Source organism: Pinus tabuliformis, chromosome 1_1 (assembly GCF_031772625.1).
Source record: "Pinus tabuliformis cultivar Carrire ecotype Pingquan chromosome 1_1, CPIR1, whole genome shotgun sequence".
In the NCBI taxonomy this organism is placed as follows: Eukaryota; Viridiplantae; Streptophyta; class Pinopsida; order Pinales; family Pinaceae; genus Pinus; species Pinus tabuliformis.
The window spans coordinates 957,629,582-957,701,670 of NC_142297.1; the positions used below are offsets into that span (position 1 = coordinate 957,629,582).

The window sequence follows — 72,089 nt, forward strand, 5'->3', positions numbered from 1 at the left end:
TCCTAGTATTTATCTTATCTATCTTATATAATTATGGTAACTCATGTTAAATTGCAATCATATGGAGAAGTTGATAGGTAATTACTATTTCAAGTCAAATTCACTTATTTGTATGTATTTTCCAAGGTATTATGATCATAACAAGTCATTAACCCAAGTTTATGCAGTGCTTGCACCAAGATCGAGAAATGCGCTCTTTGGAGTTCTTGCACTCGAGTCAAAGACTAAATAGACCACTTCAATAAAAGATTGCCATGAAAGCCAGTGGTCGTTGGCAGTACGAGCATTAGTTGAGACTACCTTTAATTGATCACGGTCAAGGCATGTTGCTCTCCTTTATTGTTAGTAACAACCCGAGAAAGGAGGGAGTATTTGTCAAGACACAGACTCCATCGCAAGGTCTGATCTTTTTGTTATCAAGTTCCTATTGATGGAAAGCAGTTGTGATCTACTTGTTAATCTGCCTGTAATAGTTCAGCGCATTAAAATCTATTTTATTTATTGTAACATTTATATAAGTTAAGTCCTGGTTTCAAATCAGGTTAACGTACCTTTGATAAGTAGATGTTTCTAGTATGAAGGTGTCGCTCCTCAACTAAATTTGGTTTTACCCCTTGATCTAAACAAGTTGTTCAAACTTAATACAAGGCTTTCTAATGTCAGGTTCTTACTCATATTTCTTGTGTATTTAATGGTTATTTCGGCTCTATAAATTTAATCTTTAAACAAGGGTGTGAGATGGATTGGTAAGGCCCACCAAACTAACTTGTCATCCCTTCGATGGTGTAGTTTAAGTATGGTGCAAATCTGCCTTTTTTGGGTGTGTTAAATCATAGTATTGTGTGATAATAAAATATTCTTTTGATGAAACAGTAAATGCTTCTTTTGAATGTTGTTTTCCTTATGAAGATTTGGTTCTTTTTATGTGTGGTTGGGAGTGTTTAGATCTATGAAGTTTTAAGATCAAAGGCATGATTCTCTTTTGAACGTTGTATTTGTTTTGATGATATGATCAAAGAGTTGTTTGGATGTAGCAATATTTTGTTTGAATGCAAACGAGAATTATTGCTTTGATAATAACAGGTCGCTTTGTCATATTGCAAAGAATATCTGAGTTATTTTCTTGAGTAATTCGAGACTTAGGCTTTTAGTTGACTTTAGTTATGTGTTTATTTATTGTTTCATGAGCATTTTATTCGGAAACCCTCAATCTTTGTTGCCAAGGAATAGCTTATGATTTTAATAAGATTTAACAAGCCCCTACAAATTCTTTAATCAATTGGTACCTCTAGTATGTGTGAATAACGTTGGCACCTTATCTATAATTGCCTGAGCGTTGTGGATAGTGATAAAAACCCTAGCTACTCCAAAACTTGCAGAAGACTAAGATTGTTGTGTTAATTGGGGTAACTTGCCTGGTCTATGAGGGATGAGTATTGAACAAGCATACAGACTTGACTTCTCATGTTTAATAAATTCAAAGATAAATCTGTAGTTATTCCAGGATACTAGGGTGAAAGGTATAATTTCTCCTTCGTTCCTTGAAAAAGTGTTTCAGTTCGTTAGCCAGAGGTATTTTGTCACTAAAACAGGGTTGGGGTTTATAAGATATGAGAACACAACACCAGAGTGTTGGAGTTGATCAGTGAACTTGATTTGAACATGAAGAAAAATGATCTTTCTCCAGATCCAAGGTTTGTAATAAGTACTATTGACCCTAGTCATCTAAAGTTGAGTGAGACAAGGCTTTCACTCAAAGAATAGGAATATTACTTGGTTTATGATGAACTGATATAGTACACGATGTGCATGTTTTGATCATTTAAATTTGTATCTCTTACCTTCGGTCCTTGTGAATGATTTATGCATACGAATATTGATACAGTGGACTCTCTTGAGATCATGCACTCATAGTGCAAAAATAAGTATCGAACAAATAAGCTCAACCATTGTAATTTCATACAATTTTTTAGAAGTTCATTGTTTAAGTTTTATGCATAAATTAGGTTGTTATTTTCGAAGAGTGGTTTGAAAAGAGTGTCATTGCAGTGTGACTTCCGGTATAGGTAAACAACATTTTGAATGAAGTTGATTTGGTCAGTGCATCTATTACTTGTTTAATTGATGAATTTGATTTGCACACAACTGTGATTTTCTAATTGATATAATTCTTGATCCAAAGGCAAATTTGAGTGATACTCTTTTATATTCAGAGTGAGGTAATTTGGATGGTTTGCACAAAAATTGAAGTACAAAAACCTTGATAAAAGTTTGGTTTGAAATTGAAAATCGTGTTTGAAGATTGCAAGCATTTGATTTGTTTTGATCATTTAAATCTTTAAATTTTTACCTTCGGTCCTTGTGAATGATTTATGCATACGAATATTGATAAAGTGGACTCTTGAGATCCTGCACTCACAGTGCAAAAATAAGTATTGAACAAATAAGCTCAACAATTGTAATTTCATACAATTTGTTAGATGTTCATTGTTTATGTTTTATGCATAAATTAGGTTGTTATTTTCAAAGAGTGGTTTGAAGAGAGTGGCATTGCAGTGTGACTTCCAATATAGGTAAACAACATTTTGAATGAAGTTGATTTGGTTAGTGCATCTATTACTTGTTTAATTGATGAATTTGATTTGCACACAACAGTGATTTTCTGATTGATATAATTCTTGATCCAAAGTCATATTTGAGTGATAATCTTTTATATTCAGAGTGAGGTAATTTGGATGGTTTCCACAAAAATTGAAGTACAATATCCTTGATAAAAGTTTGGCTTGAAATTGAAAATCTTGTTTGATGATTGCAAGCCTTTGATTTGTTTGATTCTTAATTCAAAAAACCATATTCTCAGGAGTTATTTGCCAATTTGAAGGTCGATTGGTAGTTTAGGTTTTTATTAATAAACTACCATACATTGTGAGGGTTTTCAATGAGTATTAAATTCAGTGCAAAAATTTATTTGGGGAACTCATGCATTGATTTTTGAAGCATAGATTAGAATGAAGAGTGATTTTATAGGGTTTCTAGTGTCTTTTGGCATTACTTGTGATGCGCCTCGAAGCTTACAAGCTTCGGATTGACAAATAAATGTTGAGTCATCTGAAGTCAATATTTAAAGCCCAACAGCTTTTATCCCTCAAGAACCCATTCCACATGCGACAATGGCTTCAATTATTGAACCAGCCCCTCTTAGGAGATCTACTAGAGAGCACAGTTCGATTTTCCTTATGATTATGAAGTATTTTTTCAGTAGGGTGAGATTTAAGGTCTTGACATAGATAATCCCTCTAGTTTTAGGGATGACATGGAGAGCAGTGAGGCTCAATACTAGTTGGGGGCCATGAGAGAGGAATTGCAATCTATGGAGAAGAACCATGTTTGGGATATTGTGACTCTTCTAGAAAATCGAAAGAAGATTGAAAATGGGTTTTCAAGACAAAGGGGGATTCTGAAGGCAAAATTAAAAGGTTTAAGGCTAGATTAGTTGCTAGGGGTTTCAAGCAAAATTTGAGAGTTGACTCTCTGAGATATTTTCACCAATATCTTCAAAGGATTCTCTTAGAATCATTTTGGCCATTGTAGCACATTATGACTTGGAGTTGCATCAAATGGATGTAAAGATGGCTTTTCTAAATGGTTATCTTGAGGAGGAAATTTATATGGCTCAACCCGAGGGTTTCGTGATCCAAGGGAAAGAGAGTTTAGTCTGCAAGTTGAAGAAGTCTATATATAGTTTGAAACAAGCATCGAGACAATGGTATTTGAAATTTGACCAAGTTGTGATCGGATACAGTTTCAAAGGAAACATTGTATATAAATGCATATATCTCAAGGTGAGTGGGAGCCACTTTGTTATTATTATACTCTATGTTCATGATATTTTGCTTGCAAGCAACAACATTCACCCACTGCATAACACAAAACATGTTTTGTCAAAGAATTTTGATAAGAAAGACATGGAAAATGCGGAGTATGTTCTGAGGATTAAGCTTCAAAGGAATCGGTAAGTCAGCTTGTTGGGATATCACGGAAAGCAAACATTGATAAAGTACTCAAAAGGTTTGATATGTAAAATTGTGCACCTAGCAAGGGCCCCAATAGTCAAGGGAGATATTTTTAGCCAAAAACAGTGTCCCATAAATCAGATTGAGAAAAGTCATGTAGATGTGAAAGAGTATGCCTTTGCAGTTGGTAGCCTTATGTATGCAATGATTTGCATTCGACTAGATATTAGTTATGTTGTGGGTATGCTTGGTAGACACTAGAACCCTGGAGTTGCTCATTAGAAGGTTGTAAATAAGGTACTACGATACTTACAGAGAACAAAGGATTTCATGTTGATCTACAGGAAATTGAGTGAGCTTGAGGTGGTCGGTTATTTCAATTCTTACTTTGCTAGTTGCCATGATATTTTGAAGTCTGCTTCTGAATATATTTTCTTGCTTGATCATGGAGCAGTGTCATGGAGAAGCTTTAAGCAATCCATTACAATCGACCAACTATATTTGCTTAGTACATTAGTTTTTACGAGGCAACTCGTCGAGTGATGTGGTTGAAGAACTTCATCGGTGAGCTTGAGGCTGTTGATTCCATTCACAAACCTATGGTTATCTATTGTGACTATGAAGTTTTTACCAAGTATGTAAAGAATTAACAGGTGACCAAAAGCGACAAACGCATGGAGATCACTTATCATCTAGTGCGTGAAAAGGTTCTTGAAGGGATGATTGGAATTCTTTACACAGATACGAGTAGTATGATAGCAAACCCTCTCACCAAAGGTATTCCGCAAAAACATTTTAAGGAGCATGTGACCTACATGGGAGTGATAAAGTTTTTAGACTATGTTATTTGAGTGGGAGTTACCCCATGATGTTTTGTTCATTACAATATTCTTGTTATTTATATTTTACTTATAATGAAGTTCACGATGCATCTCTCTTTATACATGTATATTGTTGTGCATATGCAATGAGGTTGTGTAAAATTTACCTGAGAATATGTGTACTCATTAAAGTTTGCTGGGGATAGATGTGATTTGGCACCACATTAATAAACCTTCATCCTGATAGGCTGGTAATGGTTTTCACATGGCAATTTGTTGTAAGATATTAGGATGACATACCATTTGTATGAAGCATGACATACCTGGGAATGCATATGTTAGACTGCATAAGGGATGTGCATTGCCCTTACACCACCCGAATAAAGAATTACCTAAAGTTAAACTCTCAAGTTCATTGGTGGTGCTAGCTTTGTAACCATGCAATTGTCTTAATATCAAATAGGAATACTATGAACATCCATGATCCCTTATTAGTGGTATCCATGAATTTGGATGAAAGTTCAAGTATTACCTGTACTATTTTACGCAATGTTATTTTTATAAAAAATAAAGAGTGGCCACTTGATCTCTAAAGATTCTAACCCAAAATTAATCTTGATATATATGAGGACCAAGTGGGAGATTGATAAAACAATTTCACTAAGGTTAAAATTGTAAAATGGTCCCCATATATATCAAGATTTATAGGTAGCACAACAACATGTATATTGTTGTGCATACGCGATGAGGTTATGTCTAAAATTTACCTGAGAATATGTGTACTCATTAAAGTTTTCTTGGGATAGATGTGATTTGGCACCACATTAATAAACCTTTATCCTGATAGGTTGGTAATGGTTTTCACATGGCAATTTGTTGTAATATATTAGGATGACATACCATTTGTATAAAGCAGGACATACCTGGGAATGCATATGTTAGACTACATAAGGGATGTGCATTGCCCTTACACCACCCGAATAAAGAATTGCCTAAAGTTAAACTCTCAAGTTCATTGGTGGTGCTAGCTTTGTAACCATGTAATTGTCTTAATATCAAATAGGAATACTATGAACATCCATGATCCTATATCAGTGGTATCCATGAATTTGGATGAAAGTTCAAGCATTACCTTATTATTTTACGCAATGTTAATTTTATAAAAAATAAAGAGTGGCCACTTGATCTCTAAAGACTAACCCAAAATTAATCTTGATATATACTAGTACCAAGTGGGAGATTGATAAAACAATTTCACTAAGGTTAAAATTGTAAATTGGTCCCCATATATATCAAGATTTATAGGTAGCACAACAACATGTATATTGTTGTGCATACACAATGAGGTTATGTCTAAAATTTACCTGAGAATATGTGTACTCATTAAAGTTTGCTTGGGATAGATGTGATTTAGCACCACATCAGTAAACCTTTATCCTGATAGGTTGGTAATGGTTTTCACATGGCAGTTTGTTGTAAGATATTAGTATGACATACCATTTGTATGAAGCAGGATATACCTCGGAATGCACATTTTAGACTGCATAAGGGATGTGCATTGCCCTTACACCACCCGAATAAAGAATTACCGAAAGTTAAACTCTCAAGTTCATTGGTGATGCTAGTTTTGTAACCATGTAATTGTCTTAATATCAAATAGGAATACTATGAACATCCATGATCCTATATTAGTGGTATCCAAGAATTTGGACGAAAGTTCAAGTATTACCTGTAATATTTTAGTCAATGTTATCTTTATAAAAAATAAAGAGTGGCCACTTGATCTCTAAAGACTCTAACCCAAAATTAATCTTGATATATATGAGGACCAAGTGGGAGATTGATATAACAATTTCACCAAAGTTAAAATTGTAAAACGGTCCCTATATATCAAGATTTATAGGTAGTAGTTGCCTAAAATAATTAAATGTACGAGTGAGAAATCATTATTCTCTACATCTCCCTTGGTGCAATATTTATAGGTAGTAGTTGCCTATAATAATTAGATGTATGAGTGAGAAATCATTATTCTCTACATCTCCCTTGATGGAAAGGAAATACTGAGATTTGTTGATAAAACAAGCTAGTTGTCCCCTCTCCCTCACGCTTATGAGATCCCATGTACAACGCAGAGGAGGTGTTAGAGCTATTAAACTACTGCAGCAAACAGATACCAAACTACTTCAGTGAAATGAAAGATGGCAGAAAAATTGATAAGCTGCTAGAAAGATAAATAGTTGGAAAGAAAATAAGGTATGGATTTAATTAGATGAATCTAATTTTACTTTGTCAAATTTGATTGTGAACAAGCCCTTTCCACCAAAATGAATATGCATGGTCCCTAATGGCAATAGTAGTAAGATCCCTCTACTAATTTGGCACATGCATAGTGAAAATATAATGGCCTGTTGTGTCTTGGCTAGAAGAGTAGGCGACCCCAGAGTGGACGTCTCGGCTCTTGTTGAGGCATAAGTTAATTGCTATTGTGTGCAGCTTGCAGGCTGTTGCACCTAGCCTAGGTTTATAGTGGCAGCCAGTTGGATTTGATCCTGGGCCTGTTCAGGATAACTCTCACCAATTACCGATTATTCTAGATTTAAAAAAAAAAAATATATAAAATAATGACAATGGAACCACATATATTGGGGGCACCTTTCTTTTTTTAGTAGCTCCATGCTCAAATAAGCAATGTAGAAGATAGTTTTCATGTTTCTAAAATTATATATTTGCCAAAGTAACTAATATGTAAAGAGTTATCACAATATATTCTCATGGTTGAAACAAGACATTGCAAAAAAAACAATTCCAATCCGTAACAAACATAAAGCTTTTAAAATTAAGTTTTACATCAAATTCAGCAAATTTTCACACGCAACTTTCAATTAAAAAAAAACATGAAATACCAAATTGAATGCACCCTTTCATTAAAAACCACGTATATGCAACATTCATTTTTAAATAAACATGAAATACCAACTTGAATGCACTCCTTCATTAAGAACAAAGTATATGAAACATTACTTTTTTTTAAACATAAAATAACAAGTTGAATGCACCCTTTCATAAATAACCAACTTCAGGGCAACTGTTGCAAAGCATGATGGACAACTCGAGGTCAAATAGCACAAAATCTATCCAAGGCATGTTTGAGGTGACTCATCCTTCTAAATTTGAATGGATGGCCACACTAATCAAGCCTCATCTTGCAAGATTAAAACCTTCCCTAGAGAGGCAAGGAAAAGAAAGGATACAAATTATGTTGTCGTTATCACGGATGCCCAGGCAACTTTTTCTATCTTTTATAGATGAAATTCGAACTTCTTCAACTTATCATCGCTTTAACATTTTAAATTAAATTAATTAATTAAAACCAAAGAAATTGCTATTTATTTTAACTTTATCCAATTATGCAAAACATGAAGAAATGGGTCCCCATGTAATGTTTTTATCCAGTTATGCAAAACAATAAGAAATGAAGTCCCCTGGTGAATGATACAGGTTACACAGTAAGAACCACTTTAGATTTATTTATTAAATTTTTATAATTTAAAATTTTCTTTAACAAAACACATAAGGCAGTTTAATTAGTGATTGATGTGTTATAAAGTAGTATGTGAAATTCTATAGAACAAAGTGATCGTATACATACAGCATCGCAGGTTTGTGTCACGTGTCACGCTGTTTTTCCAATATTTCAAAATCTTTTTAAAAAATGGAATAACTTGCTGCAATATTTCTGTAACATGTAATCTCACCGTAACATCTTCTTTTTAAAGATGCACAGGATTTACAGACAAACAATATTCAGTGAAAATAGATCATGTTAGTTGTAGTTTTTTGATCCTCTCAGATATATTGCAACATGTATTGTACTATACAGATTATCAGATTATCTTATTTCCAGTATAGAGCTGAAAAAATAGAGTTAATGTACTTTTTTTATTCACTTGAATAGAAAAAAAGTGAACTTTACTGTGGAAAAAAAAGTAATATGTAAACATAAAATTTAAAGTTCAAATCTCTGTAGATCAAACAAAAAAAAACCTCTTCAACAAATTTTAAGATAACTAAATAAGTATCATTGGCCCACCCTAATGCAACGAAGCATATTCTCCCTCTGAAAGTAAATATTGTTAGCGTTTGAAAGTTGTTTTCACAAGTTCCTCATTCAATCACTTCCTCAAATAAACAACCCCATCAAAAAGCACAGATTAGGTTCATTTTGTTGTTAATGCTAGCTAGGTTTCTTCAAATAACATAAACCTTGTTATTAGAAGCATCTCATCTAAAAAAATCGGTTCATTTTGCTGTTTAGGGTGCCCTAAACCACCCAATCAGAAAACATAAATTTAGTTCCATTTTGTTGTTTATCGTGATGAGTGTTCCTCAAATAACATAACCCTAAATTACTCCACCAGAAAACATAAATTTACGCTCTTTTTTTGTCTCATTTTCACCGTAAATTAACCAGGACATGAACAGCACCAGGATAGGACACTTGCATGCATACGAGGAAAGAACTCTGTCGACGCTGAAACTTGACACTATGAACTGCGACTACTTAATTCATATGTAAACTTGGCTGACCCATCCTGCTGTGGAAATCACATCCACAATATGAAAGGAGGGGGGATGGGGATGGGATGGCGATGGGGATGGTGAAGGGGAAGACATCTCCTGCATTTAGAATCCACTCCATCTGGTCTTCACCAAAGGAAGAATGAATGCCCACCAGCAGGATGACCATGACAGCAACCCTCTGCATGCACAGAAACAAAAGAAAGGCACACTCCCTACGCAGGCATTATCCTGCTCAGGTTCAAAGGGACTTTCTCAGCCTGCTCCTGTCAATAACCCCAGCTTCACTAGAGGTGGAAACAGGCAAGCACCCCTGGTGCCGCACTAATTAGTGAGTGTATATCTAGCACTGTAATGAAAAAGTGGAGAATTTAAAACAGGTTTTGCTTTATATTAAAAGAAATGTAATACTCACACCAGTCTACATCGGTATTGGCCTTGTGATTAAATATGTTACTCACCTAATAGTAGCATGACAAGATAATAAAGAAAGAGCATACTAAACAATTGATAATGTAAATTAACTACATCTGATTTATTCCAGCAACCACAACTGAATGTCTCCAGTGACCTGCGACCTGCAAATAGATTACCACATAGTTAAAAGCTAAGAATATGATCAATCATAAGTCTAATATACTCTGATGCAAAAGAGATTTCTAGTTACCTCTATCTTTACAGGCCAAGTCCATCAGATATCGAGTGTACTCTTCCTTTCAGCTACATGGTGCTGAGGTATGTATATCTCTCCTCCAGTTTCTCCCCACTGCTCCCCACTAACAGTTTTGTTTACAGCAAGAAACTCGGCACTCATTGCATTCATACCATGCTTTATAGCTTCTTCTGCATCTCCATATCCATGCTCTTCAGCATACTTTCTAACATCCTCAGTAATTTTCATAGAACAAAACTTGGGTCCACACATGGAACAAAAGTGGGCTACCTTAGCACCCTCTGCTGGAAGGGTCTCATCGTGGAATCCCTGAGCAGTAGTGGGGTCCAGAGACAAAGCAAACTGATCCTTCCAGCGAAATTCAAAGCGTGCCTTGCTTAGAGCATCATCCCAAACTTGAGCAAATGGATGCCCTTTAGCTAAATCAGCAGCATGAGCAGCAATCTTGTATGCTATTACACCAGCCTTCACATCATCTCGGTTAGGCAAACCAAGATGTTCTTTGGGGGTTACATAACATAGCAACGCTGTACCAAGTGCCCCAATATTAGCAGCACCAATAGCTGAAGTGATATGATCATAACCTGGAGCAATATCTGTTGTAAGGGGACCAAGGGTGTAAAATGGAGCTTCATTACACCAATCTAGCTGTTTTTCCATATTTTCAGGTATCTTATGCATTGGGATATGACCAGGTCCTTCATTCATAACCTGTACATCCTTCTCCCAAGCACGACGAGTGAGCTCACCTTGAGTAGCAAGTTCTGCAAATTGTGCAGCATCATTTGCATCATAAATAGAGCCAGGCCTCAAGCCATCTCCTATAGAGAGAGAAATATCATATTGATTACAGATGTCAAGTATGTCATCCCAATGCTCATATGCAAAATTCTCTTTATGATATGTCAAACACCATTTTGCATGAATAGAGCCTCCTCGTGAGACAATACCCGTCATTCGTTTTGCAGTCAGAGGGATATAGCGTAGTAGAACACCAGCATGTATTGTAAAGTAATCAACCCCTTGTTCAGCTTGTTCAATCAAAGTTTCTCTAAAGACATCCCAAGTCAATTTCTCTGCAATTCCATCAACCTTTTCAAGAGCTTGATATATTGGTACAGTACCAACAGGTACAGAAGAATTACGCAAAATCCATTCACGTGTTTCATGGATATGACGACCAGTTGACAAATCCATTACAGTATCTGCACCCCACATAGTTGCCCACTGAAGTTTTTGAACCTCATCTTCAATTGAGCTTAAAACTGCTGAGTTTCCAATATTTGCATTAACCTTCACAAAAAAAATTCTCCCGATAGTCATGGGCTCCAACTCCAGATGCTTCTTGTTAGAAGGGAAAATAGCACGACCTCGAGCCACCTCAGAACGAACAAATTCAGGATCAATATTCTCTCTCAAAGCACAAAAGAGCATCTCTTCAGTTATAATCCCATTTCTTGCATAAAACATTTGAGTAAAGCGTTGATCCCGATTCCTTTCACGCTTTTCAATCCATTCCTTTCGAATTTTAGGCATACCTATGCAGCATAGCATGCCAAAGAATTGCTTGTAAGTACCCAACCAAGAAGAGTATTTAGACAAAGAAGAGTCGATACTAAATCAGGAAATAACAGATGTGAGCATGCTAAATGGTCTCAAACTCACCGATCTGAGGATTTATATTCTGAGGACCACTTGTGTCATACGTATCAAAATAAGGTTCCTCTCCAGACAAGTGCACGCGACGAAATGGAACACGAATCACAGTGCCAGTTGGCACATGAACAGCTTCTCTGAAGTAAATTCATAAAATATTCTTTGTGCATTAGTTGCCAAACAAATGTCAAACACCTTAAGCTGCACATCTACTTCACACCAAACCCATATAATCATCGACACCAAGTAAATTTGAGAGATTTCATTTCCTTCAGGAAGCACTCATCAGCCAAAAATCTATTTATAATATGCTTACCATTCAAATGATAAATCAGATACAACAGTTTTCAAAGTAAAATGATTACTGTATTCAAATAGAACAATAACAGAAAATGCATATTTCAAGGGCTAAAAACCTTTCCTCATAGCAACAAACACTATCTACATACGAAGCACAAATTAAGAAAGCTCATTATACTTTCACAAGTGGTGTTGTAGTTCCTCAGAAATGAACTGCAGCACAAAGAAAAGCATACCTGAATTCCTTCGTGCTATTTGGGAAGCACTGCTCAAATGGTGGAATTGGCAAAAATTTTGGAGCCAATGGATCCACTGTGTGTTGACTATGCTTTACCTTCGCTGAATCAGTAGTTGAAGGGTCCACTTTCAGTATGGCCCTTGCCTCTACACTCATATGTATTGAAACATCATTCTTTTGCAAGATTGATATCTTGCGGGAATGATCACTTCCTTGGAAAATTGCAGTCCTTATTGACCTCTGGGGGCAGATGTTCCCTCTACCTGTATAATCTGAAGATAAATTGTCCTTCCATGTGACTGAAGTCAGACTTCCCTGTATGCATGCCATGCCTGCAATCAAAGCACCGCATGGACAAAGTTATACTTATGTACACAGCTAATTAAAGCAAAAAATGCACAACATATTTACTTTTCCTGGCATTAGGTGCTTGTATAGTCCCATAACATTCAACAGACGTAAAACTGGGAATAAGAGAAGGGGATGTTACATGTAAATTTACAGTGGACATTTACCAAAGTATAAAATGGTGAAACAAGCTGTATTTTGATACAGATACTATTCCTTTCTTTTGAATAAAATGCTTCATTTACCTCTCAAGCAAGATATGTATATATAGGGCATTTTATAACAAAAAAAGTTGGTGGCTTACGCAGACACCACAAAATAGAACTCCTGGAACATGACCATAAAAGCCCTGGCTCATAATACAAAAATACGGATAAAAACTTAAAAGGTGAACGACTCAACCACTATTATGTTAAAGCTATATTTTAATACATATATTTTTCCTTTTTTTTTAAGTAGGTGCTCCGTTTAATTATTAAGTAAAAGATGTACGTATAGAGAATCTTATTAATTAAAAAAAAAGACCGCTTAAGAAGACACCAGAAGCCATAAGTCCTGAAACCTACGACCAAAATTGTCCTAGCTCGTAATACAAAATTGACACTTGGGCTTTAAAAACCATATGCAAACACCAAGAAACATTAATATAACTGAGTGGCAAATTGGCCTACACCAATAAAAATCCAAAACTGAAAAGATACAAGTCAAGCTGTCAAAGGACTCATGCCTGCATTGGGTGGCAAGTTGTCACAATCTTTGTGCGGTAACCCCATCCATCCTGCATGGGACCATGGTCCGTGATAATGGGCTCCCATCCATCATTTCCTTATGCTCAGCAGGGCTCTCAACTTCAAAAACGGTTGAGCCAGCCAATGGTACTCTTCATTCTACCATTATGACAAGGGAGGCCAATTGTGGCAACTTTCTCATCTATCTCCAGCTGCCCAATCAAAGCAATCACAGGGCTTCCCTCAGAACACTGGAATTGAGAGAGATGGACTGAGGGGGTTGGAGAGTTAGCAAGGGACTCCACATTCATGGTGGAAGCCACCCACCCACAAAACTTTAACAATTGGCGCAAATGTGCCGTATCCATCTTGACCTTTTGGACTTGAATAGTAATTTTCGGATGAAGATTTGCACATATAAAGGAGCCTTCATACCAAAAAAAATAACTTGTTAAAATATGTTTTGTTTGATAGAGCTCTACTACTTTACCAAACAAGAAAAAGAACTTCTATTCTAATAAGTTTACCATGTTGCATTTAACTTATAGCCATGAGAAATTGACTCCTAGTAAGGTGGGTTTCCAAGAAATAGAAACAGGAAGAAATTGGTTACAGAATTAAGATAGCCATTCCCAAGAAGACTTAGGTAATTCACAAAACCAAAACACATGTTTCAATCTTCCAGTGTTTCCACATATAGAACATCTGGGTTGAGAAAAACTCCAATTGGGCTAATCATTGTTAAAGCTTAAGGCTTAACATTAATCATGTGTACACATTTTTACACCGTGAATGTCAATCACCACAAAACAACTCTCTACCAGTGTTTTAAAATTCAGCCAGACCGAATCGGAATCGGCAGCAACGACCAAGTCGGACCCCTGGTCATGTCAGCTCGGTAGAAAAACCGGTTCGGTGGCTGGTTTGTTACCGAACAGGCCGAACCGGTCACCGATTCGGCCAGTTCGGTAACAGACCGGCCGGCTCGGCTGAGTCTAACTTAAATTGGCCGAGCTGGTCAAACACGGCCAGTGGCACTTTTTGAAGGGAATTTCGGACCCCAAACAAAGTTATTTTTTGGCTTTAGGTTTTCTTGAAGCCCATCTAACCTTTCCCAAGCTTATAAAAGCTACCCAACCCCCTCACAGTTCTTCATAGCTATCTCATTGCATTTCTGTGAGAATTTATGAGGAGTTTGCGAAGAGTTGTGGAGTTGGTTTTCGGAGCAGCAGTGAAGAGTCTTGGGCAATCATTGGAGCAGCAGTGAGGCGCTTCTTGGGCAGCCATTGGAGCAGCATTGAGGAGTTAGTTTGTTGGAACGGCATTGAAGAGGCTAGAGCCTAAAGGTATTTTTTTTTCACTTCTAAAATCTGTCTTTGCTTGTGTTTTTTTTTTTGCAAATCTGGAAATTGAAAAGAGTAATTTTTGTAAAAGAAATGAACATTGAAGAGTTGTTTTTTTTTTTCATTTTCAGACTTGTTTCCTTTCATTTCCAAGTCTAAATATCAGAAAATGGCTCTTATAATGAAAGATATTGCTTGGGCATATGCTGAGATGATTGATACTCAAATGCATTGCAAATTTTGTCATAGAAAAATTAATGGGAGGTGGAGGGGGCATTCATATGCTGAAACAACACTTGAAATAACACTTGGCTGGTATTAGAGGCCAAACTGCTCCATGTGCAGCACCATCAGAACAAATTGGGGAGATTAGGAAGGAATAGATAGAAAAATTTGAGAAGTTTGAAGAAGAAAAAGCTAGTCAAAAAGAAATAGACGCTGAAATTGGGAGGAAGAGGAGTATAAAACACATGATGGTTGTCAACCCCAATTTTGATTATGAGGGCTCTTCATCTATCCCTTGCACTGATGCATCCAACCCCTTTCGCTATGTTCCTCCCTCTTTGGAGTCTATTCAAGAAAAGGGTAAGGGTAAAATGAAAAAGAAGGGTGATATCAAAAGTTATTTCACACCCTCCTCTCCCTCTGATAGTGCACATGGTCCTCAAGCTAATAGAGGTCAAATGCAACCCACTTTAGATGACCATTGGAAGAAAGAATTGAGAGAAATTGCTTGTGATTACATAGCTAGATGGTGGTATGATGTTGATATCCCCTTCAATGCTTCTCGTTCACCATATTATGAACCTATGTTTGATGCCATATTTGCTGCTGGAAAGGGCTTCAAAGGCCCTACTATGCATGAGTTAAGGGGATCTCTTTTGCAAAAAGAGGTTTTGTCCATTGATGAATATTTGAAAGATTTCAAAAGCTCATGGGCAAAAACAGGATGTACCATCATGTCAGATGGATGGACTGATCAAAGGAACCATACCATCATAAACTTTCTTATCTTTTGCCCACAGGGAACCATGTTTCTAAAATCAGTTGATGCATCTGATAGGGTGAAAGATGCACACTTGTTGTTTCAGCTTTTGGATGAGGTTGTTGAAGAGGTGGGGGTGGCTAATGTTGTTCAAATCATCACAGATAATGCCTCTAACTATGCTCTTGTTGGTAAAATGTTAAAGGACCCCATCAAGGTATTTATAGTGGTCACGTCTCCATAAATGAGCCGACATACAGTGTGAAACATTGTGTCTGTTTATTGAGACGACATGATAATTATATATATATATTTTTTAGGCTGACATGACTGTACTCCTTATCGTTTTTCTTGTTTTCTTCTTCAAGAGGATTATGCTAGTCTTGGAGGGCTAATCTAGTTACTAGGTAGAGACTAATATACATTACAAATATGCTCAAGAAGAGCTCTTTGACTCTTTGACATTCCTAGACCTATGAAATGAGCAAGAAACTCATTCTTATAATTCAAAAATAATATTTCTTTTTCTTGACAAGTGCAAAGATCAAAATTACATTTGTAAATATCAAACCTAGTTACACTTTCTTCAACACCAGTTTGAGCAGTAACATTTTGGCGCCATTGTCGAGGAGGAAGGAGGTCTACTTCCCTAGTGAATCATTGAGGAATTGATTCATTGATGACATCTATAAAGCATTCCTCAGGCGACTCCACTCATTGTCTAAACCCCTAGTTTACTTGAAGGCAACAACATTCCTCCTTTAACTAGGGTCGCCGCGAAAAGGGGAGAGCGAACTCCATCACCTATTGGAACCGTTCTTTTACCTAAATTTGAAGCAATCAGTGATCCATCTCCCAAAATGCCATCTAGTTCTAACACTGACCCAAAACAAGATCAACCCAAGATGACCAAGAGTGAAAGGCACTTGGTTAGTGTCTTTGCCCCTATGAAATTGAGTGATGATCCCTAACCACTACTTGAAAAATATAACCGATGGTTACTCAAGTTCAAAGGGGATTCTACCTGGATTTCCCATGGTTTTATTGAAGAATTATATTGGCAGATGTCCCCTAGAATGATCTTTGATGAAGATAGGCTTATGATGTTGTTTGCTCTATCACTCGAGGGGCAAGCAAGAGATTGGTACCTTAGCCTTCCCCTGGCATGCATACAAGACTCTGATGAATTCGCAGACCTGTTCATGATGAGGTGGTCATGCAATGCCCAAGGGACCTTTAACATTGAAAATTTCTACCAAATAGCCAAGGGAAGGGAAGATGTGCGAGAATTCATTCAAAAGTTTGATAGGTTAGTCAAAGATATACCTGATCATTCAAAGCCATCCGAAGCCAATATTCTTGATAAATTCATAAAATCGGCGGGTGGCCACTTCACCTATGTGTTAAGGGATAAGAAACCTTCCACTTTCGCTGAAGCTAAAGAGATAGCCATGGAAGTTAAAGAAAACATATGAATCTCAAAGGTAGATATCAATGACCACCCTAGAGCTAGAGTTGAGGTCAAGAAGGAGAAGTCCAAAGATCAACATGAGGAAACTCTCCTTGCCATCCTCAAGAGAATCGAAAAGTTCACCAAAGAAGCCAATGCACGTGACAGGGTTATCATGAGCAAAATCACCACCTTGGAAAGGGCCCAAAAATCTAGTTATATCCCAAAAGGAAAAACTTTCCCTAAAAAGCAAAGTGAAGAGGATAGGCCAAGCTCTTCTCAATTCCCAAACACTTTCGCTGCAACTAATGCTGTTGAGCCAGACCCATCATCTGAGGATGAGGAAACTAAAGAGGAAGAAAGTCAGGATGAACACAGTGATGAGTAGGCTAACCTTGTGGAATCTGACATCTTCAACATTTTGTTAGGAGGGTCATATACACATCCTCCCATTAGTGAGGTCACCCTTAAAGAGGAAAAGGAAGAATCCATTCTTAACTCTGATAGCAAGGGAAGGTTCAAAGGGGTCCAATACTCATGAAAAGAAAATAACAAAGACCCCGCAACTTCTAAGGAACCATCTAAAGAAGATCCATCACCTAAGCAAGCCCCTCCCAAAGAATCTCTCCCTGAAATTCCTCCCAAGAAGGATCCCCCAACAAAAGCCAATCCAAAAAAGGATCCTCCAAGAAAGGAAAACATCAAGAAGAAGGAAAAAGGGAAAGAGGTTAAACTTGACATCGACATAGGAGTTGTCGTAGGAAGAATGACTATACCCGTTCCTTTGAAAGAGATTGCTAAACTTCCCGAGCAACAACAACAAATCAAGAAGTCCCTGGGAATTCAGGAAGAAGAATTACCTGAAGAATTGCAAAACATCCATATTCCTAACTGAAACCTTGGGCATGAACCATTCTTGCTCACTTTGGCTATCAATGTATGTTAGACTCAGGGGCTTCTGCAAATATCATGCCTTTAACAATTATGAAGCAATTGGGTCTCAGCATCACTCAACCGTACAAAAAGGTGTGTGGTTTTAACTCCAAACCTGTGGAAGTGGAGGGTCTCATCAAGGACCTTAAGGTTTCTTTGGCTAGGAATCCTGATATATCCCTCCTCATGGATGTTATTGTCATTGATATTCCTGATGTGTGGGGGATGCTATTATCTAGGAAATGGGGGGCTACCGTTGGGGGTCATGTTCAAATGGACTTATCATATGCCACCATTCCGCAATCTGATGGCACCCCTTTTATCCTTTATAGGGAACCTACCTACTTACCTCATGTGATCAAGCCTAGACCATACTACAAAACATGTGAAATCGAGAAGCCTTCTCCTATTCTCCCAGCTCAAGAAGTCTGTATCCTCAAGCGACCAATCTCTAAAGCGGGCAAAAGGTGGAATGCTAAAAAAGAATACAAGGCTGGGGACTTAGTCTTGGTTGATAGAGATCCAATACATGTCAGGATTCATGAAAAGCTGGGGGGGATTATTATTACATTGCCAAACTTAACGATGAACTTTGGCCTGAGCCAGTCAAATTAAGTCATATCACCTCTTTCCTTGAGACTTGATATTGTATCATATGCATGGAAGAGTAAGATGCATTGCATGACTATTTTTGCATTAGAATTAATGTCATATGATATTTCTCATGGTAGATAGATGCATCTTTGCATATTTTATTTCTTGCTGATTTTATGGCCTAACATTAAGCATGTGCGATCATGAGACATCGCAAAAGCATGCTGCCCCGTGTTCTTCATCTATTATATGTGCAGGTAACAGGTCTATGGTGACCAAGAGATTGTTGGAGTTCTCGTGACCTCCCATTCAAGTAGCTTCGTCTACTTCTCCGAGAGATCACATCTCAGTTGGACCCAGATGTTACCCACCATTTTGTGCATGATATCCCTAGGAGAATTGTTTTTCTCCAATATGGTCCTCAGTCAGCAACCAACAGCGCCTTGCAACCACCAACTAGCTCATTATGCCATTTCTCCGCCACCTGAGCCAGCCATGTGGTCCCTCACCCATCTACCATGATCGTATGTTTGAAGGTGGGCCTCCCGAACCTAAAGGTATGCCTTGTCATTTGGTAATTGAGTATTGTAGTTTGCTTATCATGGACACTTCTAAGCATGGATTGATGGGGGGATTCGGCGAAAAGAATGGGCTAGGTTTGTGCTCTTGTCCCCTAAACCCCTTTAGGATATTAACCTTGGATTCTAGTCCTGTGGGATCTCTTTTACTGACCATTTGGCTTTTGGGATGGTATTTCACGGAAAACCCTGATTTTGGTTGCATGATCCCACTCCCTTATCCGCATATATTACCCCCTTTCCACTCATTACTTCCCCATTCATCATTTCTCCCACCTGGCTCCACATTCTTCCACTAGATCCACATAGGGCTAGCTCTCCCCTTCCCCTTTCCCACACTTTGGGTCAGGCCTGGAATGATAAACCGGAGGTTGATGCAGCTAAGTAAGAGCATATTTGACCAGGAAAATGTACCATAAAATGCAAAAGATGGCTAGGACAAACACACTTAGCACGTGGGCAAAAGCCAATACATGAGCTCAACCCCATCATTTTGGTTCCTACAAGTTCTATAAGCCTCCTTCATCAAATAGGAACTCATGATTGTCCAAACCCCTGGTGGACAATGAACCGCCCTACCTTAAAAGGGGGTATCCACTGCTACATCTCATACATCATGCTCTTACCCCTTGAGCCCCGAGCATTTAATCAAAGAAAAATCATAAAAGGCAAAAGAAATATAAAGAAGGGTGAAAATCAAGGTTGGAGCACCTCATGTACCATGATTGCTCCCTCCTATACATTATAAACCCAAGTGTGGGCTTCCCTTTTATTAGCTACCCTTGCACCCCAGCATGTGGCCCAAGGTTGCCCCTTCTCATCCCCTACTTCATTCACCTCTCTATCACATACCACCACCTTTTAAAGGATGTACCTTGAACATATTATCCCCTTTAGAAGTAGAAACCACCTAATAGGATACTTGGTTAACCCCATTTGGAGTTTGGGAGACATTGGCACATCCCGAAGCCCATTATGGAAGGGAAGACCATTATGAAGTCCCCACCTGTGGTCCATGGTTGGTAAGCTCATTTACTTGATTTCTCTAATGACCTATTGTACTAGAAGTCTAGGGGATGCATTGGATCTTATGCAGGATTGTAGATGGTCTCCACCTTGGGTTTGGTCTCCCTATACGAGATCCTAACCCTCCAAAGCGCCACATTGGCACATATAGGGTGTGTGTTGAGAGCCATGGGCCTCCATAGCAGTAGACAGCACTCCATGGATCCCCGAGGATGTTCAAAGATTGCTCGAGATTCACCTATTGGACGAGGAAGATGCACCTGGTTCACCTTTGCCCAATTGGCCCCACAGATGTACCATGCACTTGGCAGCTGACCCAAGACTTGTAGGATGATGTGGCATCACCTACACCATCATCAAAGCCCTTACAAATGATCTACAGGCATCTTCGACTCATTTGGAGACCCATGAGGTTATTATTGTGCCCCCACACCCACTAGGAGCACCACAGGTTTATTGTTTGGAGAACAAGGGGCCAACCCCTTGTCCATCACTTTTGAGGGTCTTATTCTTCATTATGGCACCTATGGACCTCATCAGGCCTCTTGGAGGGCCCTACGACATGTATTATTTATCATCTGACCTCTTAAGAGGCTTATTATTTCATTTGTGAGCTAGTTTGGTGGGCTTGTCACCAAAAGTTAGGTTATTAGCACATTATTTTATTTTTGGCGCTTACGTAGGCCTCGGAGAATAATTCGAGCTCCTCATTAGTGTATAAATACAAGTGAGATGAGTTCATTTGATCATCATCGCTTTGTATTGGATCTCTTCTCTCTCTTGAGAATTTCGCACTTTTTTCTTGGAAGATGAATTGGAGCATTATGGATGAATTTTGATGTTTGGATTTGGTTTATCTTATCTTGGAGCTTCTCTATTGTCAAATTGTGGAGGGTTGGATATGTTCTATTACATGTAAGTACATGCTTTTAATGATATTCTTGTTTAACTTTGTCATATACATTGGATTGGGAATTTCGCTATTTTTTTTGGCTAATTACTACATGCATTTACTGCATAAATTGTGGAATTTTGTCTCTATATAGCATCTCTTATGGGCCATGTAATTTTGAATGAAATTTTAGCGATAATTCTATCAACGAATTCATCTTGATAAGCCATCACCTTTTGCAAGTCGAAGTATAAAGTTATAAGGTTGCTTCCCTTACCCCTAGAAGGCAAGAAAGGTAGTCTTAAGGCATCCTTGATTAAGAAACAAGGTCCTCATTCACATTTATCCTAGACTCCATTCTCCCAAGACTAAGGCACTGATCTACCAAGAGGTGGTCACTCAAAAAACAACTATTTTTCACCTTCTTCTAGGTCTATCCAAGTTGGGTCACCTAGGGCATCATTTTCCCGACAAAGTAGCCCTCCAAAAAGTTTGATCTCCTGGACTCTCTTGCCCTGGTGTGTCCTCAAGGCATCCTCGAATTTTGAAGCCATTCCAACAGTGGAGTTGTGAGAAAACCGAAGCCCTAGCTCCGAGATCAAACTTTGCCCTAGCATACCCAAGGCTAGTGCCTCATAGGATCAATTTTATACTTTTAATTGAAAATCATTGGTTTGATCCTTTCCCCCTCCTTGTCTGGGATAAGAACATCATTGGTTGCTAAATTATTGCCTCTTAACCTAGGTTGGGTCTACTTGGTCCTGTGTGGTCCCACTCCTTTGAAAAGACAATTATTCAAGAACCATCTAGGATACCAATTTCAATAAGGATTTTAGGGATTGGGAAACTCTTTCACAAGTCATATTCCCTAAACCTAACCCTCAAATCCCCACATCCTTCTCCTAGAAGACATTGTACCTTGCTTAGAAAGAAAGCAAGCTCCATTCTTGACCCTCTTCTGGAAATGGATTGTTTGGGTCAGTTTATATCCATTTGTTGAATTATTCTTCATTTGTGACTCCATATATACATGTCTCCTCCCATCAGTGAAAGTCCTCCCATCAGTGAAAGTCCGTAAATAGTAGGGAGCCTTAGCTGAGGTGACAGTGGGCTAAGTCTCCATTAGTTGCCCTTGGTCTAGCATTTGACCCTTTAGGAATCCCCTTTAGGTCCCCTGCTAGTTTGAGCAGTAACATTTTGGCACCGTTGTGGAAGAGGAAGAAGATCTACGTCCCTAGTGAATCATTAAGGAATTGATTCATAAAGCATTCCTCTAGCAACTCCACTCATTGTCTAAACCCCTAGTTTAATTGAAGGCAACAACATTCCTCCTTTAACTAGGGCCACAACAAAAAGGGGAGAGCGAACTCCATCACCTGTTCGAACTGTTCTTTTCCCCGAATTTCAAGCGGTCAGTGATCCATCACCCAAAATGCCATCTAGTTCTAAGTTTCTAACACTAACCCAAAACAAGATCAACCCAAGATGACCAAGAGTGAAAGGCAGTTGGTTAGTGTCTTTGCCCCTTTGAAATTGAGTGATGATCCTAAACCACCACCTGAAAAATATAACCGATGGTTACCCAAGTTCAAAGGGGATTCTACCTGGATTGCCCATGGTTTTATTGAAGAATTCTATTGGGAGATGTTACCTAGAATGATCATGGATGAAGACAGACTTATGATGTTGTTTTCTCTATCACTCGAGGGGCAAGCAAGAGATTGGCACCATAACATTCCCCTGGCATGCATACAAGACTCCGATGAATTCGCAGACCTATTCATGAAGAGGTGGTCATGCAATGCCCAAGGGACCTTTAACATTGAATAATTCTACCAAATAACCAAGGGAAGGGAAGATGTGCGAAAACTCATTCAAAAATTTGATAGGGTATTCAAAGATATACTTGATCATTTGAAGCCATCCGAAGCCAAAATTCTTGATAAATTCATAAAATCGATGGGTGGCCACTTCACCTAATGTGTTAAGGGATAAGAAACCTTCCACTTTCGCTGAAGCTAAAGAGATAGCCATGGAAGTTGAAGAAAACATACAAATCTCGAAGGTAGGTATCAATGACCACCCTAGACCTAGAGTTGAGGCCCAGAAGAAGAAGTCCAAAGATCAACATGAGGAAACTCTCCTTGCCATCCTCAAGAGAATGGAAAAGTTCACCGAAGAAGCCAATGCACGTGACAGGGTTATCATGAACAAAATCACTGCCTTGGAAAGGGCCCAAAAATCTAGTTATATCCCAAAAGGAAAACCTTTCCCTAAAAAGCAAAGTGAAGAAGATAGGCCAAGCTCTTCTCAATTCCCAAACACTTTGGCTCCAACTAATGTTGTTCAACCAAACCCATCATCTGAGGATGAGGAAACTAAAGAGGAAGAAAGTGAGGATGAACAAAATGATGAGCAGGCTAACCTTGTGGAATCTAACATCTTCAACATTTTGTTAGGAGGGTCATATACACATCCTCCCATTAGTGAGGTCACCCTTAAAGAGGAAAAGGAAGAATCCATCCTTAACTCTGATAGCAAGGGAAGATTCAAGGGGATCCAATACTCATGAAAAGAAAATAACAAAGACCCTGCAATTTCTAAGGAACCATCTAAAGAAGATCCATTACCTAAGCAAGCCCCTCCCAAACAATCTCTCCCTGAAATTCCTTCCAAGAAGGATCCACCAACAAAAGCCAATCCGAAAAAGGATCCTCTAAGAAAGGAAAACCTCAAGAAGAAGGAAAAGGGGAAAGAGGTTAAACTTGGCATCGACCTAGGAGTTGTCGTAGGAAGAATGACTATACCCGTTCCTTTAAAAGCGATTGCTAAACTTCCTGAGCAACAACAACAAATCTTCCTTGGGAATTCGGGAAGAAGAATTACTTGAAGAATTGCAAAACCTCCATATTCCTAACCGAAACACTGGGCATGAACCATTCTTGCTTACTTTGGTTACCAATGACCTCTTCTTACACAATTGTATGTTAGACTCAAAGGCTCCCGCAAATATCATGCCTTTAACAGTTATGAAGCAATTGGGTCTTAGCGTCACTCGACCGTACAAAAAGGTGTGTGGTTTTAACTCCAAACGTATGGAAGTCGAGGGTCTCATCAAGGACCTTAAGATTTCTTTGGCTAGGAATCTCGATATATCCCTCCTCATGGATGTTATTGTCATTGATATTCTTGATGTGTGGGGAATGCTATTATCTAGGAAATGGGGAGCTACCGTTGGGGGTCATGTTCAAATGGACTTATCATATGCCACCATTCTGCAATCTGATGGCACCCCTTTTATCCTTTATAGGGAACCTACCTACTTACCTCATGTGATCAAGCCTGGACCATACTACGAAACATGTGAAATTGAGAAGCCTTCTCCTATTCTCCCAACTCAAGAAGTTTGTATCCTCAAGCGACCAATCTCTAAAGCGAGCAAAAGGTGGAAGCCTAAAAAAGAATATAAGGTTGGGGACTTAGTCTTGGTTGATAGAGATCCAATACCTGTCAGGATTCATGGAAAGGTTGGGGAGGATTATTATTACATTGCCAAACTTAACGATGAACTTTGGCCCGAGCCAGTCAAATTAAGTCGTATCACCTCTTTCCTTGAGACTTGATATTGTATCATATGCATGGTAGAGTAGGATGCATTGCATGATGATTTTTGCATTAGAATTAACGTCATATGATATTTCTCATGGTAGATAGATGCATCTTTGCATTCTTGCTGATTTTATGGCCTAACATTAAGCATGTGCGATCATGACACGCTGCAGAAGCATGTTGCCCGGTGTTCTTCATCTATTATATGTGCAGGTAACAGGTCTATGGTGACCAAGAGATCGCTGGAGTTCTCGTGACCTCCCGTTCAAGTAGCTTCATCCACTTCTCCGAAAGATCACATCCCAGTTGGAGCCAAATGTTATCCACCACTTTGTGAGTGATATCCCTAGGAGAATTTTTTTTCTCCAAGATGGTCCTTAGCCGGCAGCCACCAGCGAGCTCGCTATGTCATTTGTTCGCCACCTGAGCCAGCCATGTGGTCCCTCACCCATCTGCCATAATCGTATGTTTGAAGGTGGGCCTCCCAAAACTAAAGGTATGCCTTGTCATTTGGTAATTGAGTATTGTAGTTTGCTTATCATGAACACTTTTGGGCATGGATTGATGGGGGAATTCAGCGGAAAGAATGGGCTAGGTCTGTGCTCTTGTCCTCTACACCCCTTTGGGATATTAACCTTGGATTTTAGTCCCGTGGGATCTCTTTTACTGACTATTTGGCTTTAGGTATGGTATTTCACGGGAAAGCATGATTTTGGTTGCATGCTCCCACTCCTTTATCTGCATATATTACCCCTTTTCCACTCATTACTTCCCCATTCATCATTTCTCCCACCTAGCTCCACATTCCTCCACTAGGTCCACATAGGGCTAGCTCTCCCCTTCCCCTTTCCCACATCTAGGGTCAAGCCTGGAATAATGCCCCAGAGCTTGATGCAGTTAAGTAAAAGCATATTTGGCCACATTTAACAAAACAATGTACCACAAAATGCAAAAGATGGCCGGGACAAACACACTTAACACGTGGGCAAAAGCCAATACATGAGCTCTACCCCATCATCATGGCCATCACCCTGGTTCCGACAGGTTTTATGAGCCTCCTTCATTAAAAAGGAACCCATGATTGTCCCAACCCCTGGTGGGCAATGAACCGCCCTACCTTAAAAGGGGGTATCCATTGCTACATCTCATACATCATGCTCTTACCCCTTGAACCTCGAGCAATTAATCAAAGAAAAATCATAAAAAGGCAAAAAGCATATAAAGAAGGGTGGAAAAATAAAGGTTGGGACACCTCATGTACCATGATTGCTCCCTCCTCTATATTATAAACCCAAGTGTGGGCTTCTCTTTTATTAGCTACCCTTGCACCACAGCATGTAGCCCAGGCTGCCCCTTCTCATCCCCTACTTCATTCACCTTTCTATCACATACCACCCGCTTTTAAAGGATGTACCTCGAACATATTATCCCCTTTAGAAGTAGAAACCAACTAATAGGATACTTGGTTAACCCCATTTGGAGTTTGGGAGACATTGGCACATCCTGAAGCACATTATGGAAGGGCAGGCCATTATAAGTCCCCACATGTGGTCCATGGTTTGTAAGCTCATTTACTTGATTTCTCTAATGACATGTTGTACTGGAAGGCTAGGGGACACATTGGATCTTATGCAGGATTGCAAATGGTCTCCATCTTGGGTTTGGTCTCCTTATATAGGGTCCTAACCCTCCACAGGGCCACATTGGCACATGTAGGGTGTGTGTTGAGAGCCATGGATCTCCACAACAGTAGACAGTACGCCATGGATCCTCGAAGATGTTCAGAGATTGCTCGAGATTCACTTATTGGACGATGAAGATGCACCTAGTTCACCTTTGCCCAGCCGGCCCCACAGATGTACCATGAACTTGGCAGCTAACCCAGGACTTGTAGAATGATGTAGCATCACCTACACCATCATCAGAGCCCTTACAAATGATCTACAGGCATCTACGACTCATTTGGAGACCCATGAGGTTATTATTGTGCCCCTACACCCACTAGGAGCACCACAGGTTTATTATTTCGAAAACAAGGGACCAACCCCTTGTCCATCACTTTTGAGGGTCCTAATCTTCATTATGGCACCTATGGACCTCATCAAGCCTCTTGGAGGGTCTAACCTATGGACCAGCCCCTTGTCCATCATTTGACCTCTTAAAAGGCTTATTATTTCATTTGTGAGCTAGTTTGGTGGGCTTGTCACCAAAAGTTAGGTTATTAGCACATTATTTTATTTTTGGGGCTTATGTAGGCCTAGGAGACTAATTCGAACTCCTCATTAGTGTATAAATACAAGTGAGATGATTTCATTTGCTCATCATCAATTTGGATTGGATCTCTTTTCTCTCTTGAGAATTTCACACTTTTTCTTGGAGGATGAATTGGAGCTTTATGGATGAATTTTGATGTTTGGATTTGGTTTATCTTATCTTGGAGGTGCTCTATTGTTAAATTGTGGATGGTTAGATATGTTTTATTACATGTAAGTACATGCTTTTAATGCTATTCTTGTTTTACTTTGTCATATACATTGGATTGGGAATTTCACTATTTTTAGGGCTAATTGTTGCATGCATTTACTGCTTAAATTGTGGAATTTTGTCTCTATATAGCATCTCTCAATGTATGGGCCATGTAATTTTGAATGAAATTTCCTAGGGATAATTCTATCAACGAATTCATCTTGATAAGCCATCACCTTTTGCAAGTCGAAGTATAAAGCTGTAAGGTTGCTTCCCTTTGCCCTAGAAGGCAAGCGAGGTAGTCTTAAGGCCTCCTTGACTAAGAAACAAGGTCCTCATTCATATTTATCCTAGACTCCATTCTCCCAAGACTAAGGCACTGATCTACCAAGAGGTGGTCACTCAAAAATCAACTCTTTTTCACCTTCTTCTAGGTCTAGCCAAGTTGGGTCACCTAGGGCATCATTTTCCCGACAAAGTAGCCCTCCAAAAAGTTCGATCTCCTAGCCTCTCTTGCGCTAGTGTGTCCTCAAGTTCTCCTCCAATTTTGAAGCAATTCTCCTAGGGTCTCCTGCGTTGGCATCAATTTCACAGCAAGTTAGCCATTGAAAAAGTTTGATCTCCTAGGGTCTCCTGCGTTGGCCTCTCTTCTAGCCCTCCTCCAAATTTGAAGACATTCTGACAGTGGAGTTGGGAGAAAAGCCAAGCCCTAGCTCCAGGACCAAATCTTGCCCAGCCATCCCCAAGGCTAGTACTTCCCAGGGTCAAAGCAACATCATTGAGTGAAATACTTTCTTTGATCCTTCCCACCTTGTCTAGGGTAAGAAAATCATTGATTATTTCATACCTTCCTCATACCCTAGACCGAGTCCACTTGGCCCTGTGTGGTCCCACTCCTTCAAAGGACCATTCTTCAAGAACCATCTGAGATACCAACTTTAACAAGGATTTAGGGTGTGGGAAACTCCTTTCAAAGCCTATTCTCATACACCTAACCCCCAAAATCCTCTTCCTTTCCCTAGAAGCACATAGTACCTTGCTTAGAAAGCAAGCAAGCTCCACCCTTCAAAACCTTCTTGGAAAGGGTCTGGGTCACTCATATCCATTGACTTATCATTCATTAGTGACTCCATACATATCGGGTCTCCTCCCATCAGTGAAAGTCCATAAATAGAAGGGAGCCTTAGCTGAGGTGACAATGGGCTAAGACTCCATTTGTTGCCCTTGGCCTAGCATTTGCCCTTTAGGGATTCCCCTTAGGTCCCCTACTAGTTTGAGCAGTAACATTTTGGCGTCGTTGTCGAGGACACGAGACGTGTGTTTTGTTCCTCATACGACATATCGACATATCATTATTAGTGACTCCACTGGAAGAATGAAGCCCTAGTTCTTCATTGAACTTTAAAGTTAATGCTTGTAGGGTGAAGCAAACATCTATCAAGGCACTTTAATTCACCCTGGCGACTCCATTATAATCTTAACATGCAAAATCATAGAAAATGGAGATTTCTCTTGGTCCTATACTTGAAAAACTCAATAACCAAGAGATTCAAGAACTCCAAAAGAAAGTAGTGGAATATGCAAAAACTTTTCAAAATATATCGGAGAGCATGGATATGGAACTCATGGTCTTGTTTTATAGGTCGCAAGAAGTATAACTTGACATAGTAAGGTGTGCTTATGAAGAGGATCCTAGTCGTCTCCTTGACCTTGCTCACATAACTTGTGCAGTGAAGATTCTGGATAACCTCATCAATAACAAGGTGAAAGAGAATACCTCCTCTGAGGATGACAAAGAATTGGATCCCACAAGCCTCCAAGTCATGCAAGAAAGAATGGATGAATATAGTAGGTCATGCAGGGAGGTAGTAAGGGAATATAATTCTAATGAAGTTTTCTCCTACTTATATGATGAAGAAGTGAAGCTTCATAAGATGAAATGTGAATATAAAGAGAACCCCACTAACACTTTCCTCCTAGAAGCTTACTACCAGAATCATGTAACAAATACCTTAGCCATTGTTCTTCAAGAGAAGAGAGAAGAAGAGAGGTTTCACTGGTCAACCAACCAAGATGAAGATGACCTTGAGGACCTTGGTGATGAGCAGGGAGATGAGTCCTCGTTGGGGTTGCAGGACAAGCAGGATGATTTTGAGAGCACATGTGTTGAGGACAATGAAGTTATGGAAAGTAAGGCCAAGACTGATCTTACCTTTCTCAAGGGTATCACTCCTGATGACTCTCCTTTTGAAAACCTTGAGGAAGGTGATCCTGTGAGCTCCTTCAGGAATGACATTGGAGATTATTTCCGCATTGAAAGGGACAAATGGGAAATCGTTGGGCCCCAATTTGATTGTGCTCCCATTTATGATACTGACAAGGAAGATGAGATTGAGATTGGTTTTTCCTTTATCCCGAACATTACTTACGATGACATATCCACCGATGCCTTTGGGAAGGAGAATTATTATTTTCCCTTGCGTGAAGAAGGCCAGTTGGAAGCGATTGATTCTCCTTTTAACGAAAGCCCAATCTTTGATGATTATAATGAGGAAAGAAATGAGGGTCCCACCTACCCACCTTATGACTATGAATTCAAATCACTTGAGCCTTTAGATTGTGGGGAAGGAAATCCCATCGAATATGATACTTCGCCCTTCCCTTTGCCTTTCCCTCTTGTTCACCACCTTGAGTCTTCCTTAAGTAATTCCCTCATCTCTTTTGATATGACCTCGAGTGACCATGCACCTTTTCCCCTTTCTGAATATGGTGCCAAGAAAGAACCCTTCATTGAATAAGAACCCTTCATTGAATATACTTTATCCCCTTTGACCCATGCTCAGGATTATGATCACTTTGCGACCTCCCCTCTCCGATGTGACTGATCCATTTGTTGCACTCCTTCTTTCTCTCACCCTTTGTTCCCCTCTCATCACAACCGTATGACATCCTCAAAACATGATATTATAAACAGTGATTGTGATGAGTTCTTAAGGATGATCACTTATTCCACCATATTGTACCTAGAAGGAAAGCCCTAGACCTCTAGATTGACCAGTATTATTTCTCCTAGGACTTTCCTTTACCTCGAATGGAGATCATGTTTTCCTGCCTCCCACCCGCTTCATCCGCCATGTGACTATGTCCACATTCGATTTGGGGGTTGCCACATGAGTAATCATATTGGCAGGCATATGTATGTTGATGTGATCATATGTTGGTTGCACTGGCTTTATGATTACACTTAGTATTAGCCTTACTAAATGCATGTTAGGGTAGGATGCATTGCATGTTCATTTTCTCATTAGAAATAACATCATATGATTTTTCTCATGGTAGATAGATGCATATTTGCATATTTTATTTTTTGTTGATTTTATGGCCTAACATATTAGCATGTGCGATCATGAGACGTTGCGAAAGCATGTTGCCCCGTGTTTTTCCATCTATTATATGTGCAGGTGACAAGTCTACAGTAACCAAGAGATTGCTGGAGTTCTCGTGACCTCCCGTTCGAGTAGCTTCGCCCACTTCTTCGAGAGATCACGTCCTAGTTGGAGCCAAATGTTACCCACCATTTTATGGGTAATATCCCTAGGAGAAAAAATTCTCCAAGATGGTCCTCAGCCGACAACCAGTAGCCCCTTGCAGCCATCAGCTAGCTCATTGTGCCATTTTCTCCACCACCTAAGCCAACCATGTGGTCCCTCGCCCATCTGCCATGATTGTATGTTTGAAGGTGGGCCTCCCAAATCTAAAGGTATGCCTTGTCATTTTGAAATTGAGTATTGTAGTTTGCTTATCATGGACACTTTTGGGTATGGATTAATGGGGGGATTCAGCGGAAAGAATGGGCTAGGTCTGTGCTTCTGTCCCCTAGACCCCTTTTAGGCATTAACCTTGGATTCTAGTCCCGTGGGATCTTTTTTACTGACCATTTGGTTCCAGGGATCGTATTTCACGAGAAACCCTGATTTTGATTGCGTGGTCCTGCTCCCTTATCCGCTATATTACCCTCTTTCCATTCATTACTACCCCATCCATCATTTCTCCCACCTGGATCCACATTCCTCCATCAAGTCCACATAGGGTCATCTCACCCCTTCCCTTTGCCCACACCTTGGGTCATGGCCTGGAATGAAGCCCGGAAGTTGAAGCAGCTAAAAAATAAAGTTAAAAACATATATGGTCACATTCAACAGGAAAAGTACCACAAAATGCAAAAGATGGTCGGGACAAAAACATTTAGCATGTGGGCAAAAGCCAATACATGAGCTTTACCCCATCATCATGGCCATCACCCTGGTTCCAACAGGTTCTATGAGCCTTCTTCATCATATAGGAACCCATGATTGTCCCAACCCCTGGTGGGCGATGAACCACCCCACCTTAAATGGGGAATTCACTGTTATTTCTTATACATCATGCTCTAACCCTTTGAGCACCGAACAATTAATCAAAGAAAATCATAAAAAGGAAAAAAGCATATAAAGAAGGGTGGAAAAATCAAGGTCAGGCACCTCATGTACCACGATTGCTCCCTCCTACACCTTATAAACCCAAGTGTGGGCTTCCCTCTTATTAGCTACCCTTGTGCCCCAACATGTGACCTAGGGCTGCCCCTTCTCATTCCCTACCTCATTCACCTATCTACCACATGCCACCACCTTTTGACGGATGTACCTTGACTATATTATCCCCTTTAGAAGCAGAAACCACCTAATAGGGTACTTGGTTAACCCCATTGGGAGTTTAGGAGACATTGGCACATCCCGAAGCCCATTATGGAAGGGCAAACCATTATGAAGTCCCCACCTGTGGTCCATGATTAGGTAAGCTCATTTGCTCGATTTCTCTAATGACTTGTTGTACTAGAAGCCTAGGGGATGCATTGGATCTTATGTAGGATTGTAGATGGTTTCCATTTGGGGTTTGGTCTCCCTATACAAGGTCCTAATCCTCCAGAGGGCTACATTGGCACATATAGGGTGAGCGTTGAGAGCCATGGGCCTCCACAGCAGCAGACAACATTCCATGGATCCCCACATCCATTCAAAGATTGCTCGTGGTTCACTTCTTGGAAGAGGAAGATGCACCTGATCCATCATGCCCAGCTAGGCCCAGATTTGCACCATACACTTTGCAGATGATCCAGGACTTGCACGATGATGTGGCATCACCTACACCATCATACTAGCCCTTGTTGACACCTAATCCTTGTGATTGGGTAAGTATATGTAAATAAATAAATGAGAAATGTGAACAGTCATCGGGAGATGAACTAAACAGTCTCTCCCTCATGTATATAACAAACCTACCTGATTGAATGAATATACGAATCATTTTTCTGCCTAATGGAGTTACTGCCTGGCCTGACATGGTATCAGAGCCAGCTCCTTTTTAGCTCTCATGCTCCTTGTAACTCCTCTGCCTGTCTGCTATATTCTTTTTATACAGACCTGCACCTGACATTGCAAACGCTCCTCTGCCTGACACTGCCAACGCTGCTCCTCCATACTGTCCTGACTGCCCTAGCGTTTCATGATAATTATTAGCGTTGTCCTGGTAGCTTGCTCCACGTATTAGGTGGTAGCCTGAAACGTTCCTCTGCTCTCTGGTGGCCTGTTCTGCACACACATTTGAACGTTGTCACATTTTAATGCTGGACTGAGTTGAACGTTGGATGCTGGACGCTGTCACATTTTTGGTAATCTTTACACCTTCGAATAAATGCTCCGGTATTTTTTAACGCTGGCTGACAGAACGTTACTACGTTTTTTATTGTGAGAAGATGGAATGTTGTCCTGTTGCAACATAAACCTAATATGCATATGCGTGGTCATGTTTTGGATCTGATATGCGTGGTTGACATGGTATACATTGTTGCTAAGCACTAGTTTTCTTGTTCTGTTGTGCTGTGAAAGTTTATGGGAGATTGACTTGTAAAATTCCGCGTTGAGGTAAAAATGATTGAGCTTTTCTATGAATTTATCTTTGGAGGTGGTTCTGCATTTATCTGTGTTCTGAATTCTGAGACTGTGAAGGTGTTTAAATGGCCGTGATATACGTTGAAAAATATTTCAAGGACTGCGTTGAATGGTATGCCTGCACCCAATTCTTATGTGCATTGAACCGTCGTTCACATGTTGTTGTCCGATTGTATTGACACTGCATACGCCCTATATTGGAGGACCTAATGGTCGAAAGAGTCATTTGATTTTTCTAGGGAGGACTGAATGGTCGAAGGAGCCATTTCATTTTTCTTGGGACATTTTCTTCATGGCACGTTCTTTAAACCAAGGTGAAGTTCTTTATTGTTTCTGCGCACACAAGCTTGGAAGAATGTCAGTTTATACTAACTAATAAGGAGACAGAGCTGGGCTTTGCGTCTTTTAAGAAAGGCTCTGTTGATGGACTTTTGAATGGTGTTAAAATTTAAACTATGACAGTATATGCGTGTTAGCCTTTTTTCACATTGCCTTTTATATGATGGACATGGCATATAATGCATTAAAATGTAATATGCGGTGAAGATTTTTAGGGCAGCGAGGTATAATAATACATACATATGTATTATACCTTAGTGTTGTTTGGACTACCATAGTGTTGTTTTCATAAAGCTGTTTTCAAAGTGACTAACATAGTTAACGCTCCTGCGTTTGACTGTGTTTAATATATTGTTTGAGGCCAGAATACATTTTGATATCAGAATCAATTTTCTTTTAGCAGCAGAAGTATTTTTACAGCTCTTGGATTTTACAATGCATTCAATCATATCTATGGTGGGAATAGTTCTCACTGGCAAGGAGAACTATCCTGAATGGTCCTGGATGATAAAACACACCCTCATTTTCAATGAGTTGTGGAAAGGAGTGTGTGTCGGAGAAGGAGACAATGACCCAGTACAGCCTACCTCAGACAAAGAGCTCGTCATTTGGGAAAACAAGAACAGCAAAGCTTATGCATTAATCGCAGCATCTGTAAATGAAGAGGTGAGTCGCCATATTTCGTCATATTCAACTGCCTTTGAAGCCTTACAAAAGCTGAAAGAACTCTATGACTCACATTCTGCACTTGAAGTTGTTCAACTCATGATTAAACTCTTCACTCTTGAACTGCAAAATAATGATCCTCTTGCTCTTGCATCTGAAGTAAAGTCTATAATGCATGATATCAAATCTACTAAAGTTGAATTGGATATTCCTCTTATCGCTTTTCTCAAGGCACTTTATCCTACTTACTCCAATTATCTTGAGTCATTGCAAGCAAATGGAAATCTCAAAGATATAACCTTTGACTCTCTTGTGAAAAAGTTTGCTGAAAGAGAGAAAGCTTTTGGAAAGAAGACAGCCCCTGAATCTTCTGAAGAGACTATGTGCCTTGCTCATAAAGAAAAGCATCCTGCTCAAGATTCTACAAGAGGAAGAGGTGGATGAAGAGGAAGAGGAAGATATTTCAGAAGCAGGGGGGGCAGACATTCTCAAGGAGAAAGGCAGATTTGCACTGCATTCGCTGCAAAAGAAATGGATCACATGATGCCTCTACATGCAAGCTACCATGGGACAAAATTGAGCAGAAAAGAAACCAACAGAAAGGTAAAACTGATGATACAAACAAAGGTAAAGCACCTGAATCCGCTCACTATGTTGAGGCACAATGTAATATTGGAGTAAATGAAGATTTGTTTAATGCTTCACTTGCTTCATGGAAAAATGATTGGTTGCTTGATTCAGGAGCACCCTGCCACATGACTCATAGAAAAGATTTTTTTGAAGATTTCACTGACAATGTTGATGGAGCAGTATACTTTGCAGATCAATCAAAAATCAAGCCATCAGGGCTTGGCAAAATCAGACTTAAACTGCCTGTTCTTCCAGACTTTCTTCTGGATCATGTTCTATATCTCCCACAGCTCAAGAGAAACTTACTATCCTTGGTCCACATTCGCTAGCAAGGTCACTCCATTCATATGTTTGATGGCAAGCTTGAGGTAAGCATCTGACCACTCACTTGTTATGAGGGGAATAGAAGAAGAAAGGCTTCTCAAACTGCAAGGAACCTCTGCTCATGCACAACATTTCTCATACAATGCTCATCATGAAGAAGGTACACTTCCATCAAGTTTATTATGGCATGCTAGATTTGGACATTTGAACTATGACAGTCTCCGCTTGTTGAAGAAAAATGGTGTTGCTGGTTTGCCTACAATTCCTAGGAAACTTAAGCAATGTGATGCTTGCATCCTAGGAAAGCATAGCAAACAGTCTTTTCATGATTCACATTCAAGAGCACATAGGAAACTTGAACTCATTCATTCAGATTTATGTGGTCCAATGCCTGTTCCTTCTGCACATGGAAATAAATATATCATGACATTTATTGATGACTACACCAGAATGTGTTGAGTTTATTTATTGAAGTACAAATCTGATGCTTTTCAAACATTCAAGAATTTTCATAAATGGATTGAAAATGATGCACAATCTCATATTGGGTCTATTCGCACTAATAATGGAAAAGAATACACATCAAATGAATTTGAAAACTATCTTCGCCAACATGGGATCAAACATCAAACAACTGTGCCTTATAATCCCCAACAGAATGGTGTAGCTGAAAGAATGAATAGGACAATCTTAAATATGATACGATGCATGCTTTTCTTCAAAAATGTAAAGATAATGTTTTGGGTTGATGCTGTTCTATGTGCTGCATATATAAAGAATAGATGTCCATCTAATGTTATAAGAAACAAGACTCCTTATGAAATGTGGTATGGACATGTTCCTTCGGTAAAGCATCTCAGGGTCTTTGGTTCCACCTGTTATGCCTTGATACCAAAGGTACATAGAAACAAACTCGGTGCTAGAAGTCGTAAGTGTATCTTCCTGGGGTACTCAAACACCTCCAAAGCATACCGCCTTTATGATGAAGTAAATAAAAAGTTTGTTGTATCTAGAGATGTAATTTTTCTTGAATCATCCAAAACTGACAATGTTGTTGAGCGGCAACTTGATCGCTTGGATAGATTCGCAAAAGCAAAATCATTTCAAGAATTTGATAATCAGATTCCACATCTTGAAGGGGGGATTCCTATACTAGATCAACATGTGGAATCTTCTTTTGAAGAACACTCTCCCCCGCATGAAACTCCAACAACGGATGATGCTTTAAGTGATGTAATTGATAGAATTGGGAGACTCAATCTTGATTCAGTCCCAACTCAATCAACAGAGCAGCCTGGACCATCTCAGAAAGGTGACAAAGACACTTGAAAGTGTTCATCCTGATGAAGTTGGAAAGACAGGAACCAGAAATTCAAACCGGCAAAATGGAGGTGATGTAGATGACTCTAATTCACCTATTGATATGGATGTTTCTTATGATTGTGAATTGAACTTGTCTACAGATTTTGAACCAACTTCCTTCAAAGAAGCTGCTTCTCATGATGAATGGAAAGAAGTGATGCAAAAGGAGTATGATGCCCTCATAAAGAACGGCACTTGGAAGCTGGTTGATCCTCCATTAGGAACCAAACCAATTGGCTGCAAGTGGGTCTACAAGAACAAGTATAAAGTTGATGGCTCACTTGACAAGCACAAAGCTAGGCTTGTGGCAAAAGGTTTTGCACAGAAAGAAGGGGTCGATTATGAGGAGACTTTTGCCCCCACAGCAAAATGGGCTACCATCCGGACACTCTTTGCACTAGCAGCTCAGAACGGTTGGAAAGTCCATCAAATGGATGTAAAAACTGCTTTCTTGAATGGAGATCTAAAAGAAAATGTTTTTATGTCCCAGCCTGAAGGATTTGCTGTGAAAGGACATGAACATAAAGTATGTAAACTTGTGAAGTCCTTGTATGGCCTCAAACAAGCACCGCGAGCCTGGTATGAAAAACTAACTGAGCATCTTCTAAAACTCAGTTTCAACCATTTTGATCTTGATAATGCAACTTTATTTGTCAAGAAAGTTGGCAAAACAGTTGTATATCTTGTGGTATATGTAGATAATCTTTTAATGACAGGGAACAATGAAAGCTACATTGCATCCATAAAGAAGGAATTGGGGAAAAGTTTTGAAATGACTGATTTGGGCTATGTTCATTACTATCTTGGCATTGAAGTAACCCAACATCCAAAGTCCATATTTCTTTCTCAAAAGAAATACATTGGAGATTTGTTGAACAGGTTTGGCATGACAGAATGCAATCCTCTTACTACTCCAATGGAACAAAACTTAAAGCTCACATCTATTGAAGGAAAAGAATTTGAGGATGCAACAAAGTATAGACAGCTTGTAGGAAGTCTCAACTACCTAACTACTACCAGACCAGACATTTCATTTGCTGTTGGAATCCTATCTAGGTTTATGCAAAATCCTTGTGAGGGACATTGGTCTGCTGCAAAAAGAGTTCTAAAGTACTTGAAAGGAACTCAAGACTTTGGAATCAAGTACACACAGGTGGATGACTTCAGCTTGATCGGATACTCTGATTCAGACTTCGATGGAAACAAAGAAACTGGGGTATCTACTTCAGGATATGCTATGAGTCTTGGATCAGGAGCTGTCTCCTGGAGATCACGCAAACAATCAGTTCCAGCAGATTCCACAACAGAAGCAGAATATGTGGCAGCAGCTGAAGCAACAAAAGAAATTGTGTGACTCAGGAAAATTTTTGATGATTTGCAGGTAAAACAAGTACAATCAACTCCACTCATGATTGACAACACCTCTGCAATAAAGTTGGCCAAGAACCCAAAGTTCCATGATCGAACAAAGCACATCAATACTAAATATCATCTGATTCGACATCGTGTTGAGGCCAAAACAATCCATCTCCGTCATTGTTCCACAAATGAGCAAATTGCAAACATCTTCACGCTTGGAAGAGAAAAGCTTGAACGATTCAGAACGATGCTTGGACTCACCAACATCCCTTCAGATTAAGGGGGGGAATGTTGACACCTAATCCTTGTGATTGGGTAAATATATGTAAATAAATAAATGAGAAATGTGAACAGTCATCGAGAGATAAACTGAACAGTCTCTCCCTCATGTATATAACAGACCTACCTGAGTGAATGAATATACGAATCATTTTTCTGCCTAATGGAGTTACTCCCTGGCCTGACAGCCCTTGATCTACAATCACCTTCGATTTGTTTGGAGACCCATGAGGACACACTTGTGTACTCCCACATGTCATTTGGAGCACCACAGGTTATTACAAGGAGCCACCCCCTTGTCCACTACTTTTGAGGGTCCTACTCTTCATTGTGGCACCCATGGACCTCATCAGGCCTCTTAGAGGGCCCTACGACATGCATAGATTATTATTTGACCTCTTAAAAGGCTTACTTTTTTCATTTATAGGCTAGTTTGGTGGGCTTGTCACCAAAAGTTGAATTATTAGAACATTACTTTGTTTTTGGGGTTTATGGAGGCCAAGGAGGCTAATTCGAACTCCTTAGATGTGTATAAATACAAGTGAGGTGAGATCATTTCTCATCATCACTTTGGATTGGATCTCTCTTCTTTAGAGAATTTCGCACTTTTTGCTGGAGAATGAATTGGAGAATTTATGGATGAATTTTGATGCATGGTTATTGGTTTATCTTCTCTTGGAGCTTCTTTATTGTCATTTGTGAATGGTTGGATATACTCTACTACATGTAAGTACAAAATTTTGATGCTATTCTTTGTTACTTTTGTCATATATGCTGGATGGGATTTTCGTTGTTTTAAGGCTAATTGTTGCATGCAAATTATTGCTTAATATTGTGGGATTGTCTCTATTATAACATTCTCTCCATGCATTGGCCCTTGTAGTATGAGTGAAATCTCCTAGAGGTAAAATTTGACCTTGACAAGCCATTCCTCTTGTACATTTGAAGTATAAAAGCTGCAAGATTGCTTTCACTTGACCTAGAGGGTTTGTGAAGTAATTTTGAGGCCTCCTTGACTGGAAACCAAGAAATATTACACATAATCAACATAGACTCCATTCTCCCAAGTACTAAGGCACTGATCTACCAAGGGTGGTCACCAAAACTCCTATTCTTTCACCTTCTCCCAAGTCTAGCCACATTGGGGTGCCTAGGGCATCAATTTCCTGGCAAGTTAGCCACTGAAAAAGTTCGATCTCCTAGGGTCTCCTACGCTGGCCTCTCTTCTAGCCCTCCTCCAAATTTGAAGACATTCCGACAGTGGAGTTGGGAGAAAAGCCAAGCCCTAGCTCCGGGACCAAATCTTGCCCAACCATCCCCAAGGCTAGTACTTCCCAGGGCAAAGCAACATCATTGAGTGAAATACTTTCTTTGATCCTTCCCACCTTGTCTAGGGTAAGAAAATCATTGATTGTTTCATACCTTCCTCATACCCTAGACCAAGTCCACTTGGCCCCGCTCCTTCAAAAGACCATTCTTCAAGAACCATCCAGGATACCAACTTTAACAAGGATTTAGGGTGTGGGGAACTCCTTTCAAAGCCTATTCTTGTACACCTAACCCCCAAAATCCTCTTCCTTTCCCTAGAAGCACATAGTACCTTGCTTAGAAAGCAAGCAAGCTCCACCCTTCAAAAACCTTCTTGGAAAGGGTCTGGGTCACTCGTATCCATTGACTTATCATTCATTAGTGACTCCATACATATCAGGTCTCCTCCCATCGGTGAAAGTCTGTAAATAGAAGGGAGCCTTAGCTGAGGTGACAATGGGCTAAGACTCCATTTGTTGCCCTTGGCCTAGCATTTGCCCTTTAGGGATTCCCCTTAGGTCCCATGCTCATTTGAGCGGTAACAGACCCTATAGTGATACATTATGACAACCCCAGTTGTATACGTTTGTCTAAGGACCCAGTATTTCATGGAAAGACAAAGCATATAAACAACAAGTATCACTATCTTCGGTAGCTAGTACAAAACGGTGTGTTGCAACTACAATATATCTCCACTGATGAGTAGGTCGCTGACATATTGACGAAATCTCTTCCTAACAAGAAGCTTGTGTACTTGAGAGACAAGCTTGGCTTGGTTGATATATCCCCCCTAGTTGAAAGTGAGAGATAGGCACATCATTCTTGTCTTCACTTGGCAAGACATAATGGAGGATTGGGTAACCATCTGGCATTCGATACCCATCAAGGATGAGGTAGGGCATCCAAGATAAAAGACTAGTCGTCAACCAATATTCTTTGAGGACTAGCTATCCAAGACAAGAATAGTCCAAAGAAAGTCATACTTGGTGAACACTCGAGTGGAGTATGTACCTTGAGAGACAATGATGGTGTTTATAAATCATTGGTCTCGCCAACATTGTGCTTTGATCTTGTGGAGAGATAGAGTTGTTAGTCAAGGCCTTGCTATGTGACAATGTTGGTTGATATGATAATAAACAGATGGGTTACCAATTCGACTCTTCTTATGAGATCTCTTCAAATTGAGAATGTCCATGTACCTCTTATGAATACCTCCCTAGTTAAGAGGGAGTGTTGAAAATTGTGTAACTAGGTTCGGTCTTCATAAGTATGAAATGTATTTTTGATTCTTATAAATTATGAAATGAAAGAAAATTATTATTATTTTTTTTGGAGCATGGGTTTCATGCTCAAGGTCTTTTATTTTATAGGTCAAGCACCCATTGAGTGCTTCTAAGGTTTGTCCTAGGTCAAGAAGTCAAAAGAGTCATTGTCATAAGTTGAAGACCCCACTAGGCACATTGTAACTTGTAAAGAAAATTATTTTTGTCTTTAAAAGTGTCGGAATACCCTCCAAGACCAAGTCGGCCTAGCAGTTGGCAAGTCGGCCTAAAGGAAGAGCCATGTCCACCCTTGAAGAAGCCTATAAATAGAAGAGGACTCATCCTCCTTGAAGCACACTCACTCACCACTCATTCTAGTGAAGGAAGAGGAAGGAAGAGGCAGCGAAGAAGAAGAAGGACGAAGGAGATTTATGTTTGGGCTATCTTTCTCTCACACGTGCTAAAGAGGACTAGGGTTTCTACAGCAGACCTAGGGCATCCATCTTCAAGTTCGATCTTGGAGAAAAGGAGGCAAAGAGGTCAAGCGAAGGTCACCAAGGGTCACTCTCAAGCTCCAGAAGTCAAGGAAAGGCAAGTGAAGGTCAGAGGAGGGTTCTAGAAGAAGATCGAAGTTCCCACGTGTGGCAGCAGCAGTTGCTGGGAGGCCAAAATTTCAAATCTGCAATAGGAGGCCGAAAATCTTGCAGCAGGAGGTCGAAAAGGTGCTACTGGAAGAGATTTGACTGGGTTTGACTAGATCGAAGTTGGCACATCATCCAAAGAGGTTGGTCTTGGTCTTGGAGGGTATTGGTCTCAATCTTAAGGTCATGGAATTCGTCAATTGAAGAATCTATAAGGAAGAGAAGAGATTTAAGGGTTTTCCTCTCAAGAGGAGAGGTTTTGGCCCTGGCTTGCAGCCTATATACTATGTCATTGTTCTTCTTGTTTTTGGTAGTTATTTGATGCTTCACACATATAATAATAAGGAACAAATGTAATAAGTAAAAGGAATCACAAGCGATTATCAAGTAAAGAGAATTAATCATAATCATTGCCATATTGAATTCTCAACAGGAAGAAGGAGCTCCACAAGTGGCCTTGTGGGCTTGAAACCCAAGCTTGGGGTTTTGTACCCATCGATGTTGGCGCCAAAACCATGGAGAGAATTGCACATGTGATGGATGGAGATGATAGAGGACGTTGAGACGAATCCAACGCAACGAAAATCATTGAATTCCGAGTTGTCCTTGTGGAGATATTAATTATTGAAGTTAATTTTGAGCAAATTGTCTAGAGAAGTCAAGTCGGCCTTGACATTAGGTGACCCTAGATGGGCTAGACGTTGCCCTAGAGATATGTATAAAAAGAGGTTGAGTGGGAGGCTATTCCACACATCCTAAGTGCATTCCCACATGGATTAGCTCTGTGATTTTGGTGCAGATCTGAGGCAAGATAAAGGAGACTACACAGTCAAGTTTGGAGAGGATACCTTTGAAGATTTTAGGTGAGGATTCTTCTCGGGAAAAAGCTGCAGCTCTAAGGCAGTGGAGAGGTGATTTAAGGGCAGTTTTCAAGGGTAGTTTTGTGGGTCCCATGTGTAAGATCAAGCTACAGCAAACCAGGTATGTTTAGGGTTGTGTTGTGCATGTTTTACAGTAGTATGGTATTATGTTTGGGCAACGGGGGTAGCTGATGCTACAACAGCTTGTGGAGGACTATTTGGGAGAGCGAGTGAGCTAGGAAGGCTCATCCAACCCAACTGCAATCATCTCTAGGAGGCCACAGCTTAAACAGAGTCTCCTTCTTGGGTTTTGAGGGCAGTTTGTCTTGTTGTCATGGGCAGCCACCTGTAGGGTGCCTTGTGTGGAGTTTACAAGGGCCAAAACAGTGTTTGTGGAGTCTAGAGTGGACAAGAAGTAAGGATAGACCAGTGGGAGTGGAAACACAGTGACTAGAGGATCGTTGTAGCAGTTTTGGAGGGTCATCACAGAGTGTTGAATGCCCTAACCAATGATCAGAAGCTACAGCAATGTGCACAAAACCCATGGACAAGAGGGCAGCAGTAATATGGTTGCATATTGTCTCTAGATGATGGATGAATGCTAGTTGGATGGGTGTCCTAGGAGAGGACAGTTTGGAGAAGTCTGTTAGCAGCCAAGAGGAAGGGTTACCATAGTGGATGGATGCCCTAACTAAGAGCGAATGCTACAACAGGGATTGGTCACTCATGGTTTGTTGGAGGGCAGCGTGAGAGTGGACCAAGTGTGGACAGTGGATTGGGCATTTATGGTCTGTTGGAGGACAATGTGATAGTGCCCAAGTTGGAGCTTGTTGTGCACTATCTTGATATACTAAGGTGGTTGCTAGAGTGGCAGAACAAGAGCTCAAGGGTCTGATTAGCCAAGAGCAGTTTTTAGTAGCCCTAGACTTGTGTGTGGAGAAGGACATCTACAGCTGAAGACAGCCAGTCCTCCTAGCCTATGTTCATTGTGAGAGATGGGCATCTTACAGTGATAGGTGGCAGCCCTCTGTGCCCTATGTTAGTCTTCATTGGAGCAGCGCGGGAAGACTATAGTGGGTTGAAGTCCCTGAGTAGCTGAGGAGCAGTAGTGGGCAGTTGTGAGTTGTTCACAAACGGAGTTGTGAACAACTCAACAAGAGTCTCGATGTGTTGTGCCCTTGATGGACTAAGGCACAACTAGTGAGCAGATTGGATAGTCGAGGTTTAGTGGCCAGATGGACTTGGATCATTGATAGAGGCAGTGTTGCAGATCGGGAGTTGAATGATTGGGCAAGTACAAGCTAGAACCGAGGAGTTGTGATGGCATGCTACATCAGCTAGATGGTCAGAGTATCTTATTAAGGGTAGATTGGTTGTCGATGGACTGACACCAAGCCCCAGTTTTGTATCTTTGTATCAATGGATGTATGAGGGCCATTATCCCTGGTACGAGAGCCCTAGACTATTGTATTATTCAATTGGATTAATATAACAAAGATTGGGTTGTTGCGCATACTTGTGTAAAAAGTTGTGTATATTTTGTGCACTAGTAGAATTATAGTTGTATATTGTTTCGTTGTGCAAAGTAGTTTTGTTGTGATTCTTGGTTTGGTAGCGTCGGTAATTTAAGATACTATCCAAGACACCAGGATCATGGAAAAACAACATGGTATCAAAGCTACTTTGAAGGGATAGTGAATCAGAGTGTGCACAGCGAAGCAACTCAAAGGGAGTTCTAGGTGTCTAAATCGTGGAGAAGAGGGTTCAGCTAAAGACATGGAGATGTGGTCTTGACTGGCTTGGCAACGAGATTGGCTGGGAGTTCTGGTGGATTGGTGGTGAGCCTAGTGAACAACAGTTTGTTGTAGGGCAGGTTGTTGATCATGGACTTCCCTTGACTTGCCATGGATCGTTGGGACAACTCGAGGATTGCTTTGGCATGGATGAGATCAAGATGATCGAGATTGCTTCATGTGATGGACTACAGGTTGGCAAGCTAGCTTCTTCATTAGATTGTGATGTTGCATACCCAAGATTGGAGGGATTTGCACAAGTGGTGTTTGATCCAAGAGGATGAGTGATTGCAAGACTGAGCCAGTGGAGATCGTGTAGGCTCAGAGGGAGTCTAGCCTCAAAGGGAGCAACCCTATGGAGGTTTAGGATCTTCAGGTTCAAATATGGTGAGGCAAAGGCACTACCGAGATTGCAAGGTTCATTTTACATAGTATGCAGCAATGATGGACGCTAGATGGACTAGTGTCACCGGATGATGTTGATGGTTACTTCCTAGTGTTGGAAGCACCTTCCTCGCTAAGGAGGAGTTTTGAGATTTGTAGCTTGATTTGTACCCATCGATGTTGGGGCGAAAACCATGGAGAAAATTGGACATGATGGATGGAGATGATAGAGGACGTTGAGACGAATCCAACGCAACGAAAATCATTGAATTCCGAGTTGTCCTTGTGGAGATATTAATTTTTGAAGTTAAGTGTGGGCAAATTGTCTAGAGAAGTCAAGTTGGCCTTGAGATGAGGTGACCCTAGATGGGCTAGACATTATCGTAGAGACTTGTATAAAACGAGGTCGAGTGGGAGGCTATTCCACACATCCTAAGTGCATTCCCGCATGGATTAGCTCTGTGATTTTGGTGCGGATCTGAGGAAAGATAAAGGGACTACACAGCCAAGTTTGGAGAGGATACCTTTGAAGATTTTAGGTGCGGATTCTTTTGGGGAAAAGGTTGCAGCTCTAAGGTATCCAAGAGGTGACTTAAGGGCAGCTTTCAAGGGCAGTTTTGTGTGTCTCATGTGCCAGATCAGGCCGCAGCAAACCAGGCATGTTTAGCATTGTTGTGTGCATGTTTTACAGTGGTATGGTATTATGTTTGGGCCGCAGGGGTAGCTGATGCTACAGCAGCTTGTGGAGGACTGTTTGGGAGAGCGAGTGAGCTAGGAAGGCTCATCCAACCCAGTCACAGTCATCTCTGGGAAGCCACAGCTCAAACAGTCTCCTTACTGGGTTTTGAGGGCAGTTTGTCTTGTTGTCATGGACAACCACCTGTAGGGTGCCTTGTGTGGAGTTTACAAGGGCCAAAACAGTGTTTGTGGAGTCTAGAGTGGACAACAAGTAAGGACAGACCAGTGGGAGAGGAAACACAATGACTAGAGGATTGTTGTAGCAGTTTTGGAGGGCTGTCACAGAGTGTTGAATGCCCTAACCAGTGATCGGAAGCTACAGCAGTGTGCATTAAAGACAAGGACAAGAGGGCAACAGCAGTATGGTTGCAGATGGTCTCTTGATGATGGATGAATGCTAGTTGGATGGGTTTCTTAGGAGAGGACAATTTGGAGAAGTCTGTTAGCAGCCAAGAGGAAGGCTTACCATAATGGATGGATGCCCTAACTAGGAGCAGATGCTACAACAAGGATTGTTCACCCATGGTCTGTTGGAGGGTAGCACGAGAGTGGACCAAATGTGGATAATGGATTGGGCATTTATGGTCTATTGGACATGTTACCCACCATTTTGTGGGTGATATCCCTAGGAGAAAAAATTTCTCCAAGATGGCTCTCAGTCGGCAGCACCTTGCAGCCACCAACTAGTTCGTTGTGCCATTTTCCCGCCACCTAAGCCAGCGATGTGGTACCTCACCCATCTGTCATGATCATATGTTTGAAGGTGGGCCTCCTAAACCTAAAGGTATGCCTTGTCATTTGGTAATTGAGTGTTGTAGTTTGCTTATCATAGATACTTTTGGGCATGTATTAATGGGGGGATTCAGCAGAAAGAGTGGGTTAGGTTTGTGCTCTTGTCCCCTATACCTCTTTTGGATGTTAACCTTGGACCCTAGTCCCGTGGGATCTCTTTTACTGACCTTTGGGCTTTAGAGATGGTACTACATGGGAAACCCTGATTTTGGTTGCGTGGTCCTACTCCCTCATCCACATATATCACTCCCCTTCCACTCATTATAACCCCATTCATCATTTCTCCCACCTGGGTCCACATTCCTCCACTAGGTCCACATAGGGTTAGCCTTCCCCTTCCCCTTGCCCACACCTTGGGTCGGGCCTGGAATGATGCCCCAGAGGTTGATGCAGCTGAAAAGAAAAGTAAAAGCATAATTGGCCACATTCAACAGGAAGATGTACCACAAAATGCAAAAGATGGTCGGGACAAACACATTTAGCACGTGGGCAAAAGCCAATACATGAGCTCTACCCCATCATCATGGCCATCACCTTGGTTCCTATAGGCCCTAGATGAGCCTCTTTTATCATTCAGGAACCCATGATTGTCCCAACCCCTGGTAGGCAATGAACCGCCCTACCTTAAAGGGGGTATCCACTGCTATATCTTACACATCATGCTCTTATCCCTTGAGCCCTAAGTAGTTAATTAAAGAAAATCATAAAAGGCAAAAGGCATATAAAGAAGGGTGGAAAAATCAAGGGCACCTCGGCACCTCGTGTACCACAATTGTTGTCTCCTATACATTATATACCCAAGTGTGGGCTTCCCTTTTACTAGCTACCCTTGTACCCAGCGTGTAGCCCAGGGCTCCCCTTTCACTCCCTACTTCATTCATCTCTTTATCACAGACCACCACCCTTTGGAGGTTATACCTTGGACATACTATCCCCTTTAAAAGTAGAAACCACCTAATAGGATACTTGGTTAACCCCATTTGGAGCTTGGAGACATTAGCACATGCGAAAGCCCATTATGGAAGGGCATGCCATTATGAAGTTTCCACCTGTTGTCCATGGTTTGTAAATTCTTTAACTCGATTTCCTTAAATGACTTCTTGTACTGGAAGGCTAGGGGACGCATTGGATCTTATGTAGGATTGTAGATGGCCTCCATATTGAGTTTGGTCTCCCTATATGGGGTCCTAACCCTCCAAAGGACTACATTGGCACATGTAGGGTGTGTGTAAAGAGCCATGGGCATCCACAACAGTAGACAGCATTCCATGGATCCCCGGGAATGTTCAGAGATTGCTCGAGATTCACCTATTGGACAAAGAAGATGCACCTGGTTCACCATGCCCAGCTAGCGCCACAGTTGTACCATGCGCTTGGCAGATGACCCAGGACTTATGTGTTGATGTGGCATCACTTACACCATCAATTGAGTCCTTGCAGATGGTCTATAGACATCTTCTCTCTATTTGGAGACCCATGAGGTTACTTGTGTGCCCTCACACCCATTAGGAGCACCACATGTTTATTATTTGGAGAACAAGGGGCCAACCCCTTGTCCACTACTTTTGGGAGTCCTATTCATCATTGTGGCACTTATGGACTTCATCAGGCTTCTTAAAAGGCCCAACGACATGTATTATTGATCATTTGACCTCTTGAGAGGCTTATTCTTTTGTTTATGAGCTAGTTTGGTGGGCTTGTCACCAAAAGTTAGTTGTTTTGCACATTATTTTATTTTAGGGGCTAATGTAGGCCCAAGTAGCTAAATCGAACTCATTAGAAGTGTATAAATAAAAATGATGGGGATTCATTTTAGTTTCATCACTTGGATTTGGAACTAGTATCGCTTTGGAGATTTTTGCTATCCTTCTCGGAGGACGAATTTTTGGAGCATGGAATGAATTTTGATGTTTGGATAATTTTCATATGTCTTGGAGCTTCTTGATGGCAAGTTTTTGGATGGTTGGATATATTCTTATACATGTAAGTACATTTTAATGCTATTCTTTCTTTCTAATTTTGTCACATACATTGTTGTTGGGATTTCGCTATACTAGGGCTTATTTGTTGCATCTCTTATGCGAAGTTGTGGAAATTTTGTTTTTGGATAGTGAATGCTTCATGTATGGGCCATGTATAATGAATGAATGTTCCTAGGGATGTTTCATTACTAAAATTCATCTTGACAAGCCATTTATCTTGCAAAACGAAGTATAAAGTCTTTGAAGTTGCTTTTGTTGTTACCCTAGTGCCAAGCGAAGTTGTCTTTGAGTCCTCCTTGACTTCAAAAATTCAAAGGTCCATAGCCATAATTCTACCTAACTCCAATCTCCCCAAAGGATTATGCACTGGTCCACCCAAAGGTGATCACCTTAAACCTATTTTCCTTCTCCCCTTGCCTCTTCTCTAGGTCTAGTCCTCTATGTCACCTAGGGAATCAATTATCTCACAATATAGCCATCCAAATACTCCAATTTTTGGTCCACAACTACGCTCGTGTGTCCTCAAGAAGCCCTCCAAATTTCATGAGATTCCGACGATGGGATCTTGAGATATCACAATCCCTAGCTCGAAGACGAATTTTTGCCCTTGGTTTCCCTTAGGCTAGAAACCTCACTGGGATCATTTCATTGTCTTTCATTGAAAATTCATTCCTTGATCCCTTTCCCCTCCCTAATTAAGTCAAGCAAATCATTGGTTGCTAAATCTTATCCCCTTGACCAAACCTCGGGTCCACTTGGTCCCATGCGATCCCATGCACTATCAAGGTTAATTCTTCAAATATCACCTGTAACCCAAGTTTCCACAAGGATTCTAGGGCTTAGGGATCTCGTTTATAAGACACATACTCAAAACCTAACCCTAGAAATTTTCCCCAAGCCCTTCCTAGAGAGCCTTCCATCTTGTCTTCCAAGACAAGCAAGCCACATATTTGAGCCTCTCTTGTGAATAGGATTCCAGGATCCTTATCATAATGGGTCTCCTCCCATCAGTGAAAATCCGTAAAGAGTAGGGCTCCTTAGTCGAGGTGATAGTGGGTTATCGCTCCATTGTTTCCCTCAGCGTAGTAGTAACCCTTCAAAGATCCCCTTTTAGGACCCCTGCTAGTATGAGTGGTAACAGGAGGATAGTGTGATGTTGCCCAAGTTGGAGCCCATTGTGCACCATCTTGATGGACTAAGGTGGTTGCTAGAGTGGCAGAAGAAAAACTCAAAGGTCTGATCAGCCAGAAGCAGTTTTTAGTAGCCCTAGACTTAGGTGTGAAGAAGGACATCTACAGCAGAAGATGGGCAGTCCTCCTAACCTGTGTTCATTGTGAGAGATGGGCATCTTACAGTGATAGGTCGCAACCCTCCGTGCTCCATGTTAGTCTTCATTGGAGCAGTGCAAGAGGACTATAGTGGGTTGAAGTCCCTGAATAACTGAGGAGCAGTACTGGGCAATTGTGAGTTGTTCACAAACGGAGTTGTGAACAACTTGACAGGAGTCTCGATGTGTTCTGCCCTTGATGGACTAGGGCACAACTAGTAAGCAAATTGGATAGTCGAGGTTCAATGGCTAGATGGACTTGGATCATTGATAGAGGCAGTGTTGCAGATCGAGAGCCGAAGGATTGGGTAGGTATAGGGTACGACCGAGAGGAGCTGTGATTACACGCTACATCAGCCAGATGGTCAAAGTATCTTTTTGAGGGTAGATTGGTTGTCGATGGACTGACACCAAGCCCCAGTTTTATATCTTTGTATCAGGATGTATGAGAGCCATTATCCCTTGTAGGGGAACCCTAGACTATTGTATTATTCAGTTGGATTAATATAACGAAGATTGGGTTGTTGTACATACTTGTGTAAAATGCTGTGTATATTTTGTGCACTAATAGATTTATTATTGTATATTGTTCCGTTGTGCGAAGTAGTTTTGATTCTTGGTTTGGTAGCGTCAATGATTTAAGATTCTATCCTAAACACCAGGATCATGGAAAAACAACAATAACGATTCTAGATCTACTTGTATCCCCTTCAACTCCTCATCGTCGGCATCATTTTCATAGAGCAACGTAACAAAGACAGGTTTATGGTTTCGCAACAAAACCTCCACTAGGTGCAATGTGGCAAGCTAGAAATCCAAGGTGTTGCCTACCAATAGCGGTGCAAGAACTAATATATGAGGTTAAATCTAGCAAAATTAGAGAATATATCTAATATATGCAGGATCACGCTCGAATGTGCAAATTTATTGGATTATGGGCCACCAAAAAGTCTCTGATTGAGTAGATTTGAAACAAATGGAACCTCCAAGGTCAAATAGAACTGGAGCTAGGGGCAAAAGGTTTCTTCAAAGTTCACAGTGATTTTCTCCAACTTGGAAGAAAAATCAAGAGCTTTTGGAGGGTCATATTTTTTCAACAACGCATGACTCTTCATGGGACTTTGGAAGAAGCAATATAACCCGTTGAAGGAAGACTTTCTTGTTGTGCCAGTGTGGCTCTGTCTCTATTCTCTTCCCAAGGAATCTTGGGAGGAGGAAACCTTTGAAGGTATCAACAATGCCAATCAGCAACTTTCTCGAAGTATTGGAGGCTACTAAGAGAGGGTGATGCACATCATATGTTCAAATCTGTGTTTACATAAATATCTCCCAACCTCTTCCAGCCTCCATAGATATTTATTATCAAGATAGTGTTTAGAGCAGTCTCTAGATTATGAATATAACCCCTTTAGATGCAAACATTGTCATAAATATGGGCATCTTATTAGGGACTACTGGATATATACCAAGGAATCATCTAAAACACACCCTTCTCAAAAAGAGCAAGATGATTCGGTAAAAGCCCACCAAAGAAGAAATTTGAATCCTCCTCCCCAAATCTGGAAAGCAAGACAACTTTCAATTGGTCAACCAACGATATTTTATTTTTTTTAAATTGCACGCTGTTTAATCTTTCTATTTGCAGCTCATTAGGAACTCTGAATCTAAGCTACTAATTGTAGATTATTTCCACTATACATAGCAACTTCAACTATTAGCCGGCATGACTATACATCTCTGTTTATGCAATTGCTAGGACTGCTAGAGATATTGTCTGGTTTGGCAAAATGACTTTTGTAGTTGCCATTTGAACTTTATTTTTGTCACTGTGCTTTCAACTTTGACTGAGTAAATGTTATGTTCCTGGATACTGCCAAGACTGGTTGTAACATGAACATATTTTGAAGTATCAACATAATTGCATGATTATAATATCTAGCATTTCTAAATTCGCATTGGCATAATCATTAGCAAAGATATTTAACAGATTCCACACTATTATCGTCCCTGCAGCCAGCAAAGCATTACTAGCAACATTCTAAGATTCAGCGGATATTATTTTCCATCAATTAAACATTGCATTCATAATCTTCTCAATGCTCATATATGGATTCATTGGTTTGCCTCAAGAAACCTGCAATGCTTCCTTAGTTAATTTGGGTCTAAGAAAGTCCAACATGTTTCCTTAGTGCTACATCCGTCGTTGCACCTTTGATGCAAGCCATTAGTTTGTATCACTCTGAAAACGCCAACTGCTACTAGTACTAGGCAGATCACATCTGTTAGAATAATTTATTTCCTAGATACAATTTATATTATTTCCTTAAAATTTGTTTAGGGAACCTATTAATAGTAACCACGGTTTTTGCTTAGTTGTTATGAGTTGTATACACCTCTCAAAGGATTGTTTCAACTTCCAAGCAAATCAACTTTAGGCAGGTCCAATCAACTCACCTAACCAAAGTAACTTTATGTCATTACCTTTTCTAAGATTCTTGCACACAAGGGAAGGGCATCTCTATTGAAATGGAAAGATATAAGTCATTTGCTACTTTGGCCTTTGGGTTAAATCTAATTTACAATATAAATTGAACATACTTGTTTTCTATTGTAAAGGCTATGGAAAACTGAAAGCAAGTTTCAATTGAGCAATATAAGTGGCAAGTGTTTCTGTCAATGTCAATGAGTTAGATCGGATGGTTAGGAGAAATGATTGTTATCCTCTTTAACCAGGTTCAGCTCAAACTCAAATGAGATGGTTAGGAGAAATGATTGTTATCCTCTTTGGCCAGGTTCAGCTCAAATGACATGTTGAACTCTAATGACATGTTGAACTCTTAACAAGTATACTGACATGTTGAACTCTTAACAAGTATACTGACATGTTGAGCTCTTAACTCTTAACAAGTATACTGACATGTTGACATGTTGAGCTCTTAACAAGTATACTAATGTAATGGAGTTGAGCTTCTTGTTATTGACCTGAAGATTCTAGGGTTTTACCCTATGTACCATCCTCAAAATGAGGGAAGATGTAATGGCTGTAAGCCCTGTTGTTGACCTGAATATTCTAGGGTTTTACCCTATATACCATCCTCAAAATAAGGCGTCCCAGCTGCATAACCTGAAAAAAAAAGATAGCAAACACTTCGGGCAATACAAGTTTTGAGCGCTCTAAATTTTGTGTTTGCTTGTGTGTTCATGTTCATGCTATCACCAGTATGTGTTTGTAGGTCAGGATACTTTGTAGCTGTTATTTTAATTGGTGTTTCGAGTTTTTCGCTATCCATAATTTTAGGTTAAATCCCTGAATGCAGAAACTGTTTCCTATTGTCTTATTTTTTACTGTAAAATCTTTTAAGGTGGAGCTCGCTGTGCTCAATTGAATAAATTAAAGAAATTTTAATGCTCCCACGTTCAATAACCCCCAAAGATGTTGCAACATTAATGTGACCAGCAACAAAGACAACATAAGAACCAAGCCAAATCCTGACAACCTTGACCGCCCATACCAAGCCCATATGAAAATGACAAAATACAGACTGAGGACAGGTACCAGTCCTAATTGATACCCCTCAATCGCCATATAATTTGAAGGCAAAGACCAATTTGTTTGCCAAATGATCATTTACCAACCAAAAGATGTAAAGAATCTCGTAATAAATCTTGAACTTCCAAGGCCTTCCCCAATGTTGAATGAGTCTATTTAATATTAGTGGAGCTCAAACCCCAGAAAGCCAAAGAACTAATTTCTTAAAAGATACCAGCCAAGGATAATGTGTTTAATGTGTTTGCAAACCTTGACAATTACGAAGAAATAGAATGCAAAAACCCATCCTCTCCCATATGCAAAATGATAAACTTATTTTCCTCTTTTTCTGCTTTCTTTGTATTTGGTTTTGTGAAAGCTGCAAGAGACTAGCCCAAAACAAACCCCAGACAGCCCTTCCCTGTACCCTGCCCCAAAAGCAGAGTGGAGATAAGAGAGGTCTCTCAGACCACCTGCATCGTTGAGGTTCGTGATCTATATAATGAAGCTACTGGAACCTTCTTGCTGTTTCGACTACCATCTTGATTAAACCACTTTTGCCTTTAAACAATTGAATCAAGTTATAAACTTCGATCAATTTCACTTCGATGGCAAGAACTCAAATATTATGCAAGACACGTTGGGCCTCCTAATGTACACAACCACCAAGACAACTACCAAAAAAAACATGATCTAGAATTCTACATTCCTAAACAAAGCACTATTCATATGGCTTTATTTCAAAAAGTATGATAACATGCAAAATACTACTGGAGTGCATACTAAGCTAGAATGTTCATCCTTTTTTAAACTGCTTCAAGAAACACATCCCAAAGTCTGGGTTGCACCGTATAACACAGACTTCCTTCGTCTTAAATCCGAAGAGATACAAAGGTTAGTATTCCATCAAAATTGCTAAGGACTTGTAGTTCGCCTCATACCTTTCTAAAGCATGCTATTCAGTCAACAAAGACGGCAGCGTTGTTCTAAGACGAGATTAAAAGACAAGTCGGAAAGCACAAGGCGAAAGAAATATGCCTTAAAACAAACTAATACGGCAAAAGGGGAACCTAGTCAACAGAAGGTACTTAAATAAAGACACGAGCCATTTTTCTGCGTTGTTTGTCAACATTATTTTACTTTATTATCTATAATTTAATTATTAAAAATTGGTTATAACCTAGTAAACAGAAGGTAATTAAATAAAGACACGAACCATTTTTCTACCTTCTTTGTCAACATTATCTTACTTTATTATCTATAATTTAATTATTAAAAATTGATAACTAGTTGAGATCCATCTTGAGTCTAGATTTATTAAAAGTCAAAAGGAATCAAATTATTAAGTGTAAAAGAATCCTTCAGCTCGGAACAAAGGATGAATTAATTTGGTCCCCGGACTCCTCTATCCACCCCATCACTGTCAAGCGTCTCTACTCGGCCCTTTCTTCCCACCTTCCCCCTCCCCCTTCCCTCTTCCCTCTCAATTTATGGAAAGCCTCCTGCCCTTTAAAGTCTATCCTCTTCGGCTGGCTTCTTTTCTATGACAGGAACCTAGTCTGGGACGTTCTCAGAAGAAAAGGTGGCATGGTCCGGGTCGCTGCCATCTTTGTTTTCTTGAGCACGAAACGAACTTTCATATGTTCTTTCGGTGCTCTGTTTCTTCGGCTATATGGACTGAGCTGTCCTCTATATATAGTTCTCCCTTGCTTCATTTCTCCTCGGTATAGGAAGCCTTTCTCTGGTGGTCCTCTCAACGACCCTCCTGGCACGCTTTATTTCTCCTTACAGTCTGGAATATCTGGAAATGGAGGTGTAACCGTCTCTTTCAGGACTCCAACATATCGCCGGTCTCTATCATATCGAAGATTCAAGGTTTCATGCCTCCTGTTTAGTCTTTTTCTCCTACAGCCATCCGAATGCTCCAGCAATCTCTTTATTTTTTGCTCATGCACTTGCTTGGTTTTTTATTATGCTGTTCCTATGTTTCGATGGACATCATCTTGACTGTGTTTGCGTCTTTTTACCTCACAGTCATCTCATTATGGTTTCCAGATTGGCACATCCTATGATCGAATGTTTTTTGATCTAGATCTTCAGTCTATTTTATGTATTTTACAGAACTTTATATGATCTCAATATAATCTATCCAGATTTTTTTCCTCTGAAAAAAAAACATTTTTTAAACTGAAAAAAATAAATATTTTTTAGAGTGAAAAAAATTGATCTAAAGTTAAAATAGATTTACTAAAAATCAAGAAGAATCAAATTATTAATAAACATTTTTCTAAACTGAAAAATATAAACATTTTTTAAAGTGAAAAAAAATTGATCTAAAGTTAAAATAAATCTAGACTGATTTAGTTATTAATTATACTTATTAATTTTATTTATTAATTTTTGTTTTATTTTTATTTAATTATATTAAGTAAAATGTTTTAATTAATAATTATAATTATTTCTTTATTTTTATTTTTATTATTTTTAATTTTAATTTTTTTAATTTATTTATTAATTTTTATTTTAGTTTTTATTTAATTATATTAAGTAAAAACGTTTTAATTAATAATTATAATTATTATTTTACCTTTAATTTTATTATTTTTAATTTTAATTTTTTTTTATTTAATCTAGCAAAAAATTTTACCGAACAGAACAGTACAACCTCTCTTCGTTACTGGAATGGAGAGGGTCTCCCTGTATAACAACGGGAGAATGGAGAGGCTCTCCCTGCATAACAACGGGAGAATGGAGAATAGATAAATAGAAATATATTAACAAGACCAAATCAGAATTTTTACTATACAGAACAGTACAACCTCTCTTCCTTACTGAAATGGAGAGGGTCTCCCTGCATAACAATGGGAGAATGTAGAATAGATAATTAGGAATATATTAACAAGACCAAATCAGAATTTAGCAAGTACGGCCATGCAGTGGTAGTGAGGGAAACACAACTTTGTGGAATCAATTTTCTTCCTGTCGATTTATAGCCATTAAGATTCCATTCTCTGAATCTCTACTCCCAAAATTGGATCCAGCAAACAGCAATATCATCATATTCCTAAAAGTGCCTTTTAGGCGCTGGTCACATGCCACATCCCATTACTAAGACTAAGGATCCAGCAAACAGCAATATCATCATATTCCTAAAAGTGCCTTTTAGGCGCTGGTCACATGCCACATCCCATTACTAAGACTAAGGCAAGCATCTATTCTAGCATCAAAATGGACAACACCTACTTCCCATTACTAAGACTAAGGCAAGCATCTATTCTAGCATCAAAATGGACAACACCTACTTCCAAATACAGGACTTTTGTTTTCCGGGTATATAATCTTTTAACTATGAAAATTTCTGGTATGTTTTCTTATTCATGCTCATAACTACGGCTACCTCATAAGCAAAGGTATGCATATACAACCTTGCTGCCCTGGTAATCCTTGTTGCTTCCCTATATGGATAGATCATAGTATCTAAATCTTCTTGAAACTTTGTGTGGTATATATAGGACTGCTATCAAATATTTCTTTTTGCATTCTAGATGTGGGATCATCTCATGGAATTATTATCCGCGTATGTATTGTCTATACTGGAAAATAATAAAAATATACAGCTTTTTTTTCATGCTGAAAAAAAAGCATCTATTCTAGAAGTCCAGGCTAGCCTCTATCTCTTGAAGAACAGATTTACAGACATTGCTATTTTACTTGAAGTGGAAATTGGGTAGAGGAGATTTATAAAATTGCTATTCTAAGAACAGAACTACACTAGAATGAGTAGAGGAGATTTATAGAATTGCTATTCTAAGAAAAGAACTACATTAGAATGAGTAGAGGAGATTATTGAGTGGAGGAACTTACTGCACCGAAGCTTCTCTTACCTACAACCTCTAGTATTTGGCGTCAGTTTGCCTCGTCGCTGTACTCGGCGAAGAAGTCTGGATCACCCTGCCCCCAGTAGTTGAGTCTCGTTGGACAATGGGATAGATACCTTTATAGGCGGCGCAAGCCCTAGGACTCAATGTCCGACACGTCCGCTTAGATATTAGCTCGGCTGGGTTAGCTTAAAATTAATCATTTTTTTTTATTGCTTTTATTAAAAAATATTATTTTGCTTTTACAATTTTCGTCGAGTATGAATTACAACTAGGGTTTTGTATTTTGCCACAGGTTAAAAGTGAGTTTCACGACGAAAGTACATCAGCGACTTAAAATTAATCAATTTTTTATTACTTTTTATTCAAAGATATTATAATTTTTGTGTTTACAATTTTCATTAAAAAGTTGAAATTATTCGGCCTGGAGTATGCCGTAAAACTGCTTCTGCTTGGCTAAGAGCTCGTCTTCCTCGGACGTAAGGAAACAGGTTAACGGCCCAAGACCCAGAGGCATTTGGCAGGAGTGAAAGCCTGCTCCCTTACGGACCACCAGCGGGTTATTACAGGTGGCGTGGTTTTCCTTGATAACAGTGATGAGTCACACCAACATTCGCGGATAGCAGCCAGAGATGGCTGTCCTCACTGTTGGTTTGACCCCTGAGTTTGATAGGTTTTGCCACCTTCGGAAAAGAAAAAAAAAAAAAAAAAAAAAAAAAAAGTTGAAATTACATTTAAGTTTGGTATTTTGATTAAGGATTATTATGAAAGTAATTATTGTTTATAAATAGTCTAGATTTATTTTAATTTTGGAGTTAAATTTTTTGATAGGTAAATTTTTTTAGACTGAAAAGAGATTTGATAAACTAGATAGATTTGGAGTTAAATGGATTTTGGTTGGTTTAATTTCTGAGATAAATAGATTATATTCCACGTGAATACTATGGATCATTTTTATTTTTATTATTATTTTATTTTTATAGGGTTATTTTTATTTTACATGGATAATTTGAGTCAATACCATAGGTTCTCAGTATCATGGGTCTTTTTTGTTTTTTTTATTATTTTGTTTTTATAGGGTTGATTTTATTTTGTTATTGTTATCACATAAATACCATGGGTCATTTTTGTTTTTTTATTATTTTAAGTTTTATAGGATTAATTTTATTTCACATGAATACTATGGGCCAATACCATAGATTTTTAATACTATGAGTCAATACTATGGATGTTTTTTTTATTATTATTATATTTTTATAGAGTTATTTTTATTTTTGAATTCACTTTTATTGGTCCATAATATAAGAGAAAATATACTCATCAAAATAAATAGATATAAAGAAATGCTAACTAGCTGAGGCAAAATTTATTATTAGTAAAAAATATATTTATAATATAAAACCATTTGCTATTAAAGAAAAAATAAAAATAAAAAAATTAATAATATATTGTTTTGGTTAAGCTAGATTAATAATTTAATAATAAAATGATCAAATTAATTGTTCCAAATTTTAAATAAAATAAATTATACATAAATTTATAAAAAAATAATAATGAAAAATGAATGAAATAATTTTATTATTATAAATAATATTGTTAATAAAATTAATTCTATTAATAATATTATTAAAAAAAAAAAGTCTTTGAACTAGAAACAAATAATAAAGTCACAAATAATAAAATAAAATTGAACCAAAAAAGTCTTTGAACTAGAAACAAATAGTAAAGTCACAAATAATAAAATAAAATTGAATGAAAATAATTTTATTATTATAAATAATATTGTTAATAAAATTAATTCTATTAATAATATTATTAAACAAAAAAAAATTTGAACTAGAAACAAATAGTAAAGTCACAAATAATAAAATAAAATTGAATGAAAATAATTTTATTATTATAAATATTATTATTTTACTATTTTGTTATTTTTATTTTAATTGAGTTAAAATGCTTACATCACATTATATTATACAACATTTCTATCATATTATTAGTGTGGAATATTATTTTATTTAAAATATAAAATTAGGATGAAATTATTTTCTGATTTTGCAGCGTGAATGTGTTGGGAGGTGCTTTATAATCTAGTAGGCATAGATGTTGTAATAGAATGTTAGATTAATGAAGTGATAGATTAAAATGTAATAATGAAAAAAATGCAATCTCTGCCCAATTAAAAAGGAAATTTTTGTATTGCAATTTTATTTTTATTAATAAATTTATGAATAATTAGTGGTTGCGAGTGCACGGGTGATCTTTTGCTTGGAGGAAACATAGAATTGTCTTATGCTTGGGATTTGGGATCCCTTTTAAGAATCTCACCAATGCATATGCATTGTTTTAAGGCGTAATGCTTGTAGAAAGTCAGCAAATATCTACTTTGAATGTGATTGGTGATTCAAAGCTTATTGGGCTGATTTTTTGCTTCGAGGAAAATATTGAATTGTCTTATGCTTGGGATATGGGATCCCTTTTTAATAATCTCACGAATGCATATGCATTGTTTTAAGGCATAATGCTTGTAGAAAGTTAACAAATATCTGTTTTGAATGTGATTGGTGATTTAAAGCTTATTGGGTGAGCTCCAGTCCATTATGGGAGAGATGTTATAATGTAATGTTTATCTTAACTCTGCTTGGTAGATCTGGAGTTAACATGGATCTAAGTTTGTTTAATTTCTCCTTTAAATAAGCTATATTCCACATGAATACCATGGATCAATTATAAGGTTATTTTTATATTTACTTTTTACTTTTCTTTTATTTTATTTTCCCATGCTAAAATGTTTATATGCTTGGTAAATATGGAGTTAACATGGATCTAGGTTGGTTTAATTTCTCCTTTAAATATGCTATATTTCACATGAATACCATGGGTCAATTATAGAGTTATTTTTATTTTTATTTTATTTTGACCAAATTATTGGAGTTAACATGCATTAGGTTGGTTTAATTTCTCCTTTAAATAGGCTATATTCCACAAGAATACCATGGGTCAATTATAGGGTTATTTTTATTTTTATTTTTACTTTTTTATTTTATTTTTACCAAGTTAAAATGTTTACATGATCTAGAGTTAACATGCATCTAGGTTGGTTTAATTTCTCCTTTAAATGGGCTATATTCCACATGAATACCATGGGTCAATTATAGAGTTATTTTTTATTTTTTTATTTTATTTTGACCAAGTTAAAATGTTTACATTACATCACATTAATTTGTTTTTTTTTTCTTTTTCCTTTTTTTCTTTTTTTACATAAGTTGACTTAGTCAAAATGTTAAACATTACATTACAACATCGCTACCATAGTGGGTTAGACAGTGTGATATTGGGCTAGAGAGTGATGTAATATTCCTCTCGTAAATAACCAAATAACCAAATGTAAAATCAAAAGTTATGAATCAGTTATTAAATTGATTCTTGATTCTCTTGAAATTGAATGAGGGGATTAATTCAAGCGTCTCGGAAGTTCCGGAAAAGGGGTTGAGTGGAGGAATTTTTTCGTCTCCTTCTCGTCATGTTCATGGTGCTGGTCATCCCAACTGGGACTCACAAAGGGAATGAGGTTCAAGGCCCATGCCTCGTCGTCAATTCACCACATTCTCTCCAAATTCTGGGTGAGGAGGCAATCATCTAATGTCGCAAACACACTCTCCCACAACGCCAACTCATGTTCTTGCTGATGATGACCGCTGGTCCACAAAATTGTCTCTTGAACTATGGCTGATAGTGACGGCGATGCCGAGTCCTCCTCGGCCTCATTATTATTACCATTCACATTCTCAATGTTATTGTGCTCAGAGTGAGAAATGGAAGGGACTTCGTCTGAGATTGCGTATTTGGTGGCAGCGTGCTGAATCTAGTGACGAGATAGAGAAGACGCAGAGGGAATCGAGGGAATTGAATTGGGAAAGTTGACAAGGGGTCTGAATCTGTGCACGACAGTCGCATGTTTGAATTAAAACATCATGATTGCAGGACAACGTGTCCCCTTCTTCGACTCAGGCAAAGCCGATTGGCTTCTTGAAACTGGAAAAGATAAGTTAATTTCTTGAAATACTCTTTGTTTATGTGCATAGAAAGATATGGTTAATAATGTCCATGTTCCTTAAAGTAAATTCTTTATTTAGATGCACAAAGTATAGTTTGGTTATGATTGCCAGGTAATGCAAGTTTCCATGTATTAAAATATTGCAGGAATCTAAGTCCTCTCGGGAATAATTGTTGCTTAAGTTTAGGCACATAGCACAGTAAAAACTAAGTAGTTGTGTGATTGCTTGAGAGTATTAAAAGCTAAGTAGCTTCATTATTCTTTGGAACAAATTACACAAGGTTCTTGCTAAATAGCCAAAATATCTTCTTGAGAAAAGATGGTGAGGCATATAAACTTCTTGAGGACATAGTATGAAAAATGGCCGAGTTTTCTTTGAATAAAATATGTAGTGTGCTTCTAGGCACATAGATAATCATTACCAACTTTCTTGAAGAAAAAGTATGTTTTATATATACATAAATAATAGTCATTAAGATAGTTTCTTTTTAGAAAAAGTGTGCATACTTCATGTATGAAAATAATGGCTTTTATGAGAGATCTCTTGAAACAAAAATAGAGATTCTTTTCTTAAAAGACACATATGAATAGTGTTCATACAAGAAGAAGAATCCATACTTGTTTCATGAAAAGATTATGTGCATTGAAGTAAAAGTAATTGTGTTAGGAAAAACACATGTTGCATGCACATAAGGGTAGCTATTGTGACATTGGGAATATGATTTGGTGTGTACGTAGAGAAAGTATTATGTTGACTTTCTTGTAAATAATGATAATTGATGTTAACATTCTTGGAAATATTAATCTCTTGAAAAGATTGTCTTGCTAGATGAGTTGGATCGATTTCTTGATTTTGGTGCATAAAGGGTTAAGTTAACATTGTTATTGTTTCTTGATTTTTAAGCATAAAGATGGGTATCTATAATAATTTCTTGAAAGGGAAGCATGAGAAACTTACATATAGGAAGATAGAGAAATGAGGTTATAATGACTTCCTTTAAGAAAGAAGTATGTGATTTGTTACATGAAATGATGGTAGTATTCTAGTGAAGGGAATATGTGTTGCATACATTAAAGAAGGGCTATTATGATAAGCTATTGTATGCACAAAGAATAGTCATTGTGATATAGAGTTATGTTCTTTGTATGTTAGAGAAACTATGTTGAGTTCTCGAAAAATAACTATGTGAAAAGAACACATGTGCATAAGCATAGAAACAACAGTTTATTACATGTATGAAGATATAATGATTGTGTTATACATTTTAGTAGAACTAATGGGTTAGATCTCTTAAAGAGAATTATGCATTAGTGTGAATAAACATTGTGGAGGTAAAACAAATATTTACTTGAATATATGTACTAGTTAATTAGTATGTCATGCTTGCTCATGCATATGAGTAGATGTTAAAAGATCACATTTAGAGGCTGTTATTGATTAATTAATATTGTATCTAATCTTGTTGCCAAAGCTTGTTGACGACAACAATGACAGGAAACGATGGCGAGTTGATGCCAAAGAAAAGTGATGTTTAACATTGTGGCAGGTAAAGAATTAACGGTCCATGCAGATGAGTACGAGTTGCGGGATCGTACATTGATAGAACAATCATGCCACAAGGATGTAGCAAGTGGCGATATGTAGGTAAAGGGTTTCATGGAAAATGTAATAGCCTTAGCTAGTTTTATGTCACTTTAAAGATATTTCATTGTAATAACTTATAGCAATGGATAAGGGATGGAATCCCGTATAAGCCATTGAGTGAGGGGTGAAAACCCTCACAAGCGTTTAAGAATAAGATTAATTGTTTGCTGGTTTTCACCCTACGAGGTTTCCAGGGTATATCGGTGTTCAATGTTGTGATTGCTTATTGTGTCATTTGATGATGTTGAATCCTTGATGATGATGATTCTTTATTTGATGTGATAATCATAATGTCCAAGTATGTGTTTAAGAAATATGGCTAAGGAAATAAGTAATTGGATGAAAAGTCCATAAGATAGTTTATGTTATTACACTACAACAATGGTTGTTATTGGTTATGCAACTTACTGTCCTTTATTGCAGCTTACTTTGTGTACTAATGAACATTATATCTAATGGTTAATGAGGAATGTGGAGTTGTGATTTGGATAATTACTTGCGGAAATTTGTGTAAAAAAATTCTAACTCCCTGCTTTTACCTGTGAGGTTACCGGGGTATGTTACAGTCGCCCAATTAAATAAAAAATAAAAAAAAAACAAAAAAAATAATATAATGTAATGTAAACATTTTAACGGTGTAGTCTAACTTATACATTAAATGGCATTTTTTTAGAGCATTTTTATGGTTAATTTTAATCTAAATTCGGCAAATATTTTTCAAAACTTGAGTTTAAGATGTTTAATATGTAGAATTCGAATTCCCTAAGAGTTGCATTTTTTGAAAGCATTTTTATGGTTAATTTTAATCTAAATTCGACAAATATTTTTAAAAACCTAAGTTTAAGATGTTTAATCTGTAAAATTCGAATTCCCTAAGAGATTTTTATGCATTCAAAAATGTATTTTAAACAACAAAATATCACAAACTTGCTTGGTGAAAAGGTCATTTGTCTAGACTACACCCATTTTAACTAGGTCAAAATAAAAATAATCCTATAAAAATAAAATAAAAATGGCTCATGGTATGATAACACATTGAATTGACCCATGGTATTCATGTGGAATATAGCATATTTAAAGGAGGAAATTGAACAAGCCTACATCTATCTTAACTCAAGATCTATCAAGCTTTGAGAGGGATCAAAACTCTTGATATGCAGACATCTTTTAGAGTGAAAAGAGACTTGATCCCTCCCAGCACTTGGTAGATGCGGAGTTAAGATGGATCTAGGCTGGTTATCCATTACTTAATATAATTTTCCCTCTCCCATGAAAACAAGTTGAAAAATGTCATCAAGAAGATCAAAGGCATCACTCAGTTTTTACTTTCACAATTCTTTATCGTATTCTAAGGATCAACAACCAAGATGCAGATGCAATGGCTAATAAGTATTACAATTGAAGCCAGATGAACTCAAGATATATGGGTGAGTCTTGTTGTGCCCCCTGCCCTAAATAAGTATTTATGAAACATAGTAATCAAGAGTCTTTAAATGCCTATATGTCTCTGCTTAAACATGGAAACGTGACAATTTTTTAGGCTGAAGACCGTGCAAGAGTGCCTTTAAAGGCTCATGCGAGTTTGGGGTTTTTCATTCTTCCATCACCCCTGTCATTGGAATGATGCTCAAAAGTTATGGGGTAAGTATGCAAGCAAGTGTGAGCTTAAGGCAATTCTCGTGTCAAATCCCCCTATGTGGTAGGAACAATCTATATCTGGAAACTTGGTTAACCCTAAAGTTAGGTCCTGGAAAGAAGAAGGGCAATCACCATTACTCATTCCCTTGTTCAATCTTAGTTTCCTTGTGTTGGATTGTGATAGATGTGTATTATGTTAGTATTGATCGAATTAGGGTATTTATTTCACTCACTCTACATCATATGGAGAAGCAATGTTAGGGCATGGAAACTCTATTAGAACCCCATTCAATGATTACACTACATATTACATTTGTTCAACAACATGTGTGGCAAGGCATTATCAAATTGGATATGGAAGTGTCTCTACTCACTATTTTTTATGTAGCCTGTGGTTTGTACTTCTTCGTGGTAGAGAGGCCTATCAAATCTAAAATCAAATTAGGAAGGTGTGAGTTGATGAGGCTTTTTCCAAGGACAAATATGAGTGGATGTTAGTTTTTTTATCATACTTTCCTCCTTAGGATGCATCATTTGGATTTTCCCTCCAAGCTTACTTAGCATTGCATTTGTCGATCCTAGCATTCCATGAATTGTAAGGAATTATTCTCACAATGGCCATTGGGAGGTTATAATTAGGCTGCTCTATTTTCAAGGGTGCCTTTCTCAGCATCGCCTTGCTCAGGTTTATTTGAAGTTTGATTCTAGTTCTGGAACAATGGATGCTTCACAATAGGATCACTACAAAAATTACAAGAAGAGATCCCCACCCTTTAGGTGAATCGCAACCATATGGTATTGTTTATGCTGCGAATTTTCGTTGCGCCAACAGGGGGAACTAACCCGATCGCAGACCCCAATTAGATCCGCTTTCGTTTGGAGTGACTAGTTCCAACGCATTTTAAAGGATCTCGTAAACTGCTATAGGTGTTGAAAGATTGCTTCTTGGAGGAAGACTTCAATTAAATCAACAAAAGAAACAGCTAACCTATATGTATCAAATCCTATCTACACTAATTCTAACTACTTATGTTAGTCCTAACTATTCTAATCTATCCTGCAGGAGCATAACAAAAAGAGGTTAAACATCATATATAGATTCCAAGTCCAAATGAATCAATTACTGGTTCACAGATGAACAAGGTTGTATTAAATATTAATTGCAATCTAATTACTCATACAGGAATACACATTCCTTTCCATACAAATAAAACTTGCAATTGATGTTTAACAAGGTTTCGAATCAGCAACCTTTCATGAATTAACCATGGTAACAAATTATATTTGAATAACCAAGACTAGTCACAAACTGTCTGTTATCAATATGCACAAAAACAAAACATATTTATATTTATGCCAGCAACCTTGATTCTAAACACATGAAAGAAGAGGAAAATAAATCCGAAAAAGGCTCCTTCTTAACCCAAACAGTCTTCTTTATTAGCACAATAAATCAAAAGCTTTTCTGCCCCAAAAAAAAGTCCTCTACCCATCTCCGGAGGTAATAATTATGTAGAAAAGAGTGACCCTCCATCTCCCCCCCCTCCCCCCCCCCGACTTTCCCCCTTCCTGCTCTTTTCCATATACACATTAAAATATACAAACGTAGAATCGATCGGTGAAACGGCTGACATGTAGAGGGCATATCTGTTAGAGCACTTCATTTCTTGGGGAAATGAATAGATGTTGATTAAAAGAGAATGATTGTGTGTCATCTCTTTGCACTTGTATTGAGCGGACGTTATTCCCTATTATTTCCTGAAGGAAACTGAAGACACTGCGCTCATCATCCCACATCTGGCATGATTGAAGGTGTGTTTGGAGGTAATAACATCTTGATGGATCAGCGCTGTCATGAGTGCTTCCTCTTGACATAGAGCATGCCTCCATTATGCACTATGGTGGTTCGTATCCCTTTCTTGCAGAGTATGTCTTTGCAATATCGACATCGGTGGTGCAGAGGTGTCGTCTTGATATAAATCGCATTTATCTGTTACCGGGTCCACTTGAACTCGCCTTTCTTCTCTTGGTCCTCGCCTACAGAAATAGTTCATATTAGCTATGATTATGAGAAATATGACAAACATGCCCACAAACAAACCTTGCATTTAGTCACAGTTTCTATTTAATCTCGCAATGCATAGCAACTATAATTATTAAACCACTGAACCTGTTGTAACATGTATTCTCGTTGCCCATAATATTCATTTTTATTCAAGAATCGCTTGACAATGCTTCAAAAGCGGACCATTCACTCTATCGAATTTTCTTTTAAAAACCCGTACCACAACACTTTATCGGAACACATGGGAATACACGGGAAAACCCGCAGTCAAACCATAAGGCCGGACTTCAAATACTATACACCCAGATCTATAATTATCGTCGGGTCCGCTCATCGCCCCTTCACATATCGCATGTTGCTTCACTTTCTCCGACTGCCGATTGCGATTTGCGATTGGCCGGACCCAAAAATATATAAGTTGTGTTTAATAGTCCCGGTGGGTCCGCCATATCGCATTGCGCCTTATGTATAAGCCTTGGGCTCCGTCGAATGCGATTTGTGATAGGCTGGACCCAAAATGTATATGCGTTGCGGTTAATAATTTCGGCGGGTCCGCTATATCGAATCACACTTTATGTATAGGCCTTGGGCTCCGCCGATTGCGATTTGCAATAGGTTGGACCCGAAATATTTATGCGCTGCAGTTAATAATTCCAGCGGGTCCGCCGTATCGCATCGCACTTTATGTATAGGCACTGAACTCTGCCAATTGATTTTTGCGATGAAGGCATGCATCGAGAGATGTGTAAAGACCGAGGAAGCGCGAAAAGGGTAAGTTATGCATATTTGTATAGTATTTCTATTATCAAAGCATTGATATAGAAATAAGGACGCGATAGAAGGTTTTGAGGGTTGAGTCCATATACACCCATAGTAAAGAGTGGGGGTTGGTTATATGTGTGGGCATAGAGCACCATGAAGGTTTATGAGGATTGAAAAAGTCCCGATGAAGGATATGAATGAAGGGCTAGATTGGGTTATAAATGAATCATGCTGTAGAGATTTATTCAAGGGGGGTCTTAACCATTAAGAATTGAAGATTTGACTCGGCAGAGAGTTAAAATCCCTGGGATAAAAACAGATCATTCAGAGAGTTATCATTCGGAGAAATAAAAGATCAAACTTCTAGGGGACCCATTCAAATTTGCTACCAGAGCAGGTTTTAATAGGGTGGTGGTTGTGGCCACAACAAGTATCTAATTTAACATATTCAATGGAAATTCCGATTGAACATTGTACTCTAATCTAGAAATCGAAAGATGAAAGCAATGCCATTGGTTAGAAAGTGGAGGATATTTAGGATAATCTAGGACAACAACTTTCAAAACTCTCTTCGACCAACACTTAAGCCAGCCTTTTTCATCTCCTAGTCCCAAATCTAAATGATCGAGTGCTAGATATTGGCATGGGCTCTACACAAGATGTTTTAGCTTCTCCACTTGATGCAAAAGTTGTATGGAGTTTAAAACATGTAAAATTTTTGGAGTCTTTGGAAAGTTTTCACTTTCTAGTGTAGAGGTTAACTATTTGGCATTTTGCAGTCATAGTTTTGCTACAGGTCTCCTTTTGTTTAAGCCAACCAATATGCTATGATCTATTATGATGTAATCTAATGTACTTGTTGTGCTCCACATTTTTTCTTAATCTAAATTCCTGTTTGGGTTTTAAGAAACAAAAAAGTTATAAATATTTTTCTTTTGAAAAAAAATCATTGCACCAAGAGGTGCATTTTTACAACCTATTAAGAGAGAGATGTGTAATTTGTTCCATGTTCAACTTCAGTTATAACATGTTCTTTTAAAATAAAAATAAAATTGCTTTCTAAGAAAAAAATTGGGTTATAATGAAAAACAAAAATGACTATACATATTTGGTTAGTTTTAATTAATAGCATTATAAAACATCAATAATCTCACTCACAATGTATTCCTTTGGTTCGATGTGGAAATATTCCACTCCCACTCTTAGCCATAAATAAAATATTTAGATACCCAAGGTAAGTAACATAATTTTATATCAACTTTCTTTATATATATATTTCAATGCCAAAAAAAATTAAAAAATTAAAAAATTCAATTACTTTGTGGTAGGAAGGAAAGAGAAATTTAATTCATTGATATATCACATTTAAAAAATATTAATAATAATAACAAAGATTACTATGGACTATAAATAAAATATTTTAATATGTGTGATTAAGTAATATGGTGTGTATTTAAAAATATATTAAATAACAAAAAAAATTACAATGTGGTTATTACCATGTTAAGTAAAATATTTTAATCTAGTTATGTATATATTATATGGTTTTAAAAAATTATATATTATATAAAACAATTGAATAAAAATATTTTTTTTTATGATTAAAACATTTCAAGTAATTTCACTATTTATATTTGACCCTTAATCCAACTAATATTTGTTGAAATTGCAAATTTACGCTGTGCAATCTACATAATCCAAGTGTCTAAGAGGATTTCTAAGGTGTAATTCATTCCTTCATCCAAAAATGCCCTTAAACAAAGAAAAATTACATTGTGTATGTATCCATTTTAACCATAGATATATCAATTTTGAGAGGAACCAGATAACTTAGAGCTGCAATCTGTTTCAATCCTTGATAAATCCCTAATTAAGATAGATTTATACATATATATCACATTTAAGAATAATAATAATTACAATACATATTCTTAATATAAATTCTTTGTTTAGGTTTTAAAAAAACAAAAAAATTATAAATAATTTTAGTTTGGAAAAAAATCAAAACATATAAATCACATTTAAAAAATAATAATAACAATATATATTCTTAACTATGATATTTTAAAATTTTATTGACAACTTGTATAAAAACTCAATATTTCTTATAAATTTTATTTCTAAACTCTATATTATATCAATTAAAAATTAAAATTAACCCTAAATTCACTCTCAAATCTCGCATAAATCCCCTGTCCCAACTAGATATGGTGTTCGGATTTCTCTCGACTACCCGCTAATGTTCATATTCATTTGAAATTCATTTGAAAACGAATTATTTACTAGATTCAAGATCATGACCAAGCTAGGTCAATGACCTAATACAAACTCAATATTATATATTTGATAGTCATTAATATTTTTACGATTCAACGTATCTAACCATTGTAGTGGTATTAAAATGACTATACCAGTGGGCACAAAATATCAATGTTGTTAAGTTTTTATCTTGGTTCCACCTCACGTATTGGTTACACATTGAGTTGTGAATGTTTAAATGTTGGAGTGCCTTCGTGGCACCTTGGCTCATACACGGAGGTTGTATTGATGTTTATCCATGTGATGGCGCCACGTGGTAGGAGACCGGCCATACCCATCCACGTGGTCCCATGCTTCAGACGGTGGTGATCAATTTTGAATGGATCAATGGTGGGGATGAAACCTTATACCATTAGGGTCATTGCCTACCCTCTGCTCCTCCATTGGATTGTGTCGTTTTCATTTCTTTGATCCGAGATCAGAGCTCTACAACTACGAAGAAAATTTGGGAATAGTAATGTATAGCCATCCATTCGCAGAGCTACCTTTGTGTAATGGTTTTCTCGAAGGTTATTGTGTCTATTTCTATCCACAGAGATAGGGGTTCTCATTGACCTTGTCCTTCTCTAGTTTGCTTTTTGGTTTTCATTAAAGTTTTGATTTTTGTATACATCTGGTGTAGAGTGAACTCTTAATTCTTATGGAGTTGTTTTTAGTGTGACTTTTTGTCTTTCTCTCGTTTGCTATTTGGTTTTCTTTAAAGTTTTGATTTTTGTATACATCTTGCATAGAGTGAACTTTTAATTCCTATGGAGTTGTCTTTAGTGCGACTTTTTGGACTTTTCGGTGCCGGAATCCGTTGGAAAAATTTGAGGTAAAATCTTGATTTTTGTTATTTAAACTAGTTTTTTCACTGTATATATGGATTCAACACCCTGGAAAACCCCTAGAGCACTTCGATTGCACAAGATTACCCATCAAGCTTGTGATTTCAATAAATTCCTGCCGGATTTTAGAGAAAGTTGACCAAAAAAACCACCGTAAAAGCTTCCAAAAAGTCGCACTAAAGACAACTCCAATTCCTATTGTCTTTAATTTTGTAGAGGAATGTGGACCCCTGAGGTCTCGATCACGACTACCGGATTTCTCCATGGCATTCTAGCCTTGCCTTCCCTTCTCACGACTTCTTGGCTAGCAAAACAAGTCTTTAAACCATAACTATGTTTTCTTTCCAGTGGGGTTTCTCTTTTCTTTCTTTTATCATGTGTACTACGTGCAAAATATACTTTGTCTTGGAAGTAACATGAGGGTTTCACTTACCCTTTTAAGGTAAACCATTTACTCTCTATCTAATTTCATTTATATTACTCTTGTATAGACTTTTCATGGCTTCGACGTCTGACCAAGGGTTACTACACTTGCAAATTTCCCTTGACACTTTATTGGGGTTTGTCTTTCCCTCGTTTGCTCTTTGGTTTTTCTTAAAGTTTTGATTTTTGTATGCATCCTGCGCAGAGTGAACTCTTAATTCCTATGGAGTCGTCTTTAGTGCGACTTTTTGTCTTTCCCTCATTTGGTCTATGGTCGAATGTTGAAACCCTTGTATGCATAACGCATATAATGTATTTAATCTTTACTCTACAACATATTTTGTCATAAATAATTATGGGTTCATGGAAAATGGAGAATATTACTTTACCTTGGGCTTTTTATGGGTAATATGATTTTCCTCGAATTGCTCTCTACCTGCACATAGATATGATTATGTTGTTTCTTCAATGTAAAATAATTTGAAGTCTTTACTATGCATAGCATATATGCACATGCACAGACAATATATGTAATATCTTAGTTAAATAATAAGTATATAGGTCATGGAGCTTGATAGATTCTTATCATGTGTTTCTACTTAAGGGTTCCTACAGAGCCACTATTATTATTATATGCAAGGACTACATTCTCATGACAAGTTTGCAAGGTTTTTTTTCTCATCAACGACCTATGGTATGTTAGTCTTGGCTTCAATTTTATCCTCATTCAACTTATAGCTTATTGCTATGTAATATTTCTCTCTCTATGACTTTTGATATGCTAACAAATTCATACACAACTGAATATTATCCCTTAAGTGAATACTATCCCTTAAGGGCTAATTACACACATGCATTCTCTTATTATTTTCAGGGTAAAATTCTAATTTAACCAACTCTCTTTGTCTTTCCTATCTTTATATCAACCACCAGCTCACTTTCTTTATACAATGGAAATCGATGTTGGGCTCTTAGGTTGGATTCCCTCACTTGAATTTTTGTAATAGGAGGAATATTTAGGGTTTTGACTTATCAGATGCCCCATCTTAAGTCTTATGTCCTCAACTCCCAATTTTCCAGCACTAAACAATATGTGTGTGTGTGTTTCCACATAAATCATTAGTAATATTAACCATTCTAATTCATAATTACACCCAGCTGTAACACGTTCATCACAAAGTTCTACTTTATGCATTCTCATTCCTGAACTTGAAAATTAACCTATTTAAAAATAGATTCCAAAATAACTCATATACTTATCTAGAATTCAATACATTAGAGGTTGCCATGTTCCTCTCAACCATTGAACTAGAGTTCCAGTAGTTCCCCCAACCTCTAGACTTCTTTTCTGCCAAGAAACAAATCAAAAGTCTTTCGCAACTTACACCTCCTTAACCCAAGCAACATCACCCAAGCAACATATTGCTAGTTTTGGGTTCAGGTCTAGTCTTTCTCTCCCACTGACACCTTTTCTTTTAGTTCAAAGTACCTTTTTCTCCCACATTTCTCTCCTACATTTTCCACCCATGACATTTATCTCCAGTCATGTTATCTTTTTGGATATTTGATAAGCCAACAGAACCTCTGTGGCTAGAATGGAGGATTTTTCTCTTTGTTGTGTTTTTCCTACCCCTTCTTGGACCATATCTAATTTTACCTTTTTCCAGGCAATTAGGAGTCTAACC

General features: G+C 38.3%; 1 protein-coding gene across 4 annotated transcripts; it reads right to left on the reverse strand.

Annotated features, from left to right (window-relative positions):
• Positions 1-9,105: 9,105 nt before the first annotated feature.
• LOC149217667 (phosphomethylpyrimidine synthase, chloroplastic-like) lies at positions 9,106-56,798 on the reverse strand. 4 transcript variants are annotated; one of them, XR_016251282.1, is made up of 6 exons: positions 56,658-56,793; positions 12,278-12,611; positions 11,751-11,878; positions 10,080-11,623; positions 9,874-9,990; positions 9,106-9,725 (listed from the first exon to the last, which is right to left on the reverse strand). XR_016251282.1 is itself a non-coding variant. In XM_089393029.1 (5 exons), the coding sequence occupies exons 2-4, from the start codon at positions 12,607-12,609 to the stop codon at positions 10,104-10,106; spliced, it is 1,980 nt and encodes a 659-aa protein (XP_089249155.1). In that variant the 5' UTR covers positions 12,610-12,611; positions 56,678-56,798; the 3' UTR covers positions 9,780-9,990; positions 10,080-10,103. The 4 variants fall into 4 exon arrangements, 2 of the variants coding, with proteins under 2 accessions (XP_089249155.1, XP_089249154.1); XR_016251283.1 differs by having other exon boundaries at positions 9,107-9,699; XM_089393029.1 differs by lacking the exon at positions 9,106-9,725 and having other exon boundaries at positions 9,780-9,990; positions 56,678-56,798.
• Between the last annotated feature and the right edge of the window lie 15,291 nt (positions 56,799-72,089).

What these genes read in the sequence shown, in the direction of transcription:
- LOC149217667 (XM_089393029.1), bottom strand. Translation starts at nt 12,609, where the DNA reads ATGGCATGCATACAGGGAAGTCTGACTTCAGTCACATGGAAGGACAAT. An exon ending in AATAGCACGAAGGAATTCAG is followed by an intron (nt 11,879 to 12,277) that starts GTATGCTTTTCT and finishes AATTTACTTCAG; the next exon opens with AGAAGCTGTTCATGTGCCAA. An exon ending in GAATATAAATCCTCAGATCG is followed by an intron (nt 11,624 to 11,750) that starts GTGAGTTTGAGA and finishes TATGCTGCATAG; the next exon opens with GTATGCCTAAAATTCGAAAG.